General features: G+C 46.0%; 1 protein-coding gene across 1 annotated transcript; it reads right to left on the bottom strand.

The window, feature by feature from the left end:
- Positions 1 to 291: 291 nt before the first annotated feature.
- tcp11l1 (t-complex 11, testis-specific-like 1) lies at positions 292 to 34,766 on the bottom strand. The gene is made up of 10 exons (XM_056281701.1): positions 34,646 to 34,766; positions 33,999 to 34,164; positions 24,950 to 25,082; positions 23,015 to 23,135; positions 21,394 to 21,614; positions 17,689 to 17,825; positions 17,079 to 17,254; positions 8,430 to 8,611; positions 5,588 to 5,760; positions 292 to 5,339 (listed from the first exon to the last, which is right to left on the bottom strand). Exons 1-10 carry the CDS (start codon positions 34,706 to 34,708, stop codon positions 5,116 to 5,118), a joined length of 1,596 nt encoding a protein of 531 aa, XP_056137676.1. The 5' UTR covers positions 34,709 to 34,766; the 3' UTR covers positions 292 to 5,115.
- Positions 34,767 to 72,089: the final 37,323 nt, after the last annotated feature.

Consider the following 72,089-nt stretch of genomic DNA (forward strand, 5'->3'; position numbering starts at 1 on the left):
CATGTTTTTTGTTCCCCTCCCCCCGCACACAGTAAACAGCCTGAACACATGACGTCTTAAATCGGAAAATTTCCAATTTGAAAATATCTGAATTCTGCGTTGTCTTTGCGCTTTGAAACATCTCAATTCCGAGCTCTTTCCCCAGAATTAAAACAACTATGCCCTTGTTAATACTTTGTTGTGAAATCCCTCCGCGTGGAAAAAAAATCTTGAGAGACAAACAAAAGTTACAGGAAGTAATCATAGCATTAACATAACTTGGAAATAAGCAAAAGTGCTGCGTGGAAAGAATTCTTTATTGACCATGTAGTTGAAGTTCAAGACAAACACTGATGTAATAGATGTAATTAGTCATGAATGCATGTCGTTAATGGGGGCAGGTGGGACATAATTTGACAAGGGTTCAGTGACTAAATGTTAGCCAAATAGATTGCAGCTAAGTGACAATTTATGTTATTTAGAGGATATATGACTGTGAAATATGCACTAACAGTGTCATTAGCAAAAGCAAACTGGGAAAGTGCTCATAAAACATTAATATTCTACAATGACCATGAACCACTACAATCATCATACACTGATAAAATAAATAAATAAACGTAATGTAAAAATTCAAGTTGGTCCACAACATTCTAGTTACCCTTCAAAACTCCTCACTGGATCACAAATTACGTTCCTCTTCTGTGATATACAGTAACTTGCAAGATTGCCATTTTGGTCGATACAGCATGCAGTAAGGTGTTTTACGGTACATTTAACATCTGTGCTATCTGCGACCATTGTCACTACATTTTATGAAACACAAAGTGACAGTAACAGTTATCTTAGGGATGCAATTCTGAGGCCTGAGAGTTTATCAAATAAGCAACACTGTAAGCAGTAGCAAGTGTTAGACACTTTTTTTAAAATTATGTTAATTTGAGATGCATAATCTGGTGGCGCCTGCTTTTAGTGCCAATTTCTGTGCCCTTTATGAAAAGAAATAGTTTGGAATTTTCAAAGTCGATCCCTATTTTAAATTCACCACTCTTGTTACACCCAGCCACTGAGGATACATAAGCCAGGGCATTCTTAGTGCCGGTACCAAGCCCGGATAAATGAGGAGTCAGAAAGTCAGAAAGGGCATCCAGCATAAAACCTTTGCCAAATCAAATATGCAGATCAGAAATCAGATTTCCAAACTGGATTGGTCGAGGCCCAGGTTACCAACGACCACCACCGGTACTGTTGGCCTAGGAGGGTGCCAGTGGAAACTATGCTACTGTTGGATGAAGGAGAAGGAGAGGGGGAAGGCATGTCCAGAGGCAGCGAGACAAGAGGAAGGGTATGAGTGTGGAGGTGGGAGTCATAACTTTGAATGTTGGCACTATGACCAGTAAAGGGAGAGAGTTGGCTGATATGATGGAGTGAAGGAAGGTAGATATACTGTATGCGCAAGAGACCAGGTAGAAGTGGAGTAAGGCCAAGAGCATCGGAGGTGGGTTTAAACTCTTCTACCATGGTGCAGATGGGAGGAGAAGTGGGGTAGGGGTAATTCTGAAGGAAGAGTATGTCAACAGTGCGTTTGGAGGCCTACAGCGTCGGACAGAGTGATGAGTATGAAACTGGAAAACGAAGGTGTGAAGATGTATGTTATCAGTGCATGATGGAGTTCAGTGTGAGATGGAAGAGAAAGAAGAATTCTGGAATGTGTTGGATGAAGTGGTGGAGAGTGTTCCCAAGGAGGAGAGAGTGGTGACTGGAGCGGACTTCAACGGGCATGTTGGTGAAGGGAACAGAGGTGATGAGGAGGTGATGGGTATGTACAGTGTCAAGCAGAGACATGTGGAAGGACAGATGGTTGTGGATTTAGCAAAAAGGATGGAAATGGCTGTAGTGACATATTTCAAGAAGAGGGAGGAACACAGGATGACCTATAAGAGTTGAGGAAAGTGTACACAGGTGGACTACATCTTATATAGGAGCATGATCTGAAAGGGATTGGAGACTGCAAGGTAGTGACAGGGGAGAACATAGCTAGGCAGCATCGGATGGTGGTCTGTAGGATGACTTTGGTGATCAGGAAGAGGAAGAGTGGGCGTCCGGGTAGCGTAGTGGTCTATTCCGTTGCCTACCAACACAGGGATCGCCGGGTCAAATCCCCGTGTTACCTCCGGCAGGTGGGAAGCCAGATGTGGGTATGTGTCCTAGTTGCTGCACTCGCACCTCCTCTGGCCAGTCGGGGCACCTATTCAGGGGGAAGGGGGAACTGGGGGGAATAGCGTGATCCTCCCACAGACTATGTCCTCCTGGTGAAACTCCTCACTGTCAGGTGTAAAGAAGCGGCTGGAGACTCCACATGTATCGGAGGAGGCATGTGGTAGTCTGCAGCCCTCCCTGAATCAGCAGAGGGGGTGGAGCAGTGACTGGGATGGCTCGGAAGAGTGGGGTAATTCACCAGATACAATTGGGGGGAAAACGGGGGGAAATTTTAAAAAACGAAGAGGAAGAGAGTAAAGGCAGAGCCAAGAATCAAACAGTGGAAGTTGAAGAAGGAAGACTGATGTGTGGAGTTCAGGGAGGAGTTAAGACAGGTGCTGCATGGTAGCGAAGGGTTGCCAGATGGCTGGGCAACCACTTCCTCACTAAGCCAAGAAGCTACTTGGTGTGTCATCTGGACAGAGGAAGGAAGAAGAGGAGACTTGGTGGTGGAAGGAGGAAGTACAACAAAGTATACAGAGGAAGGGTGCCGAGAGAGGTGTGCTATTGTATGAGGAAGTTGGGCGTGGCAGAGAAGTATGTAAGAGTGGTGCCGGATATGTATGAGGGCAGTATGACAGTGGTGAGGTGTGTGGTAGGAACGACGGGTCCAAGGTGGAGGTGGAATTACATCAAGGATTAGCTCTGAGCCTATTCTTGTTTGCAATGGTGATGGACAGGTTGACGGACAAGATCAGGCAGGAGTCTCCGTGGACTATGATGTTTGCGGATGACATTGTGATCTGTAGCGAGAGTAGGGTGCAGGTTGAGGGGAGCCTGGAGAGGTGGAGGCATGCACTGCATAGAAGAAGAATGAAAGTCAGTAAGAGCAAGATGGAATACACACGCATGAACGAGAGGGAGGACAGTGGAATGGTAAGGATGCAAGGAGTAGAGGTGAAAAAGATGGATGAGTTTAAATACTTGGGGTCAACTATTCAAAGTGAGAAAGAGAGGTGAAGAAGAGAGTGCAAGCGAGTGGGTGGAGAAGAGTGTCAGGAGTTATTTGCGACAGAAGGTTACCAGCAAGAGTTAAAAAAAAAAGCCACTTCAAGCCACTTTATTTTTGCCATTGTACAGTTGTTCGGTTACAATGAAATTTGTGTTCTGCATTTAACCCATCCTCTGTATAGGAGCAGTGGTCAGCTGCAGCACCCGGGGACCAACTCCAGCTCTTCTCCCATTGTCTTGGTCAGGGGCACAGACAGAAGTATTAACCTTAACATGCATGTCTTTTGATGGTGCGAAGAAACCGGAGCACCCGGAGGAAACCCACGCAGACATGGGCAGAACATGCAAACTCCACACAGAAAGGACCTGGGACAGCTTGGGGTTCGAACCTAGGACCTTCTTGCTGTGAAGGTAATCACTGGGCCACCGTGCCGAGAAGGTTTACAAGATGGTAGTGAGACCAGCTATGTTGTGTTTTGGAGATGGTGGCACTGATGAAAAGACAGGAGGCAGGGCTGGAGGTGGCAGAGTTGAACATGCTAAGATTTTCACTGGGAGTGACGAAGGACAGGAGTAGGAACGAGAATATTAGAGGGACAGCTCAGGTTGGACAGTTCGGAGACAAAGTAAGAAAGGCGAGATTGAGATGGTTTGGCCATGTGAGGAGGACAGATGCTGGGTATATTGGAAGAAGGATGCTGAATATGGAGCTGCCAAGCAAGAGAAAAAGAAGAAGGCCAAAGAAGAGGTTTATGGATGTGGTGAAGGAGGACATGCAGATGGCTGGCGTGACAGAGGAAGACGCAGAGTAAGATGGACAGGAAGAGGTGGAAACGGATGATTGGCTGTGGTGACCCCTAACGGGAGCAGCCAAGAGTAGTAGACTCTTGTAGCGCATATAGATAGATTTCATTTTCACAGTCTGTTTATTCATACTGGACCTGCAGCTCCAGCTTGCCATGTAGAATTCAATGCAATTAATGGGGTGCATATCTGCAATCAATCCTTGTTCAGTGCCAAAAAAAACCTCAATGCTCTAGCCAAGGCTAACATGATGCTACAGCATTCATTATAGTGAATTCTGATGGTCATTTCTTTTATTAGGGTGGCACGGTGGCGCAGTGGTTAGCGAGGTTGCCTCACAGCAAGAAGGTCCTGGGTTCAAGCTTCGGGGTAGTCCAATCTTGGTGGGTCATCCCGGGTCGTCCTCTGTGTGAAGTTTGCATGTTCTCCCCGTGTCTGCATGGGTTTGCTCCTGGGGCTCCGGTTTCCTCCCACAGTCCAAAGACATGTAGGTCAGGTGAATCGGCCGTACTAAATTGCCCCTAGGTGTGAATGTGTGTTGGCCCTGTGATGGCCTGGCGACCTGTCCAGGGTGTCTCCCCGCCTGCCGCCCAATGACTGCTGGAATAGGCTCCAGCATCCCCACGACCCTGAGAGCAGGATAAGCGGTTCAGATAATGGATGGATGGATTTCTTTCATTTATTACAGCCGTTTTCCTACTGTGTAACTCCCTGCAACACAGCTTACAAATGATTACCCATGGGAATCTCTCCGCCATGGCACAGCAAAGCAAACACCAAGATGGAATTTAGAAATTAAAAAAAAGCTGTACATCCTTAAAACAACCACTCACATTTGTTATGGTAGACTGCTGTAGCATCATGGTAGCTTCGGCAGAGCCATGGAGCACTTCTTTGTACTGAATGAAAATTGCAGATTTGTCCCCAATGTACTACATTAAACTCTAGATTGTGTGCTGGAGCTGCATTTTCAGCATGAAGAAAAGGATGGAAGATGGGGAAAGTGAACCAGCCTATCTACTATGTGAGCAGTGAGTATAAAATTGGGATAGACTTTAAAAAATTCCAAAGTATTCCTTTAAACCTCAAACAGTTTTCTGCTCCCCCTCCACAGTTCAGTGTTTATTTCTCCGTGCCTCGGCTCTCTACGGCCGTCAGTATGTTCTGGAGAATCCTTTGATAGAATGGAGAAAACACCTGCTTGTTGAAGTTGACCAGGCGACAAAAGCGACGAGCAAGCTCTGTCAGCTCTCTGCTGACTGGAGTCAGCCCCCCTGGGTGAGGAGGAGGGGTCTTATGATGGGTGGACTCCAGGGACGCCAGTAGGTAGCGCTGGATCCGAGAGTCTGTAAGGGGGTGAAGAGAGAAGAAAGGGGAAAGAAGGAGAGATTAGATATAAATATATACGTGAGGTCAAAAGTGTTCTTCATCAGTGCTCAGCCAAAACAGACACCTCAAAATACTAAAGAGTAATACATGCACTGAACAAAAAGCTGGGATAAAGTCTTGCATGAAAAGAAGTGCAAGAACAGTGTTAAAAGGTTCTTCTAGATGATGTTGAAATACAACCAGTCACAGTTTTTATTGTTTTTACCCATCAGCTTGCGAACAGTGTTGTCTGGCTGGCCGGTGGCCAAGATCTGTCCCTTTAAAGTGCTCTGTCGGTCAGTGGAAAATGGAGAGTAACCATGCTGGTTCAGACGCTGGCTGAGTTCAACGCACAACCTCTCTCCAATGGTTGCTAAGGTCTCTTCTTCGCTAAAAGACCTTATGAAAGGCAATAACACATGATTAGTTTTTGTTTTATTGTTTTAATCATGTTTCAAGTTACATTTTCAAACCTTATGACTAAACTGCAAATGTACTAACTACTACTACTTTCAGCTGCTCCTGTTAGGGGTTGCCAAAGCAGATCATCCATTTCCATCTTTTCCTGTCCTCTGCATCTTTCTCTGTCACGCCAGCCACCTGCATATCCTCCCTCGCCACATCCATAAACCTCTTTGGCCTTCCTCTTGCTTCATCTGGGAGCTCCATATTCAGCATCCTTCTCCCAACCTCTCCTCCGCACATGTCCAAACCTCTCAGTCTTGCCTCTCTTGCTTTGTCTCCAAACCATCCAATCTGAGCTGTCCCTCTAATATTCTCATTCCTAATCCTGTCCTTCTTCATCACTCTCAATGAAAACCTTAGCATCTTCACCTCCAGCTCTGCCTTTTGACCTTGCGTAAGTGCCACCGTTTCCGAACCATAAAAAACATAGCTGGTCTCACAACCATCTTGTAAACCTTCCCTTTAACTCTTGCTTGGCACCCTTCTGTCGCAAATCACTCCTGACGCTCTTCTCCACCCACACCACCCTGCCTGCACTCTCTTCTTCACCTCTCTTCCACACTCCCCGTTACTTTGAACAGCTGACCCCAATAATTAAAATTCATACGCCTTTGTCACCTCTACTCCTTGCATACTCACCATTCCAATCTCCTCCCTCTCTTTCCAAGATTGTGTTAAACAATCTAGTTAGAAACTCCACTCCCATCTCTCCTAAGCACCTCCACGCCTCCACAGGTATTTCATCTGGTACAACCGCCTTTCCACTCTTCATCCTCTTCATGGCTGCCCTCACTTCCTCTTGTTATCCACCACATTTCCTGATTAACTATCTCCACATCATCCAACCTTCTTTCTCTCATTTTCTTCATCATCAGCTCCACATAAAATACTCCTCCCACCTTCTCAACACACTCTCCTCGCTTGTCAACACATTTCCATCTCTATCCTTCATCACCCTAACCTACTGCACATCCTTCTCAGCTCAGCCCCTCTGTCTAGCTAATCAGTACAAGTCCTTTTCTTCTTCCTCAGTGTCTAACCTTTCATAGAACTCACCATAGGCCTTTGCCTTTGCCACCACTCTCTTTGTTTTAGGCTGCATCTCCTTGTACTCCTGTCTACTTTCTTCATCTCTCTGACTATCCCACTTCTTTGCCAACCTCTTTCTCTGTATAATTTGCTGTGCTTCCTCATTCCACCACTAAGTCTCCTTGTCTTCCTTCCTCTATCCAGATGACACACCAAGTACCTTCCTAGCTGTCTCCCTCACTGTTTCTGCAGTGGTTGCCCAGCCATCCAGCAAATCTTCACTACCACCCAGTGTCTGTCTTAACTCCACCTGAACTCCACACAACAGTCTTCCTTCTTCAACTTCCACCATTTGATCATTGGTTCTGCCTTCACTCTCTTCCTCTTCTTGGTCTCCAAAGTCATCCTACAGACCACCATCCAATGCTGCCTGGCTACAATCTCCTGTCACCACCTTGCAGTCTCAAATCCCTTTCAGATTGCACATCCTGCATAAGATATAGTCCACCTGTGTGCACTTGCCTCCATTCTTATACATCACCCTGTGTTACTCCCTCTTCTTGAAATATGTATTCACCACAGCCATCTCCATCCTTTTTGCAAAATCCACCATCATCTGTCCTTCCACATTCCTCTCCTTGAAACCCTACCAGCCCATCACCTCCTCATTACCTCTGTTCCCTTCACCAATATGCCCATTGAAGTCTGCTCCAATCACCACTCTCGCCTCCTTGGATACACTCTCCACCACTTCATCCAACACACTCCAGAATTCTTCTTTCGCTTCCATCTCACACCCAACTTCTGGGGCATATGTGCTGATAGTATTCATCATCACACCTTCGATTTCTAGCTTCATACTCATCATTGTCTGACACTCTTCACCTCCAACACACTCTTGACATCCCCTTCCTTCAAAATTAACCCTACTCCATTTCTCCTCCCATCTGCACCATGGTAGAAGAGTTTGAACCCACCTTTGAGCTCCGGGCCTTACTCCCCTTCCAGCTGGTCTCTTGCACACACAGTATATCTGCCTTTCTTCTTTCCATCATATCAGCCAGCTCTCTCCCTTTACCAGTCATAGTGCCAAGATTCAAAGTTCTGACTCTCCCCTCCACACTCCTACCCTTCCTCCTCTCCCACTGCCTCTGGACATGCCTTTCCCCTCTCCTTCTCCTTCGCCCAACAGTAGCATAGTTTCCACCGGCATCCTGCTTGGCCAACAGTACCGGTGGCAGTCATTGGTAACCTGGGCCTTGACTGATCTGGTATGGAAATCTGATTTATGATCTGCATATTTGGTTTGGCAAAGGTTTTACACCGGATGCCCTTCCTGATGCAACTGTAATCCAATTATACGTACATGTTTTTATGGTAAATATTAATCTATATGCATATGTCTAGATTTCGCCCTATGTTTTCATGTTGGGCATTATAGCTCTGATGGTGTGTGGATTTCAAAACAGATTGCAAGCCATATCAATGCAAAAACAAGAGCTTGTTGTTCTGTAAACTGTGTTGATACCATGTGCTGTATCTATATAAATGTGACGAAAAGCAATGCTACCCACGGTGTCTGCATGTCTGCGAGAATTGCATTGATGGTGTCCTTAAGTGTTTCCATCAGCCCTGGCAGGCCAGAGATGGCCTCCCCCATAGTGGTATAGACAATAAGGAGCACACTGGATAGAATCACCAGCTGCTCAGCCTCCTGCTGCATCTCCTGGAACCGAACCTGGTCCATCACCACTGTCTAGAGAGGGGAGGAGAAAAGGAAGCAGTTTGTATGTGGGTTTATATGCATTTGTTTATGTAAATGGGTTGAAATGTATGTGTGATGGCAGTGCTGGTTCGACAGATGATAGCAATAAGAATAACTGAAAAGGGGCATAAGAAGATAGACTGTGAGGGAGTCAAGTCAATTTTTATTTGCATAGCCCATTATCACAAATTACAAATTTGCCTCAGTGGGTCATATAGCATTACAACATCCTGTCTTTAGACCCTCACATCTGACAAGTAAATACTCCCTAAAAAAAATTTAACAGAAGAGAGGGAGAGCAACAGAGGAGGGATCTCTCTCCCAAGATGTACAGATGTGCAATGGATGTTGTGTTCACACAATTTACAGAATACAACATTGAAAGAGGATAACAGAATTATGATGAAATTATAAAATATATGAAGAATATGATGAGGAGGAAACCAAGAAGTGTCCGGATGCCACCGGAATAGCCCAGGGCCTGAGCCACGCGACCACCATCATCATGTAGACCTGACAGGAGGACATACTAAACATGCACATGAGAGACTCACATCACACCATCACATACACGGGAGAAGAGACAGAAAAACAAAACAAACAGTCACACGTCTGAGTGAGAGAAGGATATATTGAAACACTGAAACAGAATATAAAAATTCTATGGATTTATAAGATATATAAAAAGAAAATGTGATGAGGAGGATTCCAAGCAGTGTCCAGGTGGCAACCATCAACACCATGGAAACCTGGGAGGAAGACAAACTGCACATACACCTAAGGGAGACTCACATCACACCATTCACATACACAGAAGAGAAAGGAGAAGATATCATTCAGAGAGAGAAAAAACACATGTGACAGAAGAGAACAGTTTGCATTAGTCAACAATCTCAACTCTAAAATCTCGTCGGCAGAACAGTGCTTGATAAATTAATTGAGACAGAGACCCACCCCCCATGCAGTACAGGTTGTGAAGCACTCAACTTAAAGGCAACTAACTGTAGGGTAAGGCAAAAAGATGAGTTTTAAGTTTGGATTCAAAGGACTCAACAGACTCTGATTGTCTTGACGGCAGCAGGCAGGTTATTCTGCAAGAACGAGGCTCAATAGGAAAAGGCCCTGCCACCGGCTGACATCTTTTTAACTTTGGGTACACACAGGAGCCCTGTATTTTGAGAGCAGAGAGCTTGAGATGGAATGTACAGTTTAAGGAGATCAGACAGGCGTGATAGGGGCAAGCCCATTTAGGATTTTATAAGTCAGCAGAAGCACCTTGAAGTCTGATCTAACATGGATAGGAAGCCAATGAAGAGAGTCAAGAATTGGTATAGTATGGTCAAATTTTCTAGCTTTAGTTAGGATTCTAGCTACAGCATTTTGTACCATCTGAAGACTTTTAGTACTAGCGTGTGGCAGACCTGAAAACAGAACATTATAATAATCAAATCTGGATGAAACAAATGTATGTAATAGTATCTCTGCGTCACCTATGGACATGAAAGACCAAATTTTAGCTATATTACGTAGTGAAAAAAGGCAGTTTTGATAATTTCTTTCATGTGCTTATCAAAGGAAAGGCTGGGATCAAATGCAACACCAAGATTTTTGGCTGCCACACTTTGTGAAATCACAAAGTTGTCAAATTGATGTCGGTGTCTAACAGGGCCAACGACCAGCATCTTAGTTTTAAATGAATTTAGAAGCAGGAAATTTAGAGACACCCAATTTCTCACCGCAGCCAAGCAGGCCTCTAAATTAGTCATTTTGAGAATGATCATCAACTCTTATAGGCACATACAGATGAGTATCATCGAAATAGCAATGGAAATTTATTCCATAACTGCGTATTTGGCCAAGAGTCGAACTATACAGAGAGAAAAGTAGAGGGCCAAGAACTGAGCCATGAGGTACGCCACATTTAACATCAGAGAATTTTGATGGAATATTATTATAGCAGAAACAATGTGTTATTCCAGATAAGTAGGACTTAAGCCAAGAGAGAGCTAAGCAAGAGACACCAAAATGAAAATGTATTCTGTCTAATAGTATACAGTGATCAATGGTGTCAAAGGCTGCACTGAGGTCCAGTAGTAAAAGCACAGAAGTGGAATCAGAGTCAATGGCTGGTAGGAGATTCTTCACCACTCTGGTCAGAGCAGTTTCAGTGGAATGACAAGCCCTGAAAGCTGCCTGAAAAGGTTCATATAGTTGTTTTCTTCTATATGGGTCGAAAGTTGTTGATACACAACTCAAGGTGCTTTTTTTTAAGTAGAGGTTTAATCACAGTTGTATCAAACTGCTGGGAACAGTGCCAGTAATAAATGATAAATTAACTATGTCTAGCATTGTAGTAGGTCCCAGGAAAGTCCAGATGTCTTTAAAAAGTTTTGCTGGTAAAGGGTCCAGTAGGCAAGTAGTTGGTTTAGAAGCTGACATGAGCTTAATCAAAGTATCAAGAGAGATAGTCTCAAAAGCTGTAATAACAGGGACAATCAGTTAATCATTGTATATAGATATGAATTTGGTAAGACAGGATCTGCAGTTGCTGGAGTTGACGAACTAATTTTGTTTATGATCTCATTAACATTCTTGCAGAAAAAGTCTAGAAACTCATGGGCTGCGAATTGTGAGCAGCTAATAGATGGTTGCTTTTTAGTAAACTTGGATACAGTGTCAAAAACAAAAATATAGGGTTATGGTTATTGATATTGATTAAGCATGAGAGATACGCTGCTTTTGCAGCATATAAAGCGTGCTTGTATTTCAAATAAACACTCGTGCCAAGATGGGTAAAAAAAACTTCCAATTTTGATTTTCACCATTTATGTTCCAATCTCCTGCAGGCTCACTTAACAGCACATCTCGTCGTTAAGCCAGGGTGTTGGCCTCTTTAGTCACCTAGCTCTGTTAGTGAGAGGTGCAACTGAATCAAGGAGACTAGAGAGGGCTACATTTAAGTCACTAGTGAAATTTTCAACAGACTGAGTCTCTACAGTGAAAGGAAACAAGACTGCAGGCAGCTGCTGGCCAAATGCAGCTACATTGGACAGACCAAAGTGGCAAGTAGCAATTACATCTATGCCGACATTAAGACGACAGGCCAATAATGCTTCATATTTGATGAGAAACTGACATAGCAGATGTGGTTGGCAAGACATTCCGATCAGAAACAGCTATCCCTTTAGATAAAACCAAATCATGGGTGTTGCCAATGCACTGAGTCAACTCTTGAAGAAACTGAGCGAACCCAAATGTATCAACAAGCGCCAGAAAGGCTTTACTTAGAGAATCAGTAGCCTTATTCAGATGAATATTGAAATCACCATAAGTTAGAATCTCATCAGTATGAGTAACAAGACCTGAGACAAAGTCTCTAAAATTCTTCAAGCCAGGAGGTTGATAGAGTATCACAATCTGGACTGAGCTGAGTCCATTCATGGCTGAGGGAGATGGACTTAGAATAAGAGCTTCAAAAGACTGTAATTTAGAATTAAATGTAAACATTAAATTGAAAATAGACTTATGTATTAAGGCAACAACTTGTTTATTTGCCCGAGCTACAAGGGCATAAGTATAGTCGGGTGGGGAAGCTTAATTTAAGGGAAGGAAAATATTTGATTTCAGCCATGATTTCACATAACCCAATCTTATCGAAACTATATTCAAGAATCAGATCATTTATCAGTAAGGCTTTGGTAGACTGCTGTCTACCAAAGCCTTCTGAGCTGATATTTATTAAACCAAATTTAAGCATCTTGTGGAAGTGATCAATACCAGGGATAACTTCAGAGCTACCAATAGGTGAAATATTAATTGGAATTAGACACCTTGTGTTATTGACAATTTTGATGACCTATGCTTTGGACAATATGTGGTCACATTTTTGATAACAGATGTTTGATTCTGTAGTTTATTAGATACTTTTTTACACACTTCACCACCACCAGTGGTAGGAATGATTAGATTATTGTGATTCACACATTTAGCAGAAGCGAGTTTGGGAGCAATACAACAGGGTAGGGAGACGTTCTCGATGTTATAATAATACTAATGAAAATATAGCAATTTTCTAGACACCCTAAGTGGTCCACGTTGAAGGGGATAAATCACTTCAACCACCACCAATGTGTAGCACCCACCTGGTTGATACACAGCAGCCATTTTGCGCCAGAACGCTCACCACACATCAGCTTGAGATGGAGAGGGAGGAATCACTGAGCCAATTACATGGGGGGATGATTAGGTGGCCAGATGGAGAGAGCCGGGTTTGAGAATTTTGCCAGGACACCAGGGAACCCCCTAATCTTTTACTCTTGTGTTTTATTGTTTACATTTTAATTCCTTTATTTTACTTCTACATGTATTTTTATATTCATATGTGTTACTTATTTTATATTGTATTTTAAGCTTGTGCAGCACTTTGGTTCAACTGTGGTTGTTTTAAATGTGCTATATAAATAAACTTGACTAATCTTTGCAATAAGTGTCATGGGATCTTTAATGACCAGTGAGTCAGGACCTCGGTTTAACATCTCATCCGAAGGACAGAATTTCCTACAGCACAGTGTCCCCATCACTACACTGGGGCATTGGAATTTGACATGTTGTTGTTTTTTATTAGGACCAGAGGGACGATTGCCCCTATTGGCCCACCAACACCACTTCCAGCAGCAACTCAGTTTTTCCCGGGAGGTCTGCCATCCAAGTGTTAGCCAAGCCCACACCTGCTTAGCTTCCATCATTTGGCAGAGAGCCAGGGTACATGTTGGCACTGCTGCTGGCATACACATACACTCACCGGCCACTTTATTAGGCACACCTGTCCAACTGCTCGTTAACGCAAATTTCTAATCAGCCAATCACATGGCAGCAACTCAATGCATTTAGGCATGTAGACATGGTCAAGACGATCTGCTGCAGTTCAAACCGAGCATCTGAATCGGGAAGAAAGGTGATTTAAGTGACTTTGAACGTGGCATGGTTGTTTGTGCCAGACGGGCTGGTCTGAGTATTTCAGAAACTGCTGAACTACTGGGATTTTCACGCACAACCATCTCTAGGGTTTATAGAGAATGGTCCGAAAAAGAGAAAATATCCAGTGAGCGGCAGTTCTGTGGGCGAAAATGCCTTGTTGATGCCAGAGGTCAGAGGAGAATGGCCAGACTGGTTCGAGCTGATAGAAAGGCAACAGTAACTCAAATAACCACTCATTACAACCGAGGTATGCAGAAGAGCATCTCTGAACGCACAACATGTCGAACCTTGAGGCAGATGGGCTACAGCGGCAGAAGACCACACCCGGTGCCACTCCTGTCGGCTAAGAACAGGAAACTGAGGCTACAATTTGCACAGGCTCACCAAAATTGGACAATAGAAGATTGGAAAAACGTTGCCTGGTCTGATGAGTCTCGATTTCTGCTGCGACATTCGGATGGTAGGGTCAGAATTTGGCGTCAACAACATGAAAGCATGGATCCATCCTGCCTTGTATCAACGGTTCAGGCTGGTGGTAGTGGTGTAATGGTGTGGGGGATATTTTCTTGGCACACTTTGGGCCCCTTAGTACCAATTGAGCATCGTGTCAACGCCACAGCCTACCTGAGTATTGTTGCTGACCATGTCCATCCCTTTATGACCACAGTGTTCTTATCTTCTGATGGCTACTTCCAGCAGGATAACGCGCCATGTCATAAAGCTCGAATCATCTCAGACTGGTTTCTTGAACATGACAATGAGTTCACTGTACTCAAATGGCCTCCACAGTCACCAGATCTCAATCCAATAGAGCACCTTTGGGATGTGGTGGACCGGGAGATTCGTATCATGGATGTGCAGCCGACAAATCTGCAGCAACTGCGTGATGCTATCATGTCAATATGGACCAAACTCTCTGAGGAATGTTTCCAGTACCTTGTTGAATCTATGCCACGAAGGATTAAGGCAGTTCTGAAGGCAAAAGGGGGTCCAACCCAGTACTAGCAAGGTGTACCTAATAAAGTGGCCAGTGAGTGTATATCTATCTATATATATCCGCTCCTCATTTGTTGAGCACTTTCATCAACACCAGTGACGGTTTCCGAAAAAAAACCCACCATAAATATATATTTTTTTCGATGATGTATCTTTGAATCAATTATACATAGATATAGATATATATACACACACCAAGCTGTCAATCTATACTATGAGAAATTCCTTGACAAAAATTAAATCAACTAGTGGACTCCACGTATGCATTAGGTTTAAACGTAGCAGGATCTCTAATCACCTGCAACCTGCTGAATGATAAGACCCTAAGTGTCAAACTAAATGTAGACAGCTATATATATTGCTAAACAAAAGAGCAGTGCTGTCCTCAGTAGGGTGATTGCAGTCCATTTACAGCAGGTAAGGGCGGCTCCAGAAAGAAAGCCAGTTATCAACAAAGCCAAATTCCTGCTCATTTCAGTAAAAGGCCAGTCAGCGGTTCATTCAGGTGAACCTACTAAACATCTATCGAAAGGAGTTGAATCAAGTGCAACTGACTTGATTCAACTCCTTTGGATAAACATGACCTGGATGAATGAGAACATTCACAGACATACTGTGCATCTCATCATTACCCCTCACGGGTAAGGGACCACAGCCAATTAATCAATACTGATACATCTATACTTATGCTTCACTGGAGTTACTGCTGACAATGCTCGTTGCCACAAAAGCAACAAGTCTTTTGCATGTAAGGGCAGAAAAACCAGCAGTCTTTCGAAACCTCTATGGTGAAAGTGCATCAAGTACAGGTGAAAAAATACACAGTTTTCGACTGCCTAGCTCATAGGTCATCTCTCATTGCCCTATCCACCTCAGGTGTGTTATGTATGCTAGCAGCCTAGAGTCCACAGGGAGTTAAGTAAATTATACAAACATGGATCAATGCTTAAAAGTAATTCTCTGTCCAGACATAAGAAAATAAAGAAATGTGGATTCTGTTCTTAATTGGTTTCCTTTTTTTTTCCTTCAAAAATTAACAAAAAGAATCGATAAGAGCCTCGTTAAAATATTGGATCAATAGGCAGTATCCATAAGAGTAGTAGTACTTTTTTCTTTTCCTTTGGCTTTTCCTCCCCAATTGTACCCGTCTAATTACACCACTCTTCCAAGCTTTCCCGGTCATTGCTCCACCTCTTCTGCCGATCTGGGGAGGGCCACAGACTACCACATGCCTCCTGTGATACATGTGGAGTCGCCAGCTGCTTCTTTTCACCTGACAGTGAGGAGTTTCACCAGGGGGATGTAGCGTGTGGAAGGATCACACTATTCCCCCAGTTCCGCCTCCACCCTGAACAGGCACCCCGACTGACCAGAGGAGGCGCCAGTGCAACGACCAGGACACATACCCACATTCGGCTTCCCACCCGCAGACACAGCCAATTGTGTCTGTAAGGATGCCCGACCAAGCCTGAGGTAACACGTGAATTCGAACCGTAATCCCCGTGTTGGTAGGCAATGGAATAGACCGCTATGCTATACGGAAGCCCTAGACTGTTAAAATCTTGACGACACACCAATCCCTACAGATAAGGGACCAGAGACAATCCATACTGATACATCTTTCTGGCCAACTCAAGCATCCTGACTAGGCTGGCTTTTGTGATCTCTGATTGCTTTATCCTAGCATTATTGGTGCCGACATGAATAACAATGTTGCTGAACGTAGTGGTGTTTAACTGGGTTCCCTGATTCTCCCTCTGTGATGACAGTACTTCAAGATTATCCTGTATGTTGGAGACTCTGGCCCCGGGTAAACAGTGAACCAAGAATGGGGAAGCTAATCAAATATTGCAGGTAATGGAGTCTCCTATCACTAGCGTGTGTTGCTTTACTCTGTCGACAAGAGCAGGAGAGGCAAGCTGGCTGATAGGACTACCAGTAAACAGAGACAAACTCCGCTGCATCTGCTGACAAGGCTGAGCTAGTGCTAACAATAGCAGGTCTGCTGTCAGGCCCAGGGCTAAGGCCTATCTGGAGTGCCCGTCATGTCTAATCCTAGCCGAAAGAAGCTACTTTAATTCACGGACACGTCGCTCCAGTAGAGACAAACTATCTATAACTGCAGTACAGTCACCACACACCATCGTTTTAATGAGGCTGCTTTGAGTGCAAATGCAATAGAGCTAACTGCTAAGCTGGGCTAAGCTCGAAGCTAGTAACAAATTAGAGAACGAGAGGCTGCCCACTAACACAAGAGTCATTTGAGAAAGAAAACCAGAGAATCTAGCAATAAGTGCACTAAGCACAGAAAATAGCTAAATCAGTAGATCAAATGAAGAGGTTAGGACATAATATAGAGAAGCTATAGTAAGAGAATAAATAGCAGTTATCGATCTCACGAAGCCAACTCTCACAAAGGCAGAGGCTGGAAACAGCTAGAGACCTAGGGAGTGAGTGAACGGCTTTAGAATTACAGGTTACATACCTCTGGGAAGGGGTCTGAGGCATGGTGCCACTTCAGGAGGCGCAAGTAGGCATGATTATGGATGTTCAGTGGAACCAAGGAAGAAGGACATGAGGCTGCTCCAGAGTCATCTGCTCCACCTTCTCTTAAGCAGTCCAATGTGTCCTGAAGCCATTTTTCAGTGTAGTCCAACACATCTGAAAAAATAGAGGATCTTATGATCCTTTCTGTAATTACTGTGCAAAGAGAAGCCTGAATTTCTGAATTCCAAGTCCCAGAACAGTGCAGCCATACATGCATCCATACAACAAACATACATGCAAACATGTTCTGCATTACTAAGTTTTGAACACTTAAGCTGCACTTGTCAAGTAGGTCAATGAGACACCTGCATGAGTCAACAGAGCAAATTTTTTAAAAATTTTATATTTTCAATTACTTTTACCAATCCAGCAGAAGACTGGGGTTATATCTAAGCCTAAATAATTATGCCTTTGGTTAATTAGAAAGGAAAGTAGCAACAGTGTACATAAAATGTTATTCAGATAAGAAGGTAGACACATTTCAACTATTTTAATGTAAGCTGGCCAATGCATAATTTGATTTATTCAATGGATGCCAGGTCTCTTACTGGGCTGTTTGTCCAGGAATTCCTGGAACTTGTTCCTTTCATATTCAGCTGACTGCTGCAAGAGATAGGGCCTGATGCTGCTTAAGGCAAAGTTTGCCATGTCCATCTTCATCAAATCCAAAACAGAGAATATCGCTCTAAGCGAGGAAGAAGAGAAGAGAAAAAATATAGAGACAGAAAGGAGAACTGTAGGAAGGAAAAAAGAGACAGACTAATAGCAAGGCTCCAAAATATGATGTAAAAATGATTAGAATAGATAAAATCAAAACCATATTGTAGCACATCCAACAATAAGTGTTTCTGTCTCAGCAAAACCAGTATTTGCAGCTTACTGTAGAATGGTGGCATTACCCTCAGACGCTAAACTTGACAATAGGGCTGGGCAATATTTCAATATTATTGTAGATTGTCTTTCAATGGAATTGCATCCGAATGAATTTCAGATATTGCCTTATCGTGATACACTATTTTGTGATCTAAATTAATGGTAAGGAGGTCTGAATATCTGAGGGAATATTTTTTTAAAATTTGCTTTGGTTTGATATTGTGGTGAGCTGGCGTGGAAGAAGGAGTCGAGAGGCAGAGATCTCTTGGCAGCTCCCATATCCCATACACCGCATGACCCCGGGAGTGCTCTTTTTATTTGCCCACCAAAAACGGCTATCGAAAAACGCCCCCCCCCAGGTCACGTCTGGAAACATTAGTCTTAGTAACAGACCTAGTTAGTCAGTCAATAAAATGGTCATCTACTCGGTCCAAGTCGAAACCCCAAATAAACAACACAACCACAATAACCAAAACATGAATGCAACATCACTTAAGCACCAATTTGAACATGAACGTTAACAGTCCCGGAATCCCTTGCGCTCCCTCAGCACAGAACTGCCGACAGTCAGAGTGACTGACCTCTCTGGTCGCTACATAGCCCCCACTTGAGGGGTCAGTTGTCCTCAATGACCCCATCACCTAATACATAGTCCCTCAAATGTCCAGGGTGCTGTCGCTGGCAAACAGGCCACCTGGGGCTCACAGGAAGCACAACTGGGGGAGAGTCCCACTGATTGGCGCATGGGATGCCCCCCTCTCCAACAACAGGTGGAACAAGGGGGTGGTATGGGGAGAGGCTGTCCTGGTGCAGCACTACCATATTCCTCCGTCCAGGCATGTGTGCCTGGTACACCACCTCAGACAGCTGGCCCACGACCTCGTCGGGCCCCTGCCAGTGGCTGCGAAGCTTGGGAGAAATCCCCTTCTTGGGAACAGGACAATACACCCATAACCTTGTCCCCTCTCACAAAGGCCTGCCCAAGGCACCATGTGTTACAAGGCCCTCTTCTGACTCCGAAGTTGGCCTGGGCCCGGCAGGTGTAGTTGTGGACCACCTGCAGGCGATCCCTCAGTCTTCAGAGGTAGTCCATTTCTTTTAGCCCGGCAATCTCAGGCTCGGGCAGGGCCCCTAACACGAAGTCCACCAGCGTCCAGAGTTCCCACCCAAACATGAGGGCAGCAGGCATACCCCTATATTGGCCTTCTTGGCCTCTAGGGGGCAGTGGGGCCACGGGGTACTGTTGCCATCAGGGTGGGCTGGAAAACTTCCATCTCTGGGGGGCTCCAAATTTTGCCACACTAGGTTTTCAAAGCGCCAATGGGTCTGCTCAATGTCCCACTCCAGTCTCTGGATCTCTCCCTCCATTCTTCAGGGAAATCCCACTTCTGACACCAATGTCACGAGCTGGTGTGGGAGAAGGAGTTGAGAGGCAGAGATCTCTTTTTAATGGCAACTCCCGTGCCCCATACACCGCACAACCCACCCCAGGAGTGCTCTTTTTATTTGCACAACAAAAATGGCTACCGAAGAACAGTTTCCCTCCCCGGGTCACTTCTGGAAACATTAGTCTTAGTAACAGACCTAGTTAGTCAGTCAGTAAAATGGTAATTTACTTGGTCCGAGCCGAACCCCTAAACAAACAACACAACCACAATAACCAAAACATGAACGTAACATCACTAAAACACCAATTTGAACATGAACGTTAACAGTCCCAGAATCCCTTGTGCTCCCCCAGCACAGAACTGCTGACAGTCAGAACGACCGCCCTCTCTGGTCGCTATATAGCCCCCACTTGAGGGGTCAGTTGTCCTCAATGACCCCATCAGCCAATACATAGTCCCTCAAATGTCCAGGGTGCTGTCGCTGGCACACAGGCTGCCTGGGGCTCACAGGAAGCGCAACTGGGGGAGAGTCACACTGATCGGTGCATGGGGTGCCCCCCTCTCCAATAACAAGTGGAGCAAGGGGGCGGTATGGGGAGAGTCTGTCCTGGTGCAGCACCACCATGCTCCTCTGGCTAGGCATGCCACCTGGTACACCACCTCAGACAGCTGGCCCACAACCTCGCCAGTCCCTTCCAGTAGCTGCGAAGCTTGGGAGAAATTCCCCTTCTTGCTATGGGACAATACACCCATACCCTTGTCCCCTCACACGAAGGCCTGCCCAAGGCACTGTGTGTCATAGGCCCTCTACTGTCGTACTCTGGAGTTGGCCTGGGCCCAGTGGGTGTAGTCGTGGACCACCTGTAGCCAATCCCTCGGTCTTTAGAGGTAGTCCATTTCTTTTATCCTGGCAATCTCAGGCTCGGGCGGGGCCCTGAACACCAAGTCCACCGGTGTCTGGAGCTCCCGCCCAAACATGAGGGCAGCATTAACCCATTGATTGATACTGACCCTACTGGCCTCTAGGGGACAGTGGGGCCGCGGTGAACTGCAGCCATCAGGGTGAGCTGGAAAAGTTCTATCTCTGGGGGGTTCCGTCTTTTGCCACACCAGGTTTTCAAAGTGCTCAATGTCCCACTCCATTCTCTGGATCTCCCTCTCTGTTCGTCGTTGAAATCCCACTCTGACACCAATGTCACAAGCTGGCGTGGAAGAAGGAGTCGAGATTTGTTTTTAATGGCAACTCCCATGTCCCATACACCGCATGACCCCAGGAGTGCTCTTTTTATTTGCACACCAAAAATGGCTACCGAACAACTTTCCCTCCCGTCCTCACTTCTGAAAACATTAGTCTTAGTCACGGTCCTACAGTCAGTCAGTCAGTAAAATGGTCGTCTACTTAGCCCGAGTCAAACCTCCAAACAAACAAAACAAACACAATAACCAAAACATGAACACAACATCACTAAAACAACAATTTGAACATGAATGTTAACAGTCCCAGAATCCCTTGCGCTCCCCCAGTGCAGAACTACTGACATGCAGAGCAACTGCCCTCTCTGGTCACTGCAATATTCTACTTTATATCACCAAACAGTTTGATGTGATGAACATCAGTTAAAATCTTAAACATCTTTTTGTATATGTGAACACATAATGTGATATAAATGTGATACACACCCCTATAAACAATACAGTTGCTAACAAACCAATTGTATGAAATTCCCAACAAAAATTGTAACAATATTTTCCATATTGCCCAGCACCAGTTGACAACAGGTCAAACTATTTCTATGAGCTCAGATGCTAAATTCTAACAGTTTCCAGGATATCCTCATGGCAGAACAAGCTTACTTTGGCAAAGATAGACACGAACCTTCTGAACATGAGCTGAGACTAAAGGAACTAAAAACAAAATAAGAATAACTAGAAAAGCTTGCTTAAAATAGCCTTTCTCTTTTGTATCTCTGAAAGACTCATTTGTTGGCTTACTTAAGCAGAGGCACCAATTCGGTGGTCTCTTTAAGCTTCTGGATATCCTCGTCTCTGCAGGGGGCACACAATGAGCCCATGGTCCCCACAATGAACTGTGCAAGCTGACTGATGTCAAGCACCCTGTGCTCAGCCTGCTGCTGGATCAGATGCAGGTCCAAAACCTCCTCTATACGGGCCCGCAGGCGACCATGGCCCAACAGCAAGAATGACAGTAAGGTCTCGATTAGGAGAGAGAAGGGGACAATTAAATGAAGGAATCAAAAGAGAGAAACTGATGTAGGAATGAGGAAAGAAAGGAATTAAAGCTGCAGTAGGTAACACTGAACGTTCCAACGCAAATCCTTCTGCCTCTCTCTGCAGCCTTGTAGCGCTCCATTAAGCCCCTCCCACCAAATGACCTCCGCATCGCTCTTTAGCCCCTTACACGTGTACAATCAGGAAATGTCAACGCGGGGCTCGTGAAACTTGTATCCTAGCTGATAATCCATCCATGTAAAAATGTATTTCTTTCAGCGAATCTCTTAGTTACACTACTATTGTCCATGTGAAGCAGCGACTTCAAGTTAGCCTTGTTGATTTTTAGGGTTACAAGTGACCGGCGGGGCAGGGCGGATTTGAATTTATCGCGTACACAACCATCTGCGTTTGTAGAACAGCCAATAATAGGAACACCCTCTCTTTGAAATGACCCGTGGTTGGCTAAAATCTTCCGTCCCAGGTTAGATTTTTTTCCTTAAAGCCTGAATACAGAGCCAAGAGGAGGCGCAGAAGTCTAGTTTTCTCTCAGACTACTTGAATTACAATATGCTGAAAGGTTATTATGGAATTGTTGTCCAATGACGCCATAAAACAAAACAAAACATTGCCCTGAGAAACCAAAATGTAATGAGTGAACAAATCAAAGTATGAATAAGGAGAGGAGTAATGAGCCTTGGAAGGGAGGAAAAGAGTGAATGGCAGAAGAGGGGGGGGTTCATAATTTATATTGTGAAGTGCATAGATAAGTAGACACGCTGGCCGCTGGCTGGCGGGTCTGACCCTTTAGTCTAGCGGTTAGCGATGTCTCCTGTGGTGCGGGCGATACGGGTTCGCTTCCCGGCCGCGGCAGTTCCTGTGGTTGCGTTGTCCCTCGAATTCGCTACATTGGTGCCAGAAGTGGGATGGAGCGACCGTAAGGCGATCGGAAAACGTATGCGCCCTGAGGCGTGAAGGAGTTGATATGCTTAAGCGCGGGGACGCGCTTCCCGAAGGAGGGGGGGTAGTGTAACGTGCATGGATAACTAGACACGCTGGCTGCTGCCTGGCGGGTCTGATCCTTTAGTCGAGCGGTTAGCGACGTCCCCTGTGGTGCGGGCGATACGGGTTCGCTTCCCGACCGCGGCAGTTCCTGTGGTTGCAATGTCCCCCGAATTCGCTACAATATCTTAATACAGTTTTGTGCCTCTGATCTTTCCCAAAATATGATGTGACTCAAGTATCTATATCTAAGGAACCAGGAGGAGGCAGATGGAAAAAAGGAGTAAACATATCAACAAAGTGCAAGGCCTGATAATTAGACTTGCTTTACTTTGCCTCTCTAGTTGGTGTTCCTGAACACAATACACCCCGCCCGCCTTACCTCTTTGATCTCAGCAAGCAGCTTGATGGCATGATTATATGACGGGGGATCCTCATTCATCTGAGTCTCCAGACAATCCCAGAATGCCTTGTGCAAGATCTCCTTCACTCTGCGCTCCAAACTGCATAGGTCCACAAACGGGACGATTACAACAGTGAGAAAGAATACACGTACTAGACATAAGTATATGTATATAATAACAATACTAGAAAAGTTTTCAGTGTTTCCTTACACATACTAACACACTTGAGATTTTGGCCAAAATCAATGTAGTTCATAAAAACACTCCTTCACTACTGATTTTTCACGACTTTTCTATGACTTCTCTATGAGGCAGAACAAAAAATTCTCGCACACTGTCCTCTATACTTGTATTCAGAGATCTTTAATTACGATGTTTTTTATGCATGTTTAATGATCCAGGTAAGAAAATCAAAGAAAGTTGAATCAGTTACTCTGGACACAACGTTTATTGAGAGAAACGTTTCATCACTCATCTAAGTGACCTCTTCGGTCTCAACTGACTGCAGGTATCCCCACCCTTATAAACAATACAGTTGCTAACGACCCAAACCAACGATGGGTTTCAGAAAATAGGCGTGACCATTAACTACCGTTTCAATGGCCGTATGTACTATTCACAAAGGAGTTGGGAATGTTTGCAATCACAACACTGTAACATGGTGACAAATATACTCTTAGCCCCCCCCCCCCCCCGGTTCAGAGATGGTCGTTCCGTTACTTCCCATCTACAGGCCAGTGGCCACTCTTTAAAAGATGAGGATGTGCACATCCTTGATAGGGAGGAAAGCTGGTTTCAACCGGAAGGCAAAGAGGCCATCTATGTAAAGCGGGAACGACCATCCCTGAACCGGGGGGGGGCTAAGAGTACATCGATCACCATCTTACAGTGCTGTGATTGCAAACATTCCCAAATCGTCTTTGAATAGTACACAGAAACGCCAGTTAATAGCCTGTCTGCATATGAAACTGATCATTGGTTTCAGTCGTTATGCCACTGTATTGTTTATAAGGGTGGGGATACCTGCAGTCAGTTGAGACTGAAGAGGTCACTTAGAAGAGCGATGAAACCGTTTCTCTCAATAAATGTTGTGCCCAGATGAACTGATTCAACTTTCTTTGAACTAATTACGTTTCGGTACACAGACCTTCATCAGTCAACGTGATGAAACGTTGTAATTAGTTATGAAAGATCTCGGACAGTGTGCAGGAGTTTTTTTGTTCTGCCTTGACGAACCATGATCTTCTCCCACGCACCTGTCAATCTACAGGTGAACACGTCTGCTCCTTGTTTCTACCATGACTTCTCTATGACATTAAGATTAATTCCCATGACCAAAAGACACTATTTTTTAGAGTAACACCATATATTATATGAAAGTCAGTCTGTATTCCAAAGACTTGATATGAACCACTCTACAAGTCATATTTTGTACTTGTCCATTTGAAGCCACTGACTGTTCAAAAGGCATTTGCCCAGTATACTGTCGACAAGATAGCTAGCTAACTGATAGGAAATTTAGCCAACACAGGCAAATGTGAGCATACAGAGACAAACTGCTGAATGCACACACCCAATGGAAATTTTATAGAGAACCTCCACCATGGTTCCAACCACTGTTACTTTTTTTCTATAAGTCAATCAATCTTTAACAGACCCGATGCGGCTTGTGTCCAATTTCCGTGACTTTTCCAAAATTACAATTTTCCATAAATTTTCCCCAGCCTTAAAATTGTATGTTCAAATTTACTGTCTTCTCCAAGTTTTTCGTAAATGTATGATGGTTGAATATATTTGACTGACAAATAATTTATGTTTTTACCTCCCCCATTTTTCTAAATTCAAATGTCACCATCACAAGTACACAACTATCGTTACCATTACTATGATTGGCGAGCTTTAAAAAAGCTCACCTTCCCTCTGGGAGTTCTGTAGGTTTGACTTGGAATTCTTGGTTGACCATGATCTCATGGGCCAAAGCCATATTACTGACTCCTTTAGCTGTCTCCATTACCTCCTCCATAGAGACAAACCTGGGAGGGCTAGCTGTGAATAAATAAATGAACACAAGTTAAAGCTAGACCCACATTACAATTCCCTTTTATTCCTAACAGGAGACTCAACATCCGGGTGGCATGGCGGTCTATTCCATTGCCTACCAACACAGGGATCGCCGAGTCGAATCCCCGTGTTACCTCCGGCTCGTTCGGGCGTCCCTACAGACACAATTGGCCGTGTCTGCAGGTGGGAAGCCGGATGCGGTTATGTGTCCTGGTTGCTGCACTAGCGCCTCCTCCGGTCGGTCGGGGTGCCTGTTCGGGGGGGAGGGGGAACTGGGGGGAATAGCATGATCCTCCCACGTGCTACATCCCCCTGGCGAAACTCCTCAGTCAGGTGAAAAGAAGCGGCTGGCAACTCCTCATGTACCAGAGAAGGCATGGGGTAGTCTACAGCCCTCTCCAGATCAGCAGAGGGGGTGGAGCAGCGACCGGGACAGCTCAGAAGAGTGCGGTAATTGGCCAAGTACAATTGGGGAGAAAAAAAGGGGGGAAATCTTAAAAAAAAGAAAAAAGAAAGAAACTCCAGGTCTGTTTTTCCAAGTGATTTTTGACCAAATTAAAATCACTGGAATGGGTCTTTAATAAAATGCTTCTTCTGTCACATAACTCCTAGATTCAGTATTTTCAAAGTATGCACTGTGTTCTTTCCCATTGTTTTCCGATGCATCAATAGCATCCACAATGAAGGACATGAAGGACATTTTTCACCATAATATTTTCATTGCGTAGTATCAAATGTAACCATGTAGTGTCAGTATAAAAAGGTAAAAAGGATGTATCACTCTGAACTAGTCGTTCTATGATATTCCCAGGGGGCAAAGGGGTTTTACAGAGATGGAATGTTGTAAAAGGTTGTGCACCAGAAATGATATCTAGGACCTTCCAGGATCATAACCTGGGTGGACAACCTGGTCAACTAAGTACTGGAAAGCTACAGGAAGTGAAAATTGCAAATCGCTGCCAAGGTTTCCGCACCATCCTTTAATTGAAGGTATTCTGTGTTGTAGGTCAAACCAAACTGAGTTAAACTTATCTGGAAATTGAAATGTTAAGCTGTTACTGCCAAATTAATACCCTGCTATTATTTGTGCAAATCAACATCTGTTTTTACAAAAAAAACATCCTATTTTGATAATGAAAGAAACAAAGATTTTGGCGGCAAAACATTTATTTCACTTTAATACTCTCTTTTTTGGTTATTAACTGCAGATATGACAGGACTAACAGGAGTAGAACACAAAATAATCCATCACATGGCCAGGACTAGAAAACTGGATTGTCATTTTAAACATGTAACCTACACTGAATATAAATGTCTAATATTACAACAAATTTTGGTTTCCATGGTAGTGCCATAGCAGCTATTTTGAGTAAGTTTTTGCTTTCTAGTCATTTTCTGAGTTACTGCTGCTTTCACTGCTCTCAATTGTTGCAGTGTGTATCCTGCTGTATTTGGTTGCCAGTTCCAGGCAACGGCACCCTATGTAGCATGGAACCGCCTTCTTTGCACAGGCACAGTTCTTCTGGCAGCCTTTGACACATCCACATGAGAGCAGAGTAGCCCTTTTCAGGTGCAGGAGAAATGCGCTCTCTGTTAGGGGTAGTAGCTTTAACAGCATTGATCTGTTGTTCAGGAACTTGTGTGCTCTCAGTTTGCCCAGATCAGAATCATCAAAGTGATCAACCGTGGTTGTGTACACAGCTATGGTGAGGTCTCAAGCCTGGTTGAGGAGGTCATCTGTTATGGCATCGGCGGGGTTCTCACCAAACTCTTCAAGTGCAGGTGTGTCCAGACTCATGCTGCTCTTGAATCATAACTTCTTTCCAGTGAAATATGAATAACTAGTGGTATCTCTACCACTCAGACTGTGGACGAAGGGCATGGCACAACAATGTGAAGGTCCCAGTGCCACAACCATTTCATGTATAGGCAGGTATGCATTCTGGGCTGTTCTCACCCACCGCCCTGGTATATCACCGAGGTGTGTTGCACCATAGTACAGGCCCATGGTAATGATGTCGGTGTCATTGGCATGGATGACAACTCTGTCAACTCCTTCATTATGGACACTGTAGAGGGTTTGGAGTATTATCCTAGTATCAGCCTCCTGCTGTGTGGATTCCAGAGCAGGAATATTCATCACAGACCCTTCTGTGAGCACCACGCTGTTCATCTCTTCTTTAAATCCACCACCCAGGTAGAGAAGAGTTGGGCCAAGAGCAGGCTCCAGGTTGCTCATTCTCACACCATTTCTCACAGAGGACGCTCAGAAGGTTTGCTTTGTTAGCTGATACTGCAAAAAAAACTCCTTTGGATCAGAAGTTGTGTACTGCTCACTGACTTCATATACTTTAGCTGGTTTTGATCAGGTATATCTCTGTTCCTGCTCAACTGACTTAAGGTTGGGTCCACTGTACCTGTCACAACAGATTTCAGTGCCGGCAGGCAAATCATTTGGCAGCAGGTTTTTGTGTATCACTAAGCGATGGTTCCACATCTTTCACCTTTGTGAAAAGAACAGTGTCACAGGGCGCATATAGCATCAATGACTACTGCTGTCTTTTTGTCATCTTGAGGCAGATCAGGGATGCTGGTCACTTAGGTCTCCTCTTTCAGGATCTTCACTAGGCTTGCCTTGGTACCAGTTCTCACACTGCCATTTTCTTGGAAGAGGGATGGAGGAAAGTTACTGCACTCGTGGTTTCCTATGAAGTCAACAATGTTGAGTTCTCCACCACTGGCAGTGATCTGTGTCATTTGCACAAGGGCAGTAACTTCATTGCTATTGCCAGGTGCAGAAGTTTTCGCCCCGGACTTCTTTGGTTTCGTTTTGTGTGTGGAAGGTGTTAAGCTTCAAAATACTTGTCTTCTTCTGATCACTGGACAGTGACTCAGACAGTGCCTTCAGACCCAGTACTTTCACGCTCGTCAGGTTGTCCTTGACTATGGAATCTGCAAACTGTTCAGTTGATATGTTGATCAGGGATGGTGTGGCTGCTGTGAATGGGTTGGTCTCTACTGCTGCCATGACCTTGACTACCATCTCTGCATCCCTGGTGACACAACTCCAACCAGATTCATGGTGTGGGTTGGAGGAATGGAAGTGCAGCATAGACTTGAGCTCTGCAGAGATAGCTGCAGTGAGTGGTTTTGTGTAGACCCACTTTATCCGGGCTGCAGGGTTGAGTGTAATGCCATCCTGACCACTTGCCTCCTTGGCATCTACATTATAAGTCTGCTCCAGAAGCATGTCAGGAGAGACACCATTGTGATTGCCATCTGCTCTCCTCCCAACAAATGCACCTGCCGTCAGTGCTTCATGTAACTCTGGGGCTGTTTCTGACAATTTCTTCATCTCAGCCAAATACAGAGGCAAAGACTGCTGCCTATATTTGTAGTGGCCTGCTGCAGTGAGGTAGGGTGGCATTCGTGCTGTTTCACAGAGATGTCCTACCCAGTCACTTTCCTGCTGGTAGCAGATAAGCCTGTGAGGAATGTCTGACATCTCAAGGAAGATTGACCAGAAAACTGCTGTTGATTGCTCATTCAGTGGTTCCTGGAAAAGCAACATCTGCTCTCATAGGACTGATTACCGTGGGCGTGTCATCTGAATTCTGACAGGTCATGGAAAAGAGCCTCCAGCTCTTCCACGAGGTGACTAAATGCAACAGCATACAGGTTCAGCCTTGGCTTTCCAGAATGAATGCGCTTGAGCCTTGAAGTTGTTCATGCGTCATTTGTGGTAGGCTATATTTTATTGGCAACCATGTCATGACCTTGCCAATCAGTCTCAGCAATATGTCATCTCTGCTCAGTTTCTTTGCTTTCTCCTCAATGGCCTTTTGACTGTTTTTTTTTGTGTGTGTGGAGACCTTAGACGTTGGCTCCTTTCCCTGCAGCAACTTCTTATTGCAAATGACACACCTCTTCTTGGCTTCAATATTTTTCAGTTTTCCGCCTAGTGAATTTGACAGCATGGTATATGGACCTGCATCCTGGACCAGCCAAATCTGCTGCTCTTGCTCTCAAATCAGCAAGACGTTTCTTCTCAGCATAGTAGCCGTTCTCATTTACTTACCAGTTCCGACATTTTGGGTGCCAATTTGGTGCACTGTCTTCCAACCATTTTTCTGACACAGACTCATGGTGCAGTCTCTGGAAGACCTCATCTTGATGAGCATTCATGGCTTGTATAAACTTGGATTTTGTTGTGGGATAAATAAAGTACAGGTCTTTAGCAGGCTGTCCTTGACGTATGATGCACTTTGTGTAGTCAGTGCTTTTGTCTTCACAACTCTTCTCACCAGGCTCATGTTTCAGCGACATGCCAATGTCTGCCACACATTTCTTTGGCTGGCTTGTCATCTTGCTACAGGCAAGAATATACAAACAGATTATTAGTCTGACTGGTCAAGATCACTGTCTGTAATGATGAAGTAGTGGATAAAAACGTGACCGATTACAATAGAATGTTTTATAAAAATTATAATATTTTAAGCATATGTAGTGCAGTCTGTCTCAATGTACTGTATTCTTTTCTTGTGCTAATTAAGGTGCACATGTGGCAGCATGCCATCGGCCCCATACAGCACTGCACAAACAAAAAATGTACACACATTAAATATTCTCAAATGATAACAAAAATATATCTTGGTAAAATTAACAACGACAACAAAATAAATCTATATACAAGGGACTTACAATTTCTTCCAGAATGTTAGCTTACAGTGCTAGCTAGCTTACAGTCCTCTCACTTGCTGGATGTAATCTGTGAACATCGAATCAGCTAAAATTAGCATCAGCGGCAAACATACACATTGTCCTTCTGTACAATCACATTAATGTAAATCTTTTGATATTTTATACAGAAATAAAATTTTAAGTATATTTACCCATTTTGAACACAGCAAACAATCCAGCAGACCACAAGTGCATTGCTCGAAATAGAGCTCACTTTGGGGAGACCAAAAAAAAGACACAGTGCCATCTAGTGGCTTTAGTGGGAACGTGCGTAACCATGCATTGGCAGGCATCATCTGAAAGCTCTTTCAATAGGTAGGCTGTTTGTTTCTAGTATTAACTATCGCAGAGATATTCAATCAGAAAGAGAACGATGGAACCTGATCAAGCTGTTGCAAAATAACTGGTGCTATTTTGCAACAGGGGTTGCATTGTTTGGACCCACCCTGTAGCTTTCCAGTAGTTGACCAGGTTGTCCACCCAGGTTGTGATCCTTGGAAGGTCCTAGATATCATTTCTGAGTACCAACTTTTTTACAACATCCCATGTCTGATTTCCAAAAAAAAAAATGGGGGGGTTGAACAAAGGCTGCCTTTGGTTCTTCTGGACAGTAATAAGCTTAGGAAAATTATGATGAAAGAACCCATTTACAATCAAGCTTAAACGATACATTTCAGAAAAGAAATATCAACAAAGTCTGCAATCACAGTAATAAGAGTAAAAACACTGAAATCTCACAGATTTGTTTCTTCAACAAACACCTTGAGCTTTCAGCTTGCCTTTGGTGAATTTAAGGGTAGATTTGGGTTGCTGGTTCCTAAACTAGCCACTAGATAGTAACAGTGGCAATGTTCAACGGCACTTCTTGTGGAAACTTTAAAAACGATATTAAGAATGTATCTTGATAACCGATGAATTAACGACCTTACCCCTTAAAGTGTCATGTCATTACACCATCTATGCAATGACACCAGATGAATGATATGATATTACCATTGGAATGACACTGAAATAACCTCTGAACATGGACAAAATAATCAGTTACATGTTGGGGAGAACCTTTTAGGTATGGGGGTCCTCTGGGGTCTAGTCTCTGAAAAAATGTCCTTTAACACATTTTTCCCATCTTACACATGTTTTGCTTTTGATATTGTCAGCAGAATAGCAAAAATCTTTCATAAGATCATTTCAGCAACTATTTTGAAAGTCAACATCATCTCCCAATTCTATAAAGTAACCTTTTCCCCCAAGTTCACCACTTATGCTAAGCAGAAAATAAAACCCACGCTAAACATACCAAGGACGTGAACTTAGTTCCCTCAATGGTAGTTACTGCCGTGTTCCATATGACAGCTTTGTTGTCACTCTGGCTATAGATCAAATTACCTCAGTTGGGAGACAATTACACACTTACAAATGACAGTGAAAATGGAATATAGTCTAATGTTGTGTTCACAAACAAATGCGTAGCATTTTTTTCGCGCGATGAAATTACATATAAAGTTCATGCAAAGATGCGAACGGACGCGAATTCGCGCGTATTCGCGCCGGGCGACGCGAATGACGCGAATAACGTGACGCGACGGCGCGAATACGCGAATTTCGCGTCATTCACGTATTCGCGCGAGTTGAAAATATTCAACTTGAGCGAGAAATTCGCGTGACGCTATATGTCAATCTCCTCTCCTCTTTTCCGGAAGAGAATTCGCGGGTTCGTATACTCGATCCTGCGGCCAAACTCGCGCGAGTAACGCGAAAAACAAATGATCCCGAGATCAAATTCGCTTCGCGTTTGGTGTGAATGACCCTAATTTAACACACCTGATTCTACTAATGACCTACTGACCAAGACGTTGATTAATTGAATCAGATGTGTTAAATCAGGGTTGGACTGAAAACCGGCAGGAGGGTAGGTCTCCAGGAGCAGGGTTGGACACCACTGGTCTAAGGCAAGGAGTAAAATTGTACACTTTCATAAAGATGAGCATTTTTGCAGTGGCATTGAGTTGAGAGGTGAACAGGAGCCTGAAATTGCTGCTGACACATAGGGAAATGTATTCACTGTGCCCATACAGGAAAAAACAATATGTTGGTTGCAAAAATAAAAATCAATTAAATCAATTAAAATGGAAGTGGCTTCTTTAAACAATGGGTAGTACACATCCCCCTCATACCCCTGGGAATTTTGCTTATGCTTTTTGGAGATTTTATTTCCTTACATATTCCTAGCTCTACTGACCTTGGGTAGAGTTTTTAAACAGTCATAATAGTGGCAGTTTCTACTTTGTCCTCAATCAGAATGCTAATAGATGGCTAACACTAACATGTGTTTGGACCAATGAACAAAAATAAACATGAGGACATGGAGTAACAGCCATACCTACACTCTATCATTCAGACAGTAATACTTTTTTCTTCTTTTTTTTATTCCCCCCCTTATTCTCCCCAGTTGTACTAGGCCAATTACGCCACTCTTCCGAGCCGTCCCGGTTATTGCTCCACCCCCTCTGCCGAGGGCTGCAGAGTACCACATGCCCCCTCCGATACATGTGGAGTCGCCAGCCGCTTCTTTTCACTTGACTGAGGAGTTTCGCCACGCTATCCCCCCCCCCCCCGAACAGGAGCCCCGATCGACCACAGGAGGCGCTGGTGCAGCGACCAGGACACAGACCCACATCCGGCTTCCCACCCGCAGACACAGCCAATTTTGTCTGTAGGGACGCCCGACCAAGCCGGAGGTAACACGGGGATTCGACCCGACGATCCCTGTGTTGGTAAGCAACAGAATAGACCGCCACGCCACCCCGACGCCAGTAATAACTTTTCACTGTGGACAACCTCAAAAACTTTATGATGGAATGGTAGAACCTCATTTCTTTTCAAATAAGGTTTTTGTAAATGACAGTCAGCAGACATACTGTATGTGATACTTTATTGTATAAACAGTAATACAGATTTTTACCTGGCTTTAAGCCATAGTTAACCAGTATCATATAAAAATGAAAATGAACGTCCGGGTAGCTTAGCGGTCTAGTCCGTACCACCACGGGGATCGCCGGGTCGAATCCCCGTGTTATCGCTGGCTTGGTCGGGCATCCCTACAGACACAATTGGCCGTGTCTGCGGTTGGGAAGCCAGATTTGGATTTGTGTCCTGGTCGCTGCACTAGCGACTCTGCACTCTGGTCAGTCGGGGCGCCTGCTCGGGGGGAGGGGGAACTGGGGGGAATCGCGTGATCCTCCCACGCGCTACGTGGGAGGATCTACGCTACGACCCCCTGGCAAAACTCCTCACTGTCAGATGAAAAGAAGCAGCTGGCGACTCCACATGTATTGGAGGAGGCATGTGGTAGTCTGCAGCCCTCCCCGGATCGGCGAGTGGGGTAATTGGCCGGGTAAAATTGGGGGGGAGGGGTTAAAAATGAAGTTCCTGTGTTTCGATGCCATACCACAAAATGACAGTTAATATGCACATATTTATGCACCAACAGTATCCATGACCCATTCATAAGGCCTTTCAGGATCAAACAGTGTAATGGTACATCCACTAGATTTGATTATTTCTGTTTCTGCGCAATATTTTCTGCTGCATCGACAGTGCCTTCAAAAGCACATTGGTTTTGCTTTTAAGGGTTGTTTGCCTTAAAGCAAATATCTATCAATATAGTCTAGGATGCTCCAAATAGCGAACACAAGTAACTCGTTCTCGAAAAGCCAAAACCAGAGAATTACATCCGCACCTTGTGATGTCATCCCACACAAGGAAGCTGGCAAAGCTTGGGGCATTTCTTTGGATAACAGTTAATTTGCTGTTACATAACTGACAACACAACTTGGTTACAAACATGCATTCATAAAAATCATTGTCCCAATCCTTGTCTAGAGTGCTAATTAAAATTTACACTTGATCACATCACAGCTTGGCATTTTACTTGTATTCTTTCTGGCTTTAGGAGGGTGCAAGAGTCTCTTTTGTGAACTGACAGTAAAACCAAAAAGGAATATAAATGAAGACAGTAACTGCATATAGTGTAGTGTTTCTCCTCTGCTTTCAACTTTGGCACATTTTGCAACAGTCAGACAAACCAGGATTTTATTAAGTGCGATTATCTGTTGGACTCCATTATAGGGCTCATTTTCAATCAAATCAGCCTGCTCTCACCTTGTGGGGTGTTCCCTCTGTGTGGGCTGGGAGTGTTTACCCGAACTCTCTTCCTCACCGTCTCCTCAGACGCGGCCTGCGTCTTCTCCTCCAGAGATTCACTGTCTCTTTCATCCTCTGGCTTGTCTGAGTCTTTTGGCATGTTTGGAGTCAGACGACTTAAAGGCTGAATATGAGAAAAAACAAGAAGTTAGTTATCTTTTTGGTCAAGACTTATAAACTATTAGCCTGGATAATAATAATAATAATAATAATAATAATCATAATAATAATAAAAGAACTGGTCGAAGATTAGGGGTTGCAATTCTAATGTGAGATCGAGGGCTGCAGATTTATTTTTAAAATCACGATGACGTCACTTGCACAAACACGCTACAAGGAAAAAGGGAGGAATACGAATGTGATGCACTGAGGCAGCGAGCAAGCTACGTGTCAATAAGAAAACCTCCACGACGCTGTCAGATTCAGAAAAGTCTTCTTTGGTACTAACCTTGTCCCCTTTCAACCTGCTGGAAAACAGAAGGGTCTTAACCGTCAATTTAGATGACGTTAGTCAAGAGTCCACACGATTCGCTATGAACAATAACAAAGCCTTGTGACACAGCTCTTCACGCATAACCGCGACATAACGGACCTAACGGGCTTACCACTATATTCACAAGTTGGCCATTGCCAGCTTCGTACTGCAACGCTGGAAAATTCAATTTCATCCAAGAGAACTCGATCTTATTTACGTCGCATACAGCTTGAGATGGGTTGACACAAACATCTGTGTAGACTGCGTGGCTGCGGATACTTCCGGTTTCGGGTGGGACCAGAGTGACGTCAAAGTCGAGCCCCCCCCCCCCCACACACACACACACACACACACACAGACACACACACACGGGGAGCAAAATTCAACATACTTCTTTAATCTAGAAAAACGCTATGAAACGAATAATTGTTTATCAAAACTGAAAGTTAATGATTCAGTTACAGACGACCCTCTTGTTATCTCTAAACACTGTGAACTTTTCTATAGTAAATTGTATGAGTCCCGATCCTCAGCCACTAGTATACAAAACTTCCTTCAATAATTTAAGGATGTCAAAAAATAAGTGATGAATGCACTAGCGTGTGTGACTCACCTATTACCGTAAATGATATAAAAGAAGCTATAAATAAACTGAAACCTAACAAGTCTCCAGGTACTGACGGACTAATTGCTGAGTTTTATAAAAAGTTCTCAAATGAGCTATTACCATTTTTGCATAGGGTATGCATAGAAAGCTTTGATAAGGGACACCTTCCCCCTACTATGACTCAAGGCCTAATTAATCTCATTCCAAAGCCACACATAGATAAATTACTGATAGATAACTGGCGCCCAATCTGTCTCCTCCAGAACGACTACAAAACAATAACCATCTGTTTGGCTGAAAAGATCAAGGATGCTCTTAATGAAATAATAGATGAAACCCAATCAGGTTTTATGGCAGGTAGACATATAAACAACAATGTACGACTTGTATTTAGATTATTCAGATCTAGTGGAAGATGAGGGATTTCTTCTTTTCCTATACTTCTATAAGGCGTTTGACACCGTAGAGCATTACTTTATTTTTAAAGCACTTGATCTATTTGGTTTTGGTAATACGTTTTCAAATGCAATTAGAAATGTATATAAACATAGCAACTGTTCCATCAAATTGTCACATGGCACATCTCAAAGATTTAGCATTAATAGAGGTCTCCGTCAAGGTTGCCCGGTTTCACCTTATTTATTTTTGTTAGCTATGCAAATCCTTTCAATCCACATTAAAGACAGTGGTATCATGGGTATATCCATTGCTGGAAGAACTATCCTTATCAGCCAACGAGCTGATGACACAACATTATTTTTGAAGAATAAAGACCAGATTAGTAAGGCAATTGAATTGATAAAAATATTTTCCAGAGCCTCTGGTCTCTATTTAAATATTTCCAAGTGGGAATTACTTCCCATAAAAACATGTGATGAGGAAATAATATATGAAATTCCTGTCAAAGAAACTGTCAGATATCTTGGAATAAATGTAAGGAGAGACCAGAAAGCTGGAGCTCAAGTTAATTTTGATCCTTGAATAAAAGCAGTAGAACAGGGATTCAATCTCTGGCTTCAAAGAGATTTATCAATCTCTGGAAGATCTTTGATCACAAAGGTAGAAGGTCTATCTAGAGTGATTTACAATGCCCAAGCAATGGATGTGCCCAAGGACTATTCTACTAAAATAGACAAACTTTTATTTAACTTTATTTGGAAAAAGAAACCCCACTTAATCAAAAAGAATGTGCTCATGAATAGGCCATGCTTTGGCGGTATCAACGCCCTAGATTTCTCCACTTTAAATATAACCTTTAAGATAAACTGGATCAAAGCTTTTCTCAAGAACTCAACATCAGTTTGGAATTTTATACCATCTGTTTCGTGTTCTCATGAATGACGCAGGGTTAGTATTCATAACCTGGTTTATTAACCAACACGACGAGGACGCAATAAGACGACATACTACGTGCGGCTGGCATCCAGCACTCTCGCTTCGCGGCAACTTCGATTTCTAGATAACATTTGGTATGATTTTGCAAAACAAAAACGATGAACTCTGTTGTAATGTAATCCTCTGCTTAGCCAAATTCTGTATTCATAAAAATAGATACTTTAAGTCATCACCCAAATTTGTTGTTTTTTTAAATGAATTTAGATTATACTTGAAATCTTTAAAACTAATGACCGATACAAACGCTCTAAAGATTTATGAGGTGTTAAGACATTTTCCCACTGAATCAGAAGACTGATATCCTTATTAATTCCCCCTTGTATGATGGACTATGTTTTATTATTTTCAATTAGTGTATGTCATGTATTTAATTTATTATTGTTTTTACTCTTATTTTCATAATACATTACCGTATATTTGTCATGTGACATTCAATCTCTATGTACTTCCTGATATACTGTATAGAAATGTTTACATACTGTTCCCTTTGGCACTTTGGATATATCTATGTATTTTTGGATGGAATGTATATTTGCCATGTTTGTTTTATAACGAACTTTCTTCAAGAATCTGTACATGAATATGAACAATGTTCAATAAAAATATATATATATAAAACTTTTTAAAAAAAAACTCTCGCTTCGCGGGCCCTCACCCGGTAACCTGTATAACTGAGTGTTCCTCAGTACAGTGTCTGCAGTGGCTCAATAAACATCATCAATGACACAGTCACTGATCTACATCCCCCTTTCCTAGCTCATGCTCATACCATAACAAAACCATGTTGTCAATTATCAATACTTGCTGAATAACATATATTGAACAAACCTTAAAATAACATACATTAAATAACTGTTCAATAATCACAGAGTGAGAATTACCAAATGCAAAGAAAACAATTTGCCCTTAATGAATAATATGAAAATAGTTGTCTTAGCAAAGCATATAGTTATACTTTAACACTAAATGAGGTCTTTTATATGTGAAGATACCTGAAACGAAACCCAAAGACCTCAATGTAAGCTCTTAGCAAATCAGAGAATTAACTTAAATGACATAACCTTCAAAATTTTGAGCTGACAAATTGACTCAATCTTTATACTTAGGATTTGGCTTGCTGACACGACCATAGCATGTTGTGTACAGACTTCCAGTTGTCTTAGCAGGTAGCACAGCTGTAGGTGTTTTCATATGTGACTGTTCAGTGTCCAGCGTGTTGTGTGACACTTTTGTTGGAGTGTGCTAGTTGTTAAGTTCATGTCCACTGTCCTGACATTCACTGTCGTCTGGGTAGTGCTGTGCTGGAGCAGGCTCGACAACTGGCAGAATGTGGTGCCTATTTCTCCTGTACAGCTTTCCTTCTGAGTGAATGAGATAGGATCTGGGCTCCTTGCAGATCTCCTTTACCATGCCTGTTCGATTGTAGCCTTGAGGGATCTGCATTCTGATAACTTGTCCTTCCATCAATGGTTGAAGAGGTCGGCTTGTTCTGTCATAGTACAGCTTCTGTGTCAGTCTTTTGTTAAGAAGCTGAGCCTTTACCTCCAGTGGCTTGTACACCTCTGGTTCAAGCAGCTTTCTTGAGACTGGCAAAGTGGTGCGTGTTTGCCTTGACATCAGTCTTTGTGCAGGGGATCCAAGTTTTGTGTCACGTGGTATATTTCTGAGATTTAACAGATTGAGAAAGACATCACTTCCATCTCTGTGAGACTTTTCCATGAGCTGTTTTGCACTGCGAACAGCCCTCTCAGCTAAACCATTAGATTGAGGATACTCTGGGCTGCTCGTAACATGAGTGAAGTCCCAATGTGTAGCAAAGTCCTTAAAGCGCTGACTTGTGAACTGTCTACCATTGTCAGTTATGAGTGTGTGTGGTGCCCCATGAACTGAGAAATGTCTTTTGAGTTTGGTGATGACTGTTGCTGATGTAGCATCACGGAGCAGATCAATCTCATACCAGCCTGAATATGAGTCTACCAAAACTAGGTACAGCTGATTACGCCACTCAAAGATGTCTGTTGCTACAGTGGACCAGGTAAGATCTGGCACCGGGTGTAGCTGGAGTGGTTCTTTCTGCTGATGTGGTTTTGAGCTGTTACACACTGAGCATGACTGTATTTCTTTGTCGATGTCATCTGTCATTGTAAGCCAGAAAACAATCCCCCTTGCTCTCCATTTAGTTGCTTCTGCACCAGGATGTCCTCTGTGTACAATGCTAGTGTAGTCTTTTTGTAAAGACTTTGGAATGACAGCCTTTTGACCTTTCATGATAACACCATTTTCAATAGTCAGTTCATCTCTGAAAGGATAATAGGAACAAAAAGCATGAGGAAGGCTGGATGGTCTGCTAGGCCATCCATGTCTGATGATGGAGCTGAGAGTCTGCAGAGTTGTGTCAGTTGCTGTGTGTTCTTTCAACTCCAACAGCCGGGAAGAAGAGATGTAGTTGACGGTCATCACATCAAAGCTGTCCTCCTCTTCAGCTTCCTGAGCAGTTGAGCTTCTGGGAGCTCGAGACAGTGTGTCTGCCACATACATAAGTTTGCCGCTTTTGTATACCAGTGTGAGGTCATACTTTTGCAGTCTGAGCATCATCCTTTGCAGTCTTGCTGGAGCTGCATGTATAGGCTTCTTTAGTATGGTGACTAGGGGTTGATGGTCTGTTTCTATGGTCACTGACTTGCCATAGATATAGTCATTGAATTTTGAGCATGCAAAAACTACTGCTAGCAGCTCCTTCTCAATCTGTGCGTATCTAGTTTCAGTGTCAGTTAATGTACGTGAAACATAGGCTACAGGTTTTCCTCCCTGCAGACATGCAGCACCAAGTCCATACTGTGAAGCATTGCATGTGAGCGTCACTGGTTTACTGACATCGTAGTATGACAGAACTGGTGGACAAGACACGTGTGTTGTTAGCTGTTCAAAAGCATTTTGCTGCTGCTCATGCCATGTCCACGCTGTGTCCTTGTGCGTTAGTTGTCGTAGTGGAGCCGTAAGCTCACTAAAGTTGGGAATGAACTTTCCAAGGTAGTTAACCATCCCGAGAAATCTTTGCAAAGCTAGAACATCTGTTGGTGTTGGCATTTCACTGATCGCTTTTGTTTTGGAGGGGTCTGCCTTGAGGCCTTCACTGGAGAAAACATGACCAACACAGCTGACCTGGTTCAGCCGGAACCTGCACTTGAGAGGATTGAGTCTCAAGTTCACCTCTCTGGCACGGTTAAGCACTTTTCTCAAGTTAGCATCATGTTCTTCCACAGTCTTACCACCAATGAGTATGTCATGCACTATAATTGCACAGGGATATCCAGCAAAAATCTGTTCCATGGAGCGCTGGAAGACGTCACTGGCTGAGTTGAGTCTGAAGGGCATTCGCACAAATCTGTAACGACCAAAACTGGCACTGAAAGTGGTTAACATTGAGGATTTGTGATCAAGAGGAATCTGCCAAAATGAATTTTTTGCACAAAGAACTGAAAATACAGTTGCATTTGACTTGTGTGCAGCCACTTCCTCTACAGTGCGCATGGGGTGATGTGGTCTTTTTAGAGCAGAGTTAAGGTCTCTTGGATTTATGCATATTCTGATTTCTTGCTTGTCCTTTTTGTGTGTAGCAACCATTGATGACACCCAGTCAGTTGGCTCAGATACTGGGGTGATGACACCTAATTCCTGCATTCTGTTCAATTCAGCTTTGACTCTGTCTTTCATAGCCATAGGAATGTGATGTGCAGGACGAACAGCAGGTCTCACCTCTGGATCAAGTGTCATGGAGTAAGTCACAGGTAGTTTCCCAAGCTCATCTGAAAAGAGGTCGCTGTATTCAGTGTAAATTTGCTGCAACAGATCATCATCAGTAGGACCTAACTGATGAACATCTTTGCTGAATGAGACAAGTCCCATCTCTCTACATGCACGTAGACCAAGCAGTGGCAAAACATCCTCATGAACAATGAAGAAGGGCAATGTGTGTGTTTGTCCCTCTAGGTGACACTGCAGCCGAACAAGACCAACAGTTTTAATTTTGCTGCCCCCATATGCAACAAGGTTTGTGGGTTTCATATTTACTTCAAATTGATAATTTCTCTCTATCTGTTCAAATGTCCGAATTGACAGGACATTGCACTTAGCACCGGTATCAACTTTCAGCTCAAATGGACTTCCATTTACATGTACAGTAACAAAAGCTTCATCTTTTTCAATTACGTGTACATCAGGTGAATCAACAGTTTTTTTTTTTGCAGTGTTAGGCCATCAACATAGAATGTATCTTCAGCAATATTATCAGCTTGGTCAGCTTCAATCTGGTGAACAGCTCTCCTGAATTTTAACTTGTTGTGGCCCTGTTGTACAGATCTACAACATCTTTTAAAGTGATTCCATTTTTTACAGGCATTGCACTGTTGAGCAAAAGCTGGGCATTTGTCTCTCCTGGCAGCATGACTGCCTCCACAGTTGTTGCAGTTAGCAATGCTCTGTTTGACATATTTTTCTGATTGATTGTCCACTTTGTCTCTATCATGCTTTTTTATTCTCATGAATTTAGGTTGGACTGCATCAACATTTGTAGCATAATGCTGTTGTGAGGCTAGTGTCTTGTTGTGCTCTTCCGTCATCTCATGTATTTGACAGACAGAGACTGCTTTGGCTAGCGTCAAGTCACTATCACGCAATAGCACTTTCCTCGGATTGTCATTATTTATGCCACAGACAAATCTGTCCCGAACGAGATCTTCACATAGATCTCCAAAGTTGCAGCTTTTTACTTTTATTCTCAAGTCACTGACATATGATTCAATGGACTCACCAGCCCTCTGATTGCGTGTGTTGAACTTGTGTCTTTCCATTGTAATGTTGGACCGTGGGCTGCATATCTCACGAAACTTTCTTTTCAGGCATTCGGGATCCTCCTTGGATTCAGCGGGAACGAGGACTTGTCCTCCCTCGCCGGGTGCTCTCACTTCTGCTGCATACACAAAAGACCGTTCGCGTTCAATGACCTCTAGTCCTGCTAAGTTGAGGAGAATGTATGCACGGGTGCGGGCTGGCTTGTCAGAGTGTGCCGCCGCGACGAAAATGTAATATTCCTGTTCGAAGATCCGCCAGTTTTCACTGATGTTGCCATCAAAGACGAGAGGGTCGGGCCGCCGAAATCCGTCCGCCATGTTCGCCGATTAGCTTCGTAGGCTAGGTGGCTCCGTTGTCCTCGCTAGAAAAAATAAAAAGTATCAGCCGAAAAAATGTGCGTGAAAGTTCCAGGATCTTCCGCTTCTGACACCATGTTTCGTGTTCTCATGAATGACGCACGGTTAGTATTCATAACCTAGTTTATTAACCAACACGACGAGGATGCAATAAGACGACATACGTGGAGCTGGCATCCAGCACTCTCGCTTCGCGGGCCCTCACCCGGTAACCTGTATAACTGAGTGTTCCCGAGTACGGTGTCTGCAGTGGCTCAATAAACATCAATGACACACAGTCACTGATCTACACCATCCTATGTCTTTAACTCTGTAGGCGGCTTACCCTTTTTGTTAAGATGCAATTCAATATTGCCAAAATCCCAATGAATCTTTCAAGTTATCATAAACAAATGTTATTATGCTGGTCATTAATGTATAAACACAACTTTTCCCCGCATAAATATTTCATATGGAACAATAACTATATAAGATATAAGAATAAAACTTTATTTAATAGAAGATGGTTTGACAGATGTGGTGTATTGATAAATGTTCTATCATTCACTGTTGATACGGACCTACTTATTGTTTACATGTTGTTACCCGGATGTAACCCCGCCCAGAAAGGATATAAATATTAGGTGCAAAAGCGCCAAAACCCACAACTGCGCTCTCCAATGCCTTTTACAGTCAGGTGGACATGTTCAGCCGAGAGATATAAATAAAAACTCATTTACATAAAGTAATCTCCGGGTACTTTGTCAATAAGAACGCAACACTGGCGTTCGTTTTTCCACGAAAACTTTTTCTTCTGATACGGAGAAAAAGGTGTGAGAGAAGAAAGAGCTAACCGGAGCAATGCGCTAACTAATGTAACCGGTTATTTTCTTGCCCGGTGCAGAATTCGATACGAGGTGTACTGCACCACAAGGCGACATCACTAACTGCTCGGCTAAAGGGTCAGACCTGCTAGTTAGGGACTAACGTGTCTTATTAGTAGTTTACACTAGCAAGCAAAGGAGCAACTAGCAACGTCAGTCACGAAACGGCTGTGTTTAGCAGTGAGTCGGGTTTGTGCTTCAACGAGGCTAACGAAAGCTTCAGCACGTACGAGGATTGTTTTGCACAGTTTATCGAAGCCAACGGGATTGAGGAGGGGAAGCAACGGGCTGTGTTCCTATCCGTGGTGGGTGCAAAGACTTTCGCTTTACTGACTGACTTGGTAGCGCCAAAGAAGCCATCGGAAACGCCATTAGCTGATATTTTTAAAGCATTGAGGGACTTTTATGTGCCAAAGAAGAACGTTCTTAGCGAACGTTATAGCTTCCGTGCCCGCAAGCAACAAAGTGGTGAGTCTCTAGCCGAGTATGTTGCCGCGCTAAAAGGGTTAGCAGCCTCTTGCGCATTTGGCGCGACGCTAGAAGAACAACTGAGAGATCAGCTAGTATATGGTATCAGTAGTAAAAAGCTGAGAACTAAGCTGTTGAGTGCTGCTTATGGACAAGAGCTAAACTGGGCTAAAGTGATGGACACGGTGAACAATTTTGAGTGCACATCCACGAGTCTTAGAGCGTTCCAGCAAGCTCCGCTGAGAACAGACATTGTGAGAGCCAGCAGCTACAAAGGGAGCGCCAGTGCGCGCGGAAACGCGGCACACGACAGGAAAAAGGGCGCCAGGGACACGGCGTGCTACCGGTGCCTCGGAGAGGGACATCAAGCAGCGACATGCAGGTACAATGAGTTCCAGTGCAGAGCCTGCAACCGGAAAGGCCATCTGGAGAGGGCGTGCAGGTCCACTGCATCATCGGAGTCGGAGACGGCCAACCAAGGCGGCAGCTCCAGACGGGGACCTAGGACGAGCAGGAGGGCCAATCCTGCAGAGAGGCAGACTTGCTACATCACCAGGGAGGAGTCTCCTCACGAGCAGCAAAGTGCATCGGAGGAAGAGACCGATTATGAGGACTACAGGGCCTCCAACAAAACCCACAAGCTGACCATCATCGAGGTAACAGGGACTGAAAAAGACTTGGGGTTGTTTTCCATTACCGGTAGGCCTAAAAAGGATGATGAATATGTCAGACCATTTATGGTCATGGTGAGATGTAATGGTGTAAAGATCAAAATGGAGGTAGATACAGGCGCAGCCATGAGTATCATAAATGAGAAACTGTACAGACAGAGGTTTAGCAAGTGTAAACTAATGCCATGTGATGTAAGTTTAAAAACTTATTCTTCTGAGCCGATTCCATTGTTGGGTAAATTCCAAGTGAAAGTACAGTGTGGGGAGCAAACAGAACAGCTATCTTTGTTAGTGTGTAAGGGACATGGGCCAACACTGATGGGTAGAAACTGGATCCAGTTCTTAAAGTTAGACTGGTCTAGAGTGAACCATGTACCGGTGGTAGTAGATCCACTGACTGAGATGTATCAGAAATACTTCCAGGTGTTTGAGAGAGACAGGGGGTCATTTCAGGAGTAAAAGCAAGGTTACAGGTGGTTAGCGACGCCACGCCCAAGTTTTGCAAAGCAATATCAGTGCCTTATGCACTGACTACAGCAGTAGAACAGCAACTAGACAGACTGCAAGAAAAATGATAATGGACCCCGGTAGAATACAGTGAATGGACTACTCCCATAGTATGTATCCCCAAAACAAATGGAGAAGTCAGAATATGCGGGGATTATAAAGTGACAATAAACCCATGGCTAGAGGTAGACAAATATCCTCTGCCAAAGACACAAGACCTGTTTGCTAAACTAGCAGGTGGCAGGTATTTCACCAAGTTAGACCTCACACAAGCATATATCAGCAAGTAGAGCTGGATGATGAATCCAAGCAGTACCTAACTACAAACACGCCTAAGGGGCTGTATCGTCTAAACAGGTTGCCATATGGAGTAGCAAGCTCCCCAGCAATATTCCAACGCATCACGGATCAGGTATTACAGGGGCTGCCAAGGGTGGTGTGCTATTTAGATGATATACTCATCACAGGGGCAACAAAAGCCGAACACTGGGAAAATGTAGAACGAGTGCTGGAGCGGTTACAAGACAGAGGTGTAAGGGTGAACAAAGACAAGTCTGCCTTCTGCCAGCCAAGTGTTACATATTTAGGGCACAAAATAGACAAGGAAGGGTTACACCCCATAGAAGAGAAGGTAACAGCCATAGCAAATGCTCCCACCCCAAAGAATGTCACAGAACTGAAAGCATTCTTAGCCCTACTGACATATTATTGGAAGTTTATGGACAACTTATCCAATATCATAAAGCCTATGACTGAGTTGTTACAGAAAGACAAGCCTTGGGTATGGTCTACTAAGTGCCAGGAAGCCTTTGAGAAGGCCAAGAGCCAGTTAACATCAGACACCGTGCTGACTCACTTTGACCCCCAGCTACCACTATTACTAGCGTGTGATGCAAGTGCCTATGGGTTAGGCGCAGTGATAGCACATAGAATGGCAGATGGTAGTGAACGTCCAATCGCATATGCCTCACGCACGCTTAGCAAGACTGAGATCAACTACTCTCAAATTGAGAAAGAAGCACTAGGCATCATTTTTGGGATACAAAAATTTAGGGACTACTTATATGGAAGGAAATTCATATTAGTGACGGATCATAAGCCTTTAATGAAGATTCTAGGGCCAACAACAGGGGTGCCAGCATTAGCCGCTGCCCGCCTGCAGAGATGGGCATTACTCCTCTCTGCCTATCAGTATGAAATAGTCTACAAACCCTCCTTACAGCATGCAAATGGTCTGTCCAGGCTCTCAGTACAGGGAGAAGCACCAACAAGTAACCCCGAGTACAGAGTGTCTTGGTTAGAAGCAATGCCAGTCTCAGCCAAAGATATTAAAATCCAAACAGATAAAGACAGGGTGCTCACAAAAGTTAGGCATTTTATACAGACAGGATGGCCTAAACATGTAGCAGATGAAGAATTAAAGCCATACTGGAACAGACGTGACGAGCTCACAGTGGAAGCCGACTGTGTGTTATGGGGTTTACGGGTAATCATACCCATGACACTGAGACCTACACTCTTGAAGTTGCATGCAGAGCATTTGGGCATTGTGAAGACAAAAGCAGTAGCCAGAAGCCATTTTTGGTGGCCACGCTTAGATCAGGAAATAGAAAATATGGTAAACAATTGTATTTTATGCCAAGCAAACAGACACCTGCCCACCAAAGCGCCCGTACACCCATGGAAATGGCCAGAGCAGCCATGGGAACGAATCCACATCGATTTTGCAGAAAAGGGGAAACAGCAGTTTCTTTTGGTCAGTGATGCATACTCGCGCTGGCCAGAGGTCAAGCTTATGACCAGGACTACAGCTACAGCCCTAGTAGATGCAATTAGGGGCCTCTTTGCAGCGTGGGGGCTCCCCCAAGTGGTCGTTTCAGATAATGGCCCACAGCTAGTGTCAAGGGAGTTTGAAACCTTCTTAGAACAAAATGGTGTCAAACACATCAAGTCCGCTCCTTACAATCCAGCTTCCAATGGACAGGCAGAAAGGTTGGTCCAGACTTTTAAACAGTCTTTAGAGAAGCAGAAGGAATATGGGTATCCAGTGCAACAGTGCATTGATAGTTTTTTGTTTAGTTATAGGAACACTCCATCAACAACCACAGGGAAAACCCCAGCGGAGCTCTTTCTGAAAAGACAGGTTCGAACCAGGTTGTTGCTGATAAAGCCAAAATTCTCAGCACAGATGCAAGAGAAACACAAAAAGGTTACAGGCAGTCCTAGAACCCTCCAGCTCAATCAGAAGGTTAAGGTTAGGAATTTTCGGGGAGGGGATGGGAAGAAATGGAAACCAGGGGTGATAGAGTGAGCTCTAGGGCCAGTGACTTACTTAGTCAAGGTAGAGGGGCAAACCCTCAAGAAACACATTGACCAGTTGATCACAGATAAGACCACAGACAACACAGGAGACCCAGAATTTGACATTGCAGAACATGTGTTTGTCAGGGCTCCAGAAACAGAGGTGGTACCCAGTGGTGAACTGGAAAGAGATGAAGCATCTGCCGCTACTGAAGCACCACGCACCAGACCACAGCAAAACAGGCGAGCACCTGATAGGTTAACTTTATAATCTGCTTAGGAGAAACATTGATTGTAAACAACTGTTCATTGAGTGTTGACTGTAATAGGAAAAAGAATGTCACTGCTGTGGGTGGAAAACGGGTTTTATTTTTTTGTTGTGTCAGATGAAAATATGAGAGGTTTAAAGTTTCTGGGGAGGAATGTGGTGTATTGATAAATGTTCTATCATTCACTGTTGATAAGGAACTACTTATTGTTTACTTGTTGTTGACCGGATGTAACCCCGCCCAGAAAGGATATAAATATTAGGTGCAAAAGCGCCAAAACCCACAACTGCGCTCTCCAATGCCTTTTACAGTCAGGTGGACATGTACAGCCGAGAGATATAAATAAAAGCTCATTTACATAAAGTCAGCAACAACAGAGATATACTATTAGTTAGCCAGTTATTTAACTATGCAGGCCATCTACTCACTTGATGAATTCATGAGTTTGTAAGACTTTCCTATTACTCCAAGAGACTATGCAATTGTATTTGATGCAATTCCCACTGGTATCAAAATGCTATTATCATCTGCACTCAAAGGCAAAGATTGTGTAATTCCTTCATTAGACTCTTAATATTTTCATTGATGTTGAATGTCCTTTATTGAGTGTAAAAGCTACCAACTTGTGTATAAGAAATGTTATTCTCAGGGAAACTGTTAGGCCTACGCCTCCTCCTGCTATCTTTTTCTGGAACAACATATTTGACAATATTCAATGGAAATGCTCATGGTTATTGCCAAAGAAATATTAACTAACAAAGTTAAGGACGTGACTTTTAAGATAATGCACCGTTGTTACCCTGTTAAAATGTACTTTTCCCAGATATAAGACTGACATTGATCCAAGCTGCAGTTTTTGTAGTAATGTTGAAGAATCTTTAATTCATCTTTTTTGGGAATGCACTTATAGCAATATTTTCTGGACTGATGTAAACAATTGGGTACACAGGAAAATTTGTTATGCTCGCGCACCAGAACCCGACCCGTGTGGCGAAACCCAAGGCAGACAGACACAGGATGACTTCGAAATCCAAAAAGGGCGGTTTTATTGGGGGAGGGGAATGTATGGTGCAAAAGCGTTCCGTTAGTGGGATGTGTGAATAAACTATGTGTGGTGTCCCGTGGTTTGCGTGTATAACTATGTGTGAGTGTTCTTAGCCTATGTGTGATGCGGTATGTAAATGACAAGGGGGTGTTGAAATAATGTGCGTGCACCTGGCGAGAAAGTCCAGTCCGTGATCCAAGAGGGGTTGTCCGAGGAAGTCCGGGTCCGAGATCCGGGAAGTCGAGTCCGAAAGGAGGGGTCCAGGGGAAAAAAACGTGAAGGTCGCTGGGGACGAGGAACACGCGGGGAGCCGTGGAAGTCGCGGAGGGAGAGTCTTGGGAGGAAACAGAGACACGAAGATAAGACACTGGGGAATAAACAGAATTGCAAGGAACGCTGGAGGGCTTGTCAGAACTTTACTGCAGGGTTCAGTACATCAAAGCACGGAGTTGTGTTCTGGGAGATTTCTTGTAGAGGGCTGCCTGATTGCCACAGGTGTGCCTGGTGGATAATGGCAAACACCTGGTGCAGTGCAGCGCTCGTCTCCTCAGAGCGCGAGCCGAGCGCTCAGATGTTTCCGGCACGTCCGAGCTGGGGGAGTGGCTTGAACGTGCCGGGAAGGCAGCTCGGGGCGGTGTAACCACAACAGGACCCCCTCTCCTACGGGAGACACCGGGCGACCGTCCGATGGCGTTGGGGTGGGCCCGATAGAACTCCTCCAGCAGTGCGGGGTCAGCCAGGTAGGACCGGGGAACCCAGCTGCGGTCCTCGGGGCCATAGCCAACCCAGTCCACCAGGTATTGGTACCCACGCCCCCGGCGGCGTACGGCGAGCAGCCGGTCGACATCCCAGACCATGTCACCACCGTCGAGGACCCTGGGGGGTGGAGGAGCTTGGACAGGGGGAGACAGGGGGCTGGAGGCTACCGGTTTGAGGCGCGAGACATGGAAGACGGGATGGATCTTGAGTGAGGTAGGGAGATGGAGACCCATCGCCGATGGGTTGACGATGCGGTCGATGGCGTAGGGACCGACGTAGCGGGGAGCCAGCTTCCGGTTGAGGGTAGGGAGGGGCAGGTCCCGGGCCAGGAGCCATACCCTCTGGCCAGGTCGATAGGCTGGGGCCGGCACTCTCCGCCGGTTGGCGCTGCGCCGGGCCCGCTCTGTAGCTCGCAACACAGCGGCCCGGGCGGTCTTCCAAACGCGCCGACATCGGCGGAGATGGGCCCTCGTGGACGGGACCACCACCTCCAACTCCTGATGGGGGGACAGAGGGGGTTGATAGCCAAGGGAACACTCGAAGGGGGACAAACCGGTAGCCGAACTCTCCATGGAGTTGAGTGAGTACTCCACCCAGGGCAGGTACTTGCTCCAGGAGGCGGAGTTGCTGGTGGTAACGCAACGCAAAGCCGCCTCCAGGGCTTGATTGGCCCGCTCTGCCTGCCCATTGGTCTGGGGATGATACCCGGAGGAGAGGCTGACCGTGGCCCCAATCCCCTTACCGAAGGCCTGCCACACCTTAGACGTGAACTGGGGACCACGGTCAGAGACAATGTCCAGGGGAATCCCATGGGGTCGGACGACGTGGGAGACGAGAAGGTCCGCCGTCTCGGCTGCAGAGGGGAGTTTGGTGAGGGCAACAAAGTGGACGGCCTTGGAAAACCGGTCGACAATGGTCAGAATGGTGTCATTGCCTTGGGACATGGGTGACTCTTCTGGTCCTCCTCCGACCGCTGGGAGAGGACGGCTCCGATGCCCGAGTCCGATGCGTCCACCTCCACGATGAACTGCCTGGACGGGTCCGGGTGGGCGAGCACCGGAGCCGTTGTGAACAGCCTCTTCAGGGCCGAGAAGGCAGCCTCTGCCTCCGAGTTCCGGGAGAAGGGGCGGAGGGTGGAGGTGAGTGCAGTGAGGGGGGCGGCCACATGGCTGAACCCCCTGATGAAGCGCCTGTAGAAGTTTGCAAACCCCAGGAAGCGCTGGAGTTGCGTCCTGTTGGTGGGCCGTGCCCACTCCTCCACCGCTCGGGTCTTCCTGGGGTCGGTGCGGACGAGGACCTTCTCCACGACGTGGCCAAGGAACTCCACGGAGGCGGAGTGAAACACGCACTTCTCGGCCTTCACAAAGAGCCTGTTCTCCAGCAGCCGTTGGAGGACCAGGCGGACATGCTGGTGGTGTTCCTCCTCAGTCCTGGAGAACACGAGGATGTCATCCAGGTACACCACCGCGAACGTGTTCAGCATGTACCGGAGCACGTCATTGACCAACGCCTGGAGGACGGCCGGGGCGTTGGTGAGGCCGAAGGGCATAACGAGATACTCGAAATGCCCTAGGTGGGTGTTGAAGGCCGTCTTCCATTCATCCCCTTCCCGGATGCGCACCAGGTGGTACGCGCTGCGCAGGTCTAGCTTGGTGAACACCGTGGCGTGAGTGAGTGGCTCGAACGTGGAACTCATAAGGGGGAGTGGATATTTATTTTTCACCGTGATGTCATTTAACATTCGATAATCTATGCAAGGCCTCAGGCTGCCCTCCTTCTGTGCCACAAAAAAAGCCCGCTGCCACCGGGGAAGACGAGGGCCTTATGATTCCTGAGGCCAGGGACTCCTTGATACAATTGCGCATAGACTACTTCTCAGGGACAGAGAGGTTATACAACCGAAAGGTGGGAAGGGCAGGCCTGGCAAGGAGATCTAAGGCGCAATCATAGGAACGGTGAGGGGGGAGGGAAAGTGCACTGTCCTTACTAAATACAGGGGCTAAATCGTGATAAATGAGGGGAACACCAGTGAGATCCGTGGGAGGAGGCATGGGTGTGAGGCCGCTGGACGGGGAGTGGGCGGAGCGAAGGCGGTTGGCATGACACGCAACGCTCCAACCCAAAATCCGTCCAGTAGACCAAGAGATGTGGGGATCGTGCCGGTCCAACCACGGTCTTCCTAACACCAGGGGCACGCAAAACCAAAAAACGCATAGCTTCCACGTGATTACCCGAAAGAGTGAGGGTGAGGGAAGCAGTGCTGTGTGTGATCTTACCAAGTGAACGACCATCTAGGGCTTGGGCAGTGAGGGGTGTGTCTAGGGGGACGAGTGGAACGCCGGCCTGCCGGGCCAGCGAGATGTCCATCAAACACTCGTCCGCCCCCGAATCCAGGAGTGCACCAATAGAGAGTGAGTCGTTACCCCAGGTGAGAGTGACCGGGAACAGCTGGTTGTGCTCCTTCTTGGGCTGGGGCTGAGGAAGGGTCGTAAGGCTCACTAGGACACTCTCGCTAGTGAGCCGAGTCTTTTGGGCAAGTCAGGCAGGCCTTGATACAGTGGCCCAACCTCCCGCAGTAGAGGCAGAGGTGGTCACGCATCCTCTGCTCCCTAACCTCCAGCGGGAGCCGTGAGCGACCCAACTGCATGGGCTCCTCCTCCGGCCTGGATCCAAAAGCCACCCAGGGTTGCGAGGGGGAGTGTGAGGGTGGAGAGAGCCCGCGGGACGGTGACCCAGGAAGGGCACCAGTAGAACGAATGGGGCTTGGTCTATTGGAGGGGCCAGTGCGCGGGGCGTGTTCCTGGCGCCGCTCCCGCAGCCGTTCGTCCATCAGGAGGGCGAGGGTGACGAGCTCGTTGAAGGAGGCAGGGCGGTCCCGAACGATGAGGTCTTTGATGGGGTCGCTCAGCCCCCTCCTGTACGCGCTCTTGAGCGCAGTGTCATCCCACCCACTGTCTGCCGCGAGTATCCTCACCTCCAAGGAATAATCTGCCACCGACCTGGCTCCCTGCTGGATGGAATGGAGGCGGCTGGCAGCGTCCTGCCCGTCAGCTGGGTGGTCGAACACCAGACGGAATTCGCGGCGGAGGGCACCATAGTCCGAGGCGAGCCGCTCGGTCTGGCCAACCGCCGCTATGGCCCAGCTGAGGGCTTTGTCGGTGAGGAGGGGCATAACGAGGGCTACCTTAGTCTCTCCTGCCCTCTACCTGGCTGGCTGGTGTTTGAACAGGAGCTCACACTGACCAAGGAAACCCCTGAACAGCTCGGACTCCCCACCGAAGGCCTTGGGGCAGGGAAGGTTAGGCTCGAACCGGGGGTCCAGTGAGGATTGACTCGGAGGAGGGGGAACGTCGGGACCAGGAACGGGGAATCCGGAGGCCGAGCTGGGGGCAGGGACCAGGGCCAGAGCAGGGTGGTCGCTCATCCAGGAACCGCTGTAGTGAGTGCAGCGATCTGCGCGGAGAGGGCGTCTAACGCGCTCGTCGCGGCCTGGGAGCCGGACTGAAGATTGTTTCGGTAGGCTAACTTATAAAGAATGACACACACACGAGTTGCTCAGTACAGCCAAGTATAATCAAAATGTGTAACATGTTCCTGAGCGCGGGTCATGTGTATCTAAGTGTAGCCGGGTGGTAAATCTGTTAAATATGTTAAATGATTTTCCACTTAAAATTTAGTATAGTTTAACTGTTAATATATGTAATTGTTACACTGTCAAGCCATGTAAAATGTCATTTGATGTAGTTAAATTGTGAAGCAGATTGTGAGTGTATTTTTATAGTTTTGGTTGTCATTGCATGTTTTGACCAGTAAGTGGCAGTGTTGCGGACTTTTATTGTAACTCCGTGCAAGTTATCCAAGTGCATCTTGGGTATTCTTTCTTTTTTTCTTGTGTGGAGCACCTGAAGATTGCGGTGTGACGGTGCTCTGACTCCGCATTAAGTAAGGGTAAATATCTTGTGAAATATACCTGTAACATTATTCCAAACAATATTGTATGTCGGTAATTTGACAAGATGGTTTGATTTAGACGCTACTGGAGTTGATGTTCGATGATTTTGGGCGCGAGCCGTCGACCACTGTTCGCCATTTCAGGCATGACAAGGTAATGTTGGCGTGAATAAAGCCACACCATGCCATTGTATTTGGGATGTAAAGGTTTTATATGCATTTTAATTCTGTTTAAAGGTAACTGACAGAGTGAGAAGTTGCGCGATCTTCAGGAAGTTCCACATGTCTTTGTTAAACCCTGTTTAACATACATAGTCCACTGCCGTATTTTGCACCGTATGTTGTATGTTGTATTTATTTTCCTTTTAAAATCTTTTCTGTTAAACTTGCCACATCTGTGAACATTTTGCTCGAAAGACACAGGAATTTATGCACTCAGTAAAACGATCTGCATTCGAAGGTTCAAACAATAAAATTAAAGTTACAAGAACCCCGGAAGTAATTGTGTCCTGTGTGGTATCTAATTCCACGGGCTACATAAGGTAAACTAGTGGATAGCCGATGGCATCGATCTATCTAGACCCGTAACATCCTCCTTTTCCAAGTATAAACACATACACATGAAGTTAGTGCAAAATAAAATTACTTTCATATACGAACAACCAATAACAGTGCAACAGCAGTAAATCTCTTCATATCCCATACCAGTGTAATAACCACAGTAGCGTATGATAACATTTCTCCTCTTTTCCCCCTCTCTCCCACATAGCAACCATCAACATTATTCAGATTACATAGTGAGTTTCAGTGGAGGTTTAGACAGCCGTCCAACCCTTGTGTAAGTGTGTCCATCCGAACGCGGAGCGCCAACAGGAGTAGATGGCGCCTTGGGCATGGACCTGATGGGGCTCGGCTCGAACACAGCCTGAGGGGTCTCAATGACAGTTTCTGTAGCTGGATCCCCGTCCGGTGTGTGTGCCGCAGCGGGTTCAACAGGATCGTGCGCGGCTCGTGCAGCTGGCTCAGTCACTCTGAGATCGATCCTGTTATGACGGTACAGGGAGCCATCAATGTCCACAAGATAAGACCTCGGCGCAACCCTGCGGAGACAAGTTCCGACTCTCCAGCGGCCAGTGTTATCACCTGGCAGGGGCTTCATCCGTACGACTTCCCCAATTTCAAGTACCGGCAATTCACGGGCAGATCTGTCATAGAAGGATTTGGCGAGTTGCTTCCTGTGGCGCAGCTTTTCAGTGACGCCCACGACAACAGCTGGTTCCAGGAGCTTGCTTGCCGCCGGGATGGACGTCTTCAACCGGCGGGACATGAGGCGTTGTGCTGGGCTGCTGCCCATGTTTTCCGTAGGTGTATTCCTCCAGTTAAGCATGGCTTTCCAGGGGTCTTCGCCATCATGCGCGGCCTTACGCAGAAGATTTTTTACAATCTTCACGGCCGACTCGGCCTTGCCATTCGCTTTCGGGTGTCTGGGAGAGGAGGTCACGTGCTCAAATTCCCACTCAGAAGCGAACCGTGTGAACTGAGCTGTGAACTGAGGGCCGTTGTCTGTAATAACCTTCTCTGGCTGACCATGTCGGGCGAACTGTGCCTTACATCGCTTGATGACTGTCTCTGCAGACATGTCGGGTAGAAGCTCAATCTCCCAAAAATCGGAATAGTGGTCGACTATTAGGAAATAGTCTTTCTGTCTGAAGCTGAATAGGTCCATGCTCAAGACCTGCCATGGCCTGGTTGGTACTTAGTGAGAGAGCATGGTCTCCTTTTGCTGATTGTGGGCGTACACATTGCAGGTCGAGCAGCTGCTTACAAAGTCCTTTATCTCTGACTGCATGTTGGGCCAGTACAATGTCTCTTGAGCGTGTCGGTAGCATGCATCACCCCCTGTGACTTGAATGTATGCGCGTCAACATTTCTGGGCGGAGTGACTTTGGGATGATGACTTTTTGCCCCCGGAACAGAACTCCGTTCTGCACACTGATTTCATCCCTGAAGGGCCAGTACTCCCTAGCGATGAGGGGCGCTTCCTCCTTTACATCTGGCCAGCCCACGAGAACAGTGTTCTTCAGTGCCTGTCAGCATTCATCTCTGTCGGTGTGTCGTCTGATCTGTTCCAGCCGCTGGTTAGTCACATTCAGGTACTCTGCCTGGTTCACGTGCTGTATGTCTTCCTGCTCTTGTTGCAGAGAGCAGATAGCGTGTCGCTGATATGCAGTCCCTCTGCCGGAGCATCCAGCCGTAGCTCTGCTGAGCGTGTCGCTTATGAACATCTCTGGGCCTGGTTTGTAGATTACCCTCAGGTCGTAGTTCTGCAGAGTCATGAGCATGCTCTGGAGTCTCTTGGGCGCATTGAGAAGTGGCTTGCTGAAAATAGAGATCAGAGGCTTATGGTCCGTCTCTGCTGTGATTGGGTCGCGGCCATATAGGTAATGGTGAAACCTCTGGCAGGCGAAGACGATACTGAGACACTCCTTCTCAATTTGTGCATAGTTTTTTTCGGTGGGGGTAAGAGCCCTCGAGGCAAATGCGATGGGCTGACCTTCCTGCATGAGACAACATCCGAGACCGCTCTGGCTGGCGTCGCTCTGGATTGCGATTGGCTTAGTTACATCATAGTAGTGCAGGACGGGCATGGCTGTCGCCAGCGCCTTAAGCTCATGAACCGCCGCCTCGTGCTTAGGCAGCCAGTGCCAGAGTGTGTCCTTGTCCAACAGGCGTCGCAATGGCTCGCAGACAGTAGATAGATGAGGCATGAACTTGGCTAAATAGTTAGCGAAGCCAATGAGATGCTGCACGCCCTTGGCATCTGTTGGGTTCGGCATGTCAATAATGGCTCTCACCTTCTCTGGATCGGGCTTCAGTCCAGCAGATGAGAGAATGTGGCCATGAAACTGCACCTCAGCCACCTTGAACTGCAACTTCTTCAGGCTGAGGTGAAGCTTGACCTCGCGGCAGCGTTCCATCAACGCCGCAAGCTTGACGTCGTGGTCGTCCCCAGCCTCCTTGTCTATGTCCCCGCAGCCGACGACCAGGATATCGTCTGCAATGGGCTCAACGCCCTTCAGACCGGCGAGGAGCTCGTGCTGCTTGCGCTGATATACCTCGGGCGCCACCGATACTCCAAATGGTAACTTGAGCCACCGCTTCCTCCCCCAGGGGGTCCAGAACGTGGTCATGAGGCTACTCTCATAGTCCAGTTTGCATTGCAGGAATGCATCCCGAGCGTCCACTAACGTGAAGACTCTGGCCTTGGGCAATTCATATAAAATGTCCTCCAAGGTAGGCATGATGTAGTGAGAGCGCTTTAGGGCTTTGTTCAATGGTTTAGGGTCAATGCTTCTCCGGTTTTTTAACAATCACCATGTTGCTGATCCAATCTGTAGGATCTGTGACAGGCGCAAGGTGGCCGTCAGCCTCGTACTTGTCCAGCTGGGCTTTGACTGCTGCTTTCATTGCGATTGGGACATTGCGAGGGGCACTCTGTACTGCAGCAACACTAGGATCAAGGTCAAAATGGACCTCCCCAGGCACGGATTCCACAGGGGAGTTGAACACGTCACTTTATCTGTTGATAAGCTGTTCTTTAGTTAGGGCTCCTGGTTGTGTGTGTTCCATTTTGAGCACACCCTCTGGAATTGTGAAATGCATGAGCCCTAAGCATTCACAGGTGGAGCCTGACAGAAGAGGATGTTGGCTGGTCCTCACTATTTCGAATGAGAGCTTGTGTGTTTGGCCTCTCACAGTACAGTCAGTCTCAAAGGTGCCCATAGAGCTCAGTGTTTCCCCCGAATACAGCTTCAGTCTGGTGTCACTCGGGCGGAGAGGTGTGTTAGGGGCCAGCCTTTTCTTGTCTTGAAAGCCCATTACATTGCAGGTGGCTCCAGAGTCCAGCTGACATTGTTGTGGCTTGTCGTGGAGTTTCAGAGTCACAAACCACTTCTTTCCTTTGGTGTGCACTGCGCCGATTGACTCAAACATGTACAGATCATCTGCATCATTACTATGCTCTAGGGGTTCTTCTGTGTATTCCACACAGTTTACCTTGCCCTCAGCATGCCCCTTTTTGCTCTTTAAGCCCACTTTAGAAAAGTGATTAAGTGTCCCACATGACCTACATTGTTCCCCGAAGGCCGGGGAATGCCCTCTGCCCCTTGAATGCGAGCTGCCACAATATTTGCAATTGCCTGCATCTCCTGCTGTTCTGGGTGGATTGCTCTGTTTCCATTGGTTTTGTCTGGGTTGCCTAGCAACGGCATGCACTGCCTCCGGCTGCGGTGTTGTTGCAAACTCCATTGCTCTCATACGGATGTCAGTTTGCTCTGCTGCGCGACACATGTCAATAGCTGTGACCATGTTCAAATCCTTCTCTCTCAACAGCCTGCGCCTAACGGCCTCACTTGCAACTCCCAGGACTATCTTATCACGGATCATTTCATCTTTCAACTGTCCATACTCACAGGTTGCTGCCCTCTCTCTCTCAGTCTCGTCACAAAGGTATCAAACGATTCTCCTTCCTCCTGCTTGCAACTCCCGAAAATGTACCTCTCGTATATTGTGTTTTTTGCTGGCTCGAAGTATTTCCCCAACTCTCTCAGTATGGCGTCAGGATCCCCTTGATCATCTTCTGAGAGGTTCAGATTGTGGCGGTAAATATGCCTGCATTCACTTCCCATCACACTCCTTAGAGTAGCCGCTTGTATTTTCTTGTCCTTGCCAAGTATGCCCGTGACGAGGACGTAGTCTTCATATTCGGCCCGAAAAATGTCCCAATTGACACTCCAATCGCCTGTGAAGCTCATCGGGGACGGTGGTGGAATATTCACGTTAGCTGCCATTGTATGTGATGCTATCGGCGCCGGTAATGCTAGCGTTAGCTCCTCTGTGACAACGTCTTCAGCAGAAGTACTTTGCTCTGAATCGGAATCCTCCGACATGTGACCTACTCAGGCCTACAAACTTAAACATGCGAGCTAGTAAAATAAGAAATAAGTTCTCCGACTTCTGGCACCATGTTTCGGTAGGCTATCTTATAAAGAATGACACACACACGAGTTGCTCAGTGCAGCCAAGTATAATCAAAATGCGTAACATGTTCCTGAGCGCGGGTCATGTGTATCTAAGGTAAACTAGTGGATAGCCGATGGCATCGATCTATCTAGACCCGTAACAAAGATCGCTGATCTCTCCGGTGACATGGGTGAAGGCAGTAGTAAGCTCTGAGTGGAGAGAGGCAAGTTGACAGCTGTGACTTCTTACTACTGCCCCTAGGGGGACGGGGCTCTGGGGCGTCACAGGGACCGTCTGCCCCTTGGGTTTGCCTGGGTCCATAATGGCTCCGACGTTCTGTTATGCTCGCGCACCAGAACCCGACCCGTGTGGCGAAACCCAAGGCAGACAGACACAGGATGACTTCGAAATCCAAAAAGGGCGGTTTTATTGGGGGAGGGGAATGTATGGTGCAAAAGCCACGACTCCATTCCTTACGTAATACAGCGAATATTCGTGATTTCCTATATAGCCAATATTAGTGTACTACACTTGTGCTAGTTGTCTCTATATAGAAACACACACACGAGTTGCAGTTGAGAAGTCTGGCAACTTGTTAACATATGCTGAATCTAAAGGAGATACAGATAGAATCTTTCCTCCAGTTCCAGAAGGATTATTTTAAAAGAAACCATCCTCAAATGCACCGTCTTATCTCTTTTGCAATGATAAAATTATTAGTTTCCCTCATCACCTTCTACAATTATAGAAAATTGCCTTAATTATCTAACCTGTGGAAATTGTTAGAAAACAGAGACGAACAACTTCTCTTTGACTACACTAACGCGTGTCATTTATTTTCCTTTTCTCAACCCCGCCTCAACATGGCGCTGTGTTGCCATGCTGTGGTGTTTGCGTCATCTACTGGCTGGGAGTAGTATGGAGAGGAAGTAGTTAGCAGCGGGCTAGTCGTCGGGTATGGGAGAGCTCCAGAATAAAGCGATTGAATATAACACCCAGCGGCTGTTGATGGTATGTTACGCTGGCGACGAGGATAGCGAGTCATGTCCACACAAGGAGCTGGACGCGCGTGGAGGAAAAATGTTCGTGGATTTGTGAGTTTGCAGTGTAGTATTGCTGAAATCGCTACGAACCGTCCAGAGCAGTGGCGACCGCGCTAAACTTACCTCCCGTAGCTCCAATTAATGTTCAGACGGACTCTGCTAGCATCGGAGTGGGTTGGGAAAAGTGGGGGAGCAGTGTCACACTTTTATCTCACGGCTTCGGGGTTTGAAGACAGCGCGCAGAAACGTGCGTTGTTGCTGCATGCAGGTGGGTCGGATGTACAGGACATATTTGCCACATTAGACAACACGGGTGAAGACGACGATTACGATGTTGCGTTGAAGAAATTAGAGGAGTTTTTCAGCCCGCAAAATAACGTCCCCTACGAGCGGCATATATATATCGCCAGGCTGAGCAATAACAAGGGGAAACAACTGATGTGTTCGTAAGCAGATTAAGAAGCTAGCGGTATGCTGTGAATTCGGTGACCATAAGGAAGAGTTTATTCGAGATCAATGATAGACAAGTGTAGCGCGCATGCATTGCGTCGTCGATTGCTTCGAGAATTGACCATATTCTCTCTAAGCATGGACTCGGCGCAGCACAGTCCAAGGTGAAGGCCGTCCAGAACACTTAGCAATGCTGCTAAGGTGAGAAGTTTTCCGGGCCTTGTCAGTTACTGCGCACGGTTCATTCCCAACCTGGCAACCACAGCAGCGCTGTTGCAACGACGTACAAACGCTTCATGTATATGGTGTTGGGGCGAAGAACAGGAGACAGCGTTTAGGGCACTCAGAGGCATGCTGACAAACTCTCATACGATGGCCTATTTCGATCAGACTGCGGAGACACGTCGTCTTAAGGCTCATTTATGCTCCCTTTACGTACGTAAATAGATACATCTGTTTCAAATGTTCTAAACGTCACTGCCCACATACTTTTATGTTAGCATGGTTGTTAAGCAATACAACCACTAGAGGGCAGTACAGAGTTAAGTTCAGAGTTCAGAGGTAAGGTATCTAGGCTTCCGGAAATTCACACGAAGAAGAGAGCAAACATGGCGACGGTGGAGATTATGATCACGTATTTGTTAAAAAAGGCAAAAGAAAAAAAGAGGCAGCGTAGTAGACGGTGGTGGTCTGTGCGGCCATGAAATACATCGCGGCATGTGGACGGAGAATTCTTCTCCCTGATTTTACTTATGAGAGAAATACTTTCGGATGTCCGCCGGGGCATTCAACAACTTGCTTCGCCGGGTGGCCCCCCACACCAAGCATGGAAACTCGCACAGTGCGCCTGTGAGTGGGGCTGAGCGACTAGCGGTGCCCATACACTTTCGGTAGAGGCTAGTTCCCATCGATGCAGAGAACGGAAATGGAGTAAGAACGGTCAACTGAGCAGGCGCGAAATGCCTCTGCCATGCCTCCACACGCCCCTAGTAGCATCCAGGCGCTAGGATTCTAGGAAGACCCATCCCTACTCTGCGTCTGATTAGCTAACTTTAACCCTAACCCCGCCCTAACCCTAACCTTAACCTACCCAAACAACGGAGGCAACGAGTACTTTTGCATGCTCAGTTGACCGTTCTCTGCATCGATGGGAACTAGCCTCTACCATACGCTTTCTCGCTTCAGGGATCACTGCGTAACACTGCCCCCACGATTTCCTGTGGTATTTCCGGTGGTACTGCTCCGTTTGTACGGATTCGCAAGCTCCCAGAAAACATGCAGAAATACGGACGAAATGAACGCAGAGTATATACGTATACGTATTTAACGTTGAGCATAAACGAACTTATAGACACCAGTCCGGTGGGGCTCGGCGCCATCATGGGCCAAAGGCAGAGTGATGGATCATTCAAACCAGTGTACTATGCCAGTCGTCCATTGTCTGTTGTCGAAAGACTCCTCCCAGAAAGAGAAGGAAGCTTTGGCGATAGTGTGGGCTTGTGAGAAATTCCATGTATTTCTCTATGGAAAGGAGTTTGTGATGGTCACTGACTACCGCTGGAAACAATATACTCACCAAAATAAAAATTATCCAGTCAGGATCGAAAGGTGGGTCCTGAGGATGCAGCCTTACAAATTCAAGGTGATGTACAAACCTGGGTCACAGAATGTGGCTGATTCACTGTCTCAGTTGACAGTTAACCCCCACCATCTCCAGTGGTCAGTGAAGAACACGTTTATTATGTCGCTAAACATGCTGTGCCACAGGCACTGGAAATTTCTGCAACAGACACCACCCAGGCTGTGTTGAGGAGCGGCATCATGAGTGGTGACTGGAAGATGTGCAGCTCAGAATTCATGTGAGTAAAGGAGGAGCTATCCTACATTGGACATGTGATTCTAAGAGGGACTCATATTGTCATACCACAGGCCACGCGACTTAAGAACCCTGATGTTAGCTCACGAAGGGCATCAAGGTATAGTAGAAACAAAACAGCATTTGTGCACAAAAGTGTGCTGGCCGGGCAAAGATAGCGAAACAGAGCAGTTAGTCAGATCTTGTTCTGTGCCAGCTGACCGCCGCACCCTCAAAAACGTTTCCTACCGTGCGAACAGAATTACCAGCAAAACCATGGCAAGTTGTAGCTGTTGACATGTGTGGGCCGTTCCCATCAGGAGAGCATTTGCTTGTTACAACAGATTACTACTCCAGGTGGGCGGAAGTGAGTGTGTTGAACACCATTACTGCCGCTAACGTCATAAAGTATATGACAGAGACATTCACCACACATGGACTGCCAGAGACAGTCGTGTCAGATAATGGGACACAGTTCACATTTTGTGAATTCAAAGAATTCCTGCAGGTTAGTGGAATCAGTCACCGACGGGTCACACCATACTGGCCGCAGGCAAATGATGAAGTAGAGCGACAAAACAGGCCTCTTTGCAAAGCAATTTGCACAGCTCATGCTGAAGGTAAAGACTGGCAGAAAGAGAGCTACACATTTCTGCTGGCCTACAGAAGCATGCCACACTCCGTCCAGGCTGGAGTCCAGCAGAACTTCTCTTCAACTGCCAGATTCGCACCAAACTCCCTCAGTTGCTCTCCACCACACAACAGGGAAGTGAGGCTCGGGACAGTGCTGTTTGGCTCGCTGATGCTGTCCGAAAGGGAAAAGGAAGACAGTACACTGACAAAAGCAGACGTGCCAGCAAAAGCATGATCCAGCACTGTGACTTGTTCCCACTACAACAACCAAAACACAACAAGCTGTCAACCACTTTTGTGTCAGAGCCTTACCGAGTGGTGGACAGAAAAGGACCCTCCATTGTCCTTGAAAGAGCCGGCAGACAGATCAGGAGACACGTCTCATTCGTCAAAGCATGGATCCTGCCAGAAGGCACACCGTTCACACCATGCACAGAAGATGCAGATTAATGGACTGGGCCTGATGTATTGACTGAAAGCAAGCAAGCTGGTGAATCAGCATCAGAGACCAGACCATCACGGCCTACAAGAGAGCCTGTGAGGTTTCAGGACTATATTAGATACTAGATAGACAGCTGTCTAAAGGGAGCAGAATAAACTCCTGATACTGTCTCAGTGGCAGGGCTGTGTACCCCTAGCCATCAAGGGTTGTTTTGTTCTATTGAAGCATTTGAGTTTTATATTGTTATGTTTAATAAGTGAAAATATTATTGAAGTATATGAGTTTTATGTTTCATAAGTGAAGTGAAATGTAAGGGTACATGTTATATTAAGACAACATACAAAGTAGAAATAAGAAACACAGTTCTGCATTAGTTAAGTTTATTTGTTATTTAAGTATTAATCCAAGAAAGGGAGAGATGTATTTGCGTCATCTACTTGCTGGTATTAGTATAGAGAGGAAGTAGTTAGGAGTGGGAGAGTCATTTGATGTGGGAGAGCTCCTGAATAAATCGATTGAATATAACATATCAAACAGCTGTTGGTGGTATGTTACACAAGGCTACACCCTAAGCCTATAAAGTGAGCATGTCAACTTAATACAAACAACAAGGTATGGTGAATTATGTCCAGAAGTCCATTAAGTGTCCACGACACATGTCCCCCCAGAATTCACCATAGCAGGAAGAGTTAATGTGGCGGGGGCCGGTTGGCCTGGCCGGAATGGCTCTGCCGAGCTGGGGCTCCTGCTGGAGGGGTCTTAGGGAACCTGCGGTGGCGTTGGATTAGGGTGGAAGAGCCTTGGGGGCCTTGTTGGGGGGTGGGGGCCGGGTACAAGGGCGCCCCCACCACAAGGGCCGGGCCAGTCCAACAGGTCAGTCCAAGTCCAGGTGAGCCGGTGTGAAGCGATCCATGGCAATGCGCTCTGGCTTGCCACCTACGTCCATGACAAAATGGTTGTTCTCGGTCTCCAGGACATGGAACGGGCCATCGTAGGGAGGCTACAGGTTTTCACAGTGGGCGTCATGGCAGGCGAAAACACATTCTGCCGACTGCAGACTTTCGGGGACGTGAGATTGTGGGAGGTCGTGTTGGGAAGTGGGGATTGGTGTGAAAACTCTCGTGTTATCCAGAAGTGTGGTCCATTGGTGGGCTGCACACCAGAGAATTGTGGTGTTGGGGACGAAATCCCCTGAAACCTGCAGCAGCTGGCCGTTAAACCAGTTCAGCGGACAAGGACAGGAGGTCCTACTTAGGGGCGGTCCTGAAACCCAGCTTGACCCACGGGAGTCTGTCAACCCAGCTGCTGTCCTTGAGGCTTGCCCTAAGTGCATCTTTCATAGAGCAATAAAACTGCTCGCACAACCTATTGGGCTGTGGGTGGTACATGGTGGTGCGGTGGAGCTTCACCATTAGGCCCTCTACGACTGCGTTCCAGAGCTCAGATACAAACTGTGAGCCCCGGTCAGAGGAGAGGTCAGATGGGGTCGGGCGATCAAGGTCCCGATAAATGCCCAGTCTACCTTGGTGGACGTCGTCGACAACAGTGGGATGGCTTCCGGCTTCCTCTCTATGTTTCTGAGAGAGAACTGTCGTCATGCTCCACACCGACGTCTGTCCCTGTTGCACCCCTTGTAGATCCGCCAGAGGCTGGTGCTAACCGCCGGTATCCCCAGAGAAAACGGCGGTCTCCTAAACACCTAAATTTATAGTAGCCACACCCAGAAGAATTGGGCAGAATAATCCCCAGGGTTATGGCAGGGTCTGAATAGTCCACCTCATTTCCTTAGTAAAAAAAAAAAAAGAAAAAAAAAGGAATACTGTTGCTTGTTACTGGGAGTAAGGCGGACTGTTGATTCTTATTGTTATTTTGTAACTGAAGTTTTGATTCATTTTATTTACCATGGACCACGTAGTGTTTACATGTCATGATAGTGGCTTATTTGGTTAGAGGTGTTCTGATATTAGTGATGCCACATGTTCATTAAGTGGGGAGGAGACGGACCAGGTATAATCACGATATATAACAACCAACCCTGTTGGTAGTCCTACCGGCCAGCGTGCCTCTCCCGCCCCTTGTGATGTCTTGAGTTGATGCAGTTTGAGGACAGTAGGGGGAGCTAGAGGACAAGATAGGATGTAAGTGACTGTAAGAGGGGAGAAGGAGTGTGACGTGGGTTGTTGAAGTAAAGAAGCGTATGCTAACAGACGTGTGTCTTCGAGTGGCCCCTTAGCAACACAACATATTGGCGACGAGGATGGGATTGTGAACCCAATGCCACCTTTCCTCAGGTCTCTGGGTGAGCCTTCGATAAGCTTTTCAAGCTGGCTACGTGCTTTTGAAAATTATCTGCTAGCTTCGGCGGAGAAAATGTTGGAAGCTAGAATGCGCGCGCTTCTCATCCATAGCCTGGGTACTGAGGGGCAGAGACAATTTTACACACTGACTTGCGAAGATGAAACTTGTGATGCAATGGTCGCTGCACTGACGAAGTTTTTCGTTCCTGCCGTTAACGTGGTGGCTGAAAGATACAAGTTTAGACAACGGAGTCAGTTTCACGAAGAATCAGTGGCACAGTACGTGTCCGCGCTGAGAGAACTCGCTGCTACGTGCGACTTTAAAACGTTTGAGGATGACATGCTATGGGACCAGCTGGTGGAAAAGACTAACTCCAATCGGATAACAGAGCGTAGAGGTGCCCCTAACTCTGGAAAAGACTGTGACTATTGCTGGACTAACTGAATCCGTCACATATAATGCTAAAATCATGGACCGGGGAACTGCGGCTGCAGCGCCGCCCGCGGCAGCTGTGGGTGTGTAGCCAGTGGACACAACCAGGGGATCGCCAGCGTCCACGAGAGACAACGCAAAGAGACAAGGGCTAACATGCTTCAGATGTGGAGCACGCGACCATAAAGCTTCCTACCCATCTTGCCCCGCCAGGACGGCCTGCTGTAACAACTGCAGGAAACAGGGGCATTTTGCAAAGGTGTGTAGGGGGCCAAAGAGAGTAAGTGAAATTACAGATGATGTGGAACAAGTTGAGCGCACTGTGCCTGAAGTGACTATATTAAATGTAGACACTGTAGCTCGCACTGGGAATAAAATAATGTAGTACAGATGGCTGTTGAGGGGCAGACAACACAAAACGTGGAACTTATGCTGGACATAGGCTCTGCTGTTTCAGTCCTTCCCAATGCAATGTTAATGCAACTTTTCCCAAATGCTCCACTGAGTACACTGACACTGAAACTTGTGAGTTACAGAGGCAATCCTATTCTAGTGAGTGGAACTCTACATGCCACTGTGTCATATGCCAGTAAAAGTATGAGGAGTGAGATATATGTTACACACTTGGGCACGGCCATTCTAGGCAGAGACTTGTTTGCGGGACTTGATATGCAGTTAGTGAATGGTCAGGCTGCAAGTCCGACCTGCTCCCCAGTCACATGTCACCCAGATGCTGTTTCATCCATTTCAGAACAGGGCAATAGGGAGATACTAAGCTATGCAAAAGGATTTGTTCACAAGATCAAAGTGCGCACAGATGTGACCCCAATTCAGCAAAGACTGCGCCGCCTACCTTTTGCAGTGAGAGGTGCAGTTACACAGGAGATTGAGAAGCTTCAAAGACGGGACATTATAGAGCCTATCGAGTCATCAGAGTGGGTTTCCCCTATTGTAGTAACCGCAAAGAAAGAGGGAGCTATTAGGCTATGTGTGGACTTAAGGGAGCCTAATAAGGCTATAGTGGTGGACAGCTACCCTCTCCCACATATGGAAGAAATGTTTTCAGAGCTCAGAGGGGGAACTGTTTTCTCCACACTGGACCTGCAGAGTGCATATCATCAGGTATTGCTCCATGAGGACAGCAGAAATCTCACAGCTTTCATCACACACGAGGGTCTCTTCAGGTTTAAATGTGTCCCATATGGACTGGCTTCAGGGCCTAGCTGCTTCCAGTGGATGATGACGACCATACTGAAAAACTTACCCGGGTGCCAATGCTACTTGGATGATGTGATCATCCATAGGAAAACCAAGGAACAACATGATGCCCATCTCCGAGCAGTACTCCAGGTCATCAATGCATCAGGGTTGAAACTGAACATGGCAAAGTGCAAATTCAGGCAGGAAGAGCTTGGCTTCCTGGGCCACAGGGTGTCAGCCCTGTCATGTGGAGGCAGTGTTGCAGGCACCTGCCCCCAAGGATGCCTCTGGCCTTCGCTCCTTTCTTGGGCTCACTTCATGGTATGCAAAGTTCATTCCCAACTACTCCTCAGTGGTGGAGCCTGTGCGCAGCCTGTTCTGAGGAGATGCTGCATATGTCTGGACTGCAAGTACACAGCAGAGCTTTGAAACAGCGAAGCAGTTGATTTTACACAGTCCCATGCTGACCTTGTTTGACCCTGATCTGCCCACCATCGTAACCACTGACGTTTCAGATTATGGGGTTGGGGCTGTGCTGACTCAAATACACCCAGACAACTCCGAGAGAACAGTGGTGTTCACGTCACGCATGCTTGCATGCATCAGCAGAGCGGAAGTACTCCATGGTGGAGAAAGAAGCTTTGGGGTGTTTCTGGGCTACAGAGAAATGGAGGACCTACCTGTGGGGCAGACGCTTCACGTTACGTACAGACCAAAGCCCCCTCACTACACTACTCTCCTCTAAGGGGCCGGACAGAGCTGGTATGCATATAGCTAGGTGGTCAGCTAGGTTGCTGTCATTTAATTATGACATGCAGTACAGACCTGGCACAGAAAATGTCACAGCTGACTGTCTGTCCAGGCTCCTATTGCTAACTGCTGATCAGGGACAGGAGGACGAGCTGGAGGTGGTGGCACTCATCAGCAGTTTCTCAGCTGTGTCTGCAGATGAATTCAAGGAGGCCTGTCAAGCATGCCCTGTTCAGTCACAGCTGCGCAAGTTCATCGCCACAAGATGGCCACACTCAGGTCTGGATCCAACACTGACACCCTACTACAGACTGAGAGCAGAACTGTCCATAGTGGATGGATGTGTCCTGTGGGGAGACCACCGTCTACTGGTGCCACAGCAACTGCAGCCACAACTGATGCGACTGGCTCACGAGACACACCAGGGCATCGTCAGAACGAAACAACGTCTCGGGTACCTTTACTGGTGGCCTGGGATGGATGCACAAGTCGAATCCACAATCAAATCTTGCCTCACATGTCAGCAGCATGGCAAGACAGCTGTTACACATACTATGCCTATGCAACCTGTTCCATTCCCAGATGCTGCATGGGAAAAAGTAGCAACAGACATTGTAGGCCCTTTTGAGTCCACAGCCCCTGGTTGCCGTTTTGCTATTACCCTCATAGATTACTTTATTAAGTGGCCTGAGGTTGCATTCATGTCCCAAGTTATTTCTGCATCAGTGATCCACTTCCTGTCTACAGCGTTCAGCAGGGAAGGAAACCCAAAAGAGTTAATCTCAGGCGATGGTAGTCAACTGATTTCACAGGAAATGGAATCTTTTCTCAAGGACAGGGGAATTGCACACAAACGCTCCTCACTCTACTACCCCCAGGCCAATGGGGAAATTGAGGGATTTAATCGATGTCTGAAAGATAGTCTACTGACTGCGAAAATAGAAGGAAAGGAGTGGACAGCATCAACCAGAGACTTTCTCCAGGTCTACAGGGCAACCAGACATGCAACCACTCAATACTCCCCTGCAGAGCTGTTGCACGGACGTCAGATGCACACCAAACTCCATGTGACAGGCCTCCACAAACCACAGCCTGTCACATCCCTACAAGCACAAAACACAGCACAAACAGTGAAAGAGAAGCAGAGAAAGATGGAGTATGCAGACAAGAAGAGAAGGGCAAAAGCTGTGCACTTTCCTCCTGGGTCTTGGGTCAGAGTTAGGAGACCAGGTATACTATGCAAGAGACAGTCAAAGTACTCTCGCCCTCTTCAGGTGCATGAGCAAAGAGGCCAATACACTTACAGACTGTCTGATGGGCGCACCTGGAATGCATCCTATCTCACGTCAGCCCCACCCCTTCAGGGTCACTCAGACCTTGGGCAGGCCCTTTCTCCTGAGGGGCCTGACATAGACTCTAGCTGAGTCAAGCCTGACCCACTACATGCTCAACCCCCTCTGCGAGAGGTCATTATCACGAGACCGCCGGCTTGGGCACAGGACTATGTTATGTGAGGACGGTAAACTAAAACAAGAGTAGCCTATTGTTGGTATGAAGCGGTTATTTCAAAACTGTTATTTGGTTTATGGTCAAGGTATTCTGTTGTTATTGTAAGACTGTTCATAGCTTATACAGTTCAGCATAAGCACCGCAGTGATTGTATAGTTGGTGATGGAAATGTTATCTTTTGCAAAGGGGATATGTGATGTCTTGAGTTGATGCAGTTGGAGGACAGTAGGGGGAGCTAGAGGACAAGATAGGATGTAAGTGACTGTAAGAGGGGAGAAGGAGTGTGACGTGGGTTGTTGAAGTAAAGAAGCTTATGCTAACAGATGTGTGTCTTCGAGTGGTCCCTTAGCAACACAACACTCCTGTCGATAGAGGAAAGCCACTCCATTACCTGCAATATCAGATTAGCTTCACCAGCCTTGGTTCACCGTTTACCTGGGTCCAGAGTCTCCGACATAGAGGACAATCTTATGGTGCCGGCATCACGCAGGGAGAAACAGGGAACCCAGGCACACAGCACCACTACTTTCAGCAACATTGTTATTCGTGCTGGCGCCAATAACGCTATGAAGAAGCAATCAGAGATCACAAAAGCCGGCCTAGTCAGGATGCTTGAGTTTGCCAGAAAGATGTATCGGCATCGATTAATTGTCTCTGGTCCCTTACCCGTGAGGGGTAATGATGAGATGTACAGTAGGCTCATCTCAGTGAACTGCTGGCTGGCTCGTTACTCTAATGAGCAGGGCTTTGGCTTTGTGAACTGACCTTTTGCGGCCACCCTTACCTGCTGAAAGCGTAGAGCATTCACCCTACCGGGGACCGCGCTGCACTTTTGTCTAGCAATATAGATAGCCATTTACGTTTAGTTTGACATTAGGAATTTATCGTTTAGCAGGTTACAAGTGATTAAAAAACTGTTAGGTTGAAATCTAGTGTGGATGTGGAGTGAACTAGTTTAGTTAATATGTTTGGTCAGGGAATTTCTCATAGTATAGATTATCAGACTGACAGCTTGGACTATAACAGTAAGACCGTCTCCCTACCCTGTTGTATTGCTCCCAATCTCTTGTCGCTGCCCCTCTCACATGGTGTCCAGTGCCATGTGATTGGAATTGCCGTCCTCATCACTTGCTTTTCAGAGGATCGATTTTTCTGTTAACTTCTAATAGCGACAGTCCCTCATCCTCAAGCGAAATTACATCATCGCCCACCAACAGCTGCAAGATGTCTCCTCAACGAGCGTGGCAGTGAGCACAAGCAATTCAATTCCTCCATGTAAAGTGTTGGTAATTTTCCTTCTGTCTCACTAACGTAGCTTCCCACTCAAGTAACAGTTTGATAGATAGTCAAGTATTCAATCTTACATCTCTGCTGTTGCTTTAGCTCGTCCGTTGTGTACTTGAACGTTCAGCTTGTCACTGCCAATGCCGTCATCTTGGTTAGCTTGTCAGCAAATGTCCTGAAATATTTGCGAACTGGGGGAAACATCAAATGCATGTTGCACCCATCAAATGAACGTAAGCCTTGCTGAATAACCAAAATCAACAGACGAAGCACCTGAAAATGATGCTTGAGGAAATCCCGTTGCACAGCTTGTCTCACCACCTCTTGCTATTTCCAGTGCCCACATTGGACGGGCATGCACCCGAACCTGATGCTATGCCTTCTGTCTCTTGGGAGATACCAGTAAGATCAAGAAATCGTTTGTGGCCCCTCTACAGCTCAACTGGATGTTATTAATCAGCGGGTTCGACACTGGTCCCACCAGGAGGAGCGCCATTCCTGAACCTGATAGTAGACGGGAGAGACACTAGAGACTCAGACCCAGTGCTTGTTTCCCTGAGCAGAGGCTGAATAGTTCTGGCCACAACAGTTAGCACACTCTGCTGGAAGTGCATAGACCTAAACCGGCCACATTTGATGGAAATTATGACCAGAGCTCTTTCTTGTTGCCATTTGAGCGCCAGGCCAGGAAATATGGATGGGGTGCTGCTGACAGAGTGGACAGGTTTCATGAATGCTTAAGAGGAACTGCAATATGATGTCTGCTCACTACCAGAATTTACAAGGAGGATTATGTTCTCTTATTGGAGTAGCCCAGTCAGCATTTTGGAATAAGGGACCCCCCACCACAGTAAGAAAGTTGGGAGAATTTTGACAAGGTAAGGAGGCGTCAGCTGAATTTGCAGAAGAGGAGCCATGTCTCATCACACTTGTATATCGGGAAGTGGATCTCCAGCTGCAAGACCAAATGGCAACTGATGTCTTCCTTAAAGGCCTAAGAAATCAAAAAGTGGCTTAATGAAGTTATGAACCGAGATCCATGATCTCTTGCAGAGGCTCAAAAGTCTGTAGAGGCTCATGAACATAACTTCAGAGCTACTGTGGGGTGTGAAACTGAAATAAACAGCAAGACGCATTTCTTAGGCTGATGGAGACATCTGTGAGGACTTCACTGCTACCTCTCGTAGGGTGCAGATCCCTCAGTATGTAATTGCTGATCAGTTTACTGTACTGACAGATCAAGTCAAGACCCTTGTTCATATGGTAAGGAACCCACAGCTGCAGTTTGAACATTTCCAGTCTCTACTACTACTTTCAGCTGATCCCGTTAGGGATCGCCACAGTGGATTATCAGTTTCCACTTCCTCTGTCACACCAGCCACCTGCATGTCTTCCCTCACCACATTCATAAACCTTCTCTTTGGCCTTCCTCTTTTCCTCTTCCCTGGCAGCTCCATATTCAGCATCCTTCTCCCAATATATCCAGCATCTCTCCTCAAGCCATCTCAATCTTGCCTCTCTTGCTTTGTCTCCAAGCCGTCCAACTTGAGCAGTCCCTCTAATATAATTACTCCTAATCGTGTCCTTCTTCATCACTCCCAATGAAAATTTTAGCATCTTCAATTCTGCCACCTCCAGCTCTGCCTCCTGTCTTTTCGTCAGCTCCACTGTCTCCAAACCATATAACATAGCTGGTCTCACAAACATCTTGTAAATGTTCCCTTTAACGCTTGCTGGTCCTTCTGTGAGAAATCACTCCTGACACTCTTCTCCACCCACTCCACCCTGCCTGCACTCTCTTCTTCACCTCTCTTCTGCACTCCCCGTTACTTTGGACAGTTGACCCCAAACACCAATCAGGGGATGGGGACGGGCGAGCTCCAATGACCCAGATCACAACCCCATAACAGATACCATCCAGGATAAGGCACTGCCAGAATCATCCGGATCCAGACCGTCATCCGTTACTTATTCTCTCTGCTTAGTAACTACTTTTTTTCCTCTTGCCATTCTTGTGATTACAAACCAAAGCTTCTGGGTGAGTTAAGAATAGCCCTAAATCTTGATTAACACTTACTAGAAAAACCAAGACTTTTATCGGTATCTGCATGCGACATGTTAATACGAAGATGAAAAACGTTACATAGGCAAGTACATGTCTGACAGAACCTTTTAGAAAAGTGTATAATTCAGATATTGGTAGAATCATTTCATGCATGCATAAGGGTCTGTTAAATCTTAAAACTTATTCGACTTTCCATTAAAACAAAATGGGAGAGGGAGGGACAAAAATCTGAGGAAGAATGGACAATATGGAGGTATAAATGGAAGTGTACTATTTCACAGAAAAGGAGGGAGTTTGTTTGGAAAAACCTGATAAGGTATTTTATTACACCCCCTCAGAAATCCCATTATAATAGTAACCTCCCTGTTTCCTGGAAAAGCTGTGGAAACCAAAATGCAAACAGTTATATTTTCTGGGATTGCCCTGTTATCAAAGACTATTGGAGAGCGATACACAATGCCCTACAAGACATTTAAATGTGAAATACCCCTAGAAAGTAAGCCCATATAAACTATATGTACAAAAGAATTGGGACACCTCTTAATCAT

Source organism: Lampris incognitus, chromosome 6 (assembly GCF_029633865.1).
Source record: "Lampris incognitus isolate fLamInc1 chromosome 6, fLamInc1.hap2, whole genome shotgun sequence".
Taxonomy (NCBI): Eukaryota; Metazoa; Chordata; class Actinopteri; order Lampriformes; family Lampridae; genus Lampris; species Lampris incognitus.

Excerpts from the sequence above, each read along its gene's own strand:
- tcp11l1 (XM_056281701.1), bottom strand. The coding sequence starts at position 34,708 with ATGAAATTGAATTTTCCAGCGTTGCAGTACGAAGCTGGCAATGGCCAA. Across the intron at positions 34,165-34,645 it reads GCCAACTTGTGAATATAGTG|CCTTTAAGTCGTCTGACTCC; the intron begins GTAAGCCCGTTA and ends TCTCATATTCAG. Across the intron at positions 17,826-21,393 it reads GAATTGGTGCCTCTGCTTAA|AGCGATATTCTCTGTTTTGG; the intron begins GTAAGCCAACAA and ends TTCCTCGCTTAG.